Here is a 72,089-nt window from a genome sequence, read left to right on the forward strand (position 1 = left end):
ATGAGGACACTTAGACCTTTTTTGTGGCAGGCTATGTCTTGTATGGTAAATATGTTAAACGGTTATTGCTTGGCATCTGCGTATGTGATTCAATGTGTGTGTGTGTGTGTGTGTGTGTGTGTGTGTGTGTGTGTGTGTGTGTGTGTACGTGATGAATTTGAAAGTAGAAAATACTGTTCCTTCTTTTCAATATTATCTTTCTTGCAAATGATTATGTACAGACACATTTTATGTGCATGTGCATGCGCATGTGTGTTTATTAAAATGTAAATGTGTAATGTACCATTCATTCAGTTTATGAAAATCAGGGATGTCAGAATAAATCCACATATAAGGTCAAAAGCCTAAACCTACTGTAAAATGTACCTGACATTAACAGTTGTAAGACTCTTTTTCATGTTAGTTCTTAAACATTTGGTACATAATTTGTTTGACTTTTCAATTAATGATATATAGAGCCATTGGTTCTTTAAAAATATTACTTATGAATGCCCCATGAGCTTAGTTCAACTGTCTTAACCCATCAGAACCCAAAATATAAGCTTGTCTTACTCCATTGTTTGTAAACAATGTCATTGTAAACAAATACTGTATATGTTCAAAACATGATTAAAACTATCATTTTTATCTCACGGCTGGTCAGTCCTGGCATCCAAAGCTCATACTATGAATTTTGAGAATGGTTATATTTCTCCAACCCCATCAGCTGTTTACCAAAAAAGTGGTAGGGAGCTTTGTTGTTGTTTGAATCCCAGATTGCCCCTTTAACCAGGTAGGTCAAATAAGAACACTTTCTAATCTCAAGGGTCATCTTAGATTACATTTTTTTTATAAGAGGACTAGCACATTGTAATCTTAATCTTTATGTCAGAGGTGTCTTATTTCATCAGCTGTGGTTTAGCCGATGATTTATTGATGATTTGATGAAAATTCATCTTACCCTTAATAACTGTTACTGTGCATTGCAACAGGCCCAGCAACATACTGTACCGTACTGCACCCACGGCAAACAACACTTCTAGGTCACAAGTTTAATGGAGGACTGGATGTTTGACTGAAATGAATGCACGCATTGTACAATATTACACTAAATAGCCTTTAAGTGATTTATTCACATTTGGTGATTTATCCTCATCTAGATCTTATTTTGCTCTTATTTATTCTTTAGCATTTATTCACATTTTTAGCTGAATTTGCAAAGAGAGAAATCAACGTATATGAACTCACACTACTGAGTCGTGACGAGGAGCACCAGGCCCAGGAGAAAGGCAAGGTGACTCATTTCCTAGAGAGAAATCAGTAAAGCCACTCAAGCATTGTTTTAAAGTGTTGTCTTCAAACAGGAATTCTCATGTTAATACACTCACTAGCGCTGCGTAAAATTAAACGGCAAAGTAAATGGAAGCTCATGAAGCACTTGAAATGAACAATACCTCTTACCACATTTGTGTGGCAGCTCTGCTGGCATCCTGAGCACAAACTATGACCTGTGCAGATCTAGTCATCTACACTTCTCAGTTCCTAAAGCAGCCCCTGTGCCACTGTCATTGTTACCTAACAGTCTATGTTTGCTTCGTGTGTGTGTGTGTGTGTGCGTGTGCGTGCGCGTGTGTGTGTTCCAGTTCAATTTGGTTCACTTTTTCTTCAGCACTTTTTCTTCAGCATTTGGAGTCAAAAGCAATGGACTGGTCAAGAAGTTTATTGAAGCTTGTTGAACATCTATAGACTGTAAACATCCCAACTATACTGAGCCAATGTCCAGTGGGTTCTGGTCACAGCGTCGGGGCGGGTCACAGTTCAGAATGCAGGATCACTTTGGCTTTCCTCATGTTCTGGATCACTGAGGAGAAAGGTGTAAAATCAACAAATAAATAAATAAATAGATCCATCTGGATCCAACAGCACTGCTCCTGTTTTAAGCGTTATCAACATAGCCAACTACTATACACACATTCCTACTTTTCCTCCACTCTATTTGAGTTTCAGACACTTACAGAAAAACTTTTCTCAACTGTTCACTCACCCCCTCATCCATCCACCCACCCTCTCCCCCCTCATCCATCCACCCACCCTCTCTCCAGCTGAGAACTATCCTTCAAAGCTCCCTCATTACTTTGGGTTTTCCCTGCTCTCTCTCTCTCTCCCTCTGTCTGTCTCTCTCTCTCTCTCTCACACACACACACGGCCAACTAGTGAAAAGATGAAGTTAAGGCCAAGTGTATACACAAACAGCATTGTCTTATTGGAGTGCAGTGGGCATTTGTGAGGACAATCTGTCTATGTCTGTGTTTATGCCTAGGTGTGTTTCTGTGTGTGAGAGAGAGAGACGGGGTGTAAGTAATTGAGAGAGTGGGCTAGTGTGCGTGTGTGTGTGTGTGTGTGTGAGTAAAGTTGTTTGTTTGTGTGTTTCACTACCATTTACCACCACGCAGAGAAATAGAATGATAATCCGTATTCTGCTAAACTCCTGTTAAAGGTGTCTACCTTCAAGAGCCAAATCAGCTTTATTTACAACATTAATAATGTGTGTCCCATTGCTCGAAAATAGACCTCCTTTCCACTACTACTACAAAGTTCTCCTCTTGACCCAGAAACACATTTCTATGTCGCCATATTGAAGGATCTCCCAATAGTGTAGGAATAGTGTCGGAGAAGTTGACGTCCACTTCCGATACCAAAGTCAATCATGTGTGATTGCGGCTGAAAAACCAGTCATGCATGCAAAAAAAGGTATGAAACAGTGCCCTCTAATGGCCGGTTGGGCTCTCCTTCTATTTTCATTGGGACAATGTGCAACACAGCATTTAGGTGCATAGATTTATAATTTGATATGTCTTATGACATGTTAAACACAAATATTATTGCTTAATGTGTAATACTGTAGCCTACCCTGAAACTGTTCACAGGTTGACTCTGTGATGCGTGTAATGGCAACAGTGCCCAAACCTATCCAGTTCTGATCAAATCATTACAGCAACCAAATACTTAATTTATTGTTTCATCTTTTTTGAATGCTGATAATCATTGAGAATATAAACACATTTTGTTGATATGAAAAACTATTTATTTCTTAAATGCTGCCATTTTCCCACATGCTAGATTGAAAGCTTTGTGATTGCTTTGTGGTCGTCCTAACTGCTGTCGGTTGAGGGACCATGTTCATTCTGCTCATTCTATTTCCATCCCAGTGGTAACGGTTAGTGGTAGTGAAAAGCGTAGTGTAGTAGTATTGGGACGCACCTTGTGTGTGTGCGCATGCTAAAAATAGGTGCGTGTGTGTGTGTGTGTGTGTGTGTGTGTGTGTGTGTGTGTGTGTGTGTGTGTGTGCGTGTGCGTGTGCGTGTGCGCGTGTTAAGCAGGCAACAGAGGGTGGCCTGACTCTCCTAGCACCCCATTAAGGAAGAAGAGGAACACTCACGGGTCTGCATATCGCTGGGCTCGTAGGTATACAGACGGTTGCTATACTTGCCAGTAAGGTCTGCTCTCACAGTCATGGTTGGATCTGTGGGAAATGATGGAAAGGTGTGTGTGTGTGTGTGTGTGTGTGTGCATGTGAAAAGATACAGTAGGTGTCAGTTTTGGAGGAGGACTGTGCTATCTCCAAGTCATCCCTTCCCAGATAGGGCTGAGTGATATAGAATGGATACAGTTACATTTTCCTTCCTTTCAGAACACATCATTACGGATTAATAAGTAATAAGTACTCACACTGTGTGTAATGCCGTATTCATTCTATTCTGTTTCTGTCTAAATCAAAATCACCAACATTGCGGCCAATAATATATTGGTCCTTTGATCATTTATTTGTATACAAAATGTATGTATAATAGTTTAATATAAGTATGTTAAGTTAAACTTTATTTAGCTAGTTAAATTATTTAGCCAGGTAAATTATTTAGCGTTAGACCCACCAACAAAGAGGATCCTGGGAACGTAGGAGCCATCAGGTCCTAGATTCCGGTCGGTGGTCTCATGCTGGAAACGACATTATTGTGCTGTATGAAATTCTCATGCTCTATCAATGGAAATTATATGAAATTCATGACTAAATGGATATCAATTGTGTGATCACATATGATTTAATTGATTACCATACCATAAGTGTAAGTTTTAAGAAAATATAAAATGATATCTACCGTCAGATTGAGCATAATGAAATCTTCTTGGGCCATTTTCTGAATGGCTTTATCAGCAACAAATGCCTTCTTTAGCTCTGAGGAAGAGGGAATTAACAATCAACTGATACACAACTAGACCTTAATTGGAACATTTTATGGTCATTATAACATCAAAGGTGCAGAATGTAAGTGTTGCGCTTTGCTGCCCTCTTGTGGCCACATCAACTGTTACAATGTAAATTACAGCAAATATGTGCATATCCTTCTAAACGACCGAAACGTACACTGTATTTTGAAATGCAACTTCAGGTACCAAAACGCCATTATTTAATGTCCTATTTCTCCGACCGAATCTCTTCTTCGGATTGTTACCTGTCTGCAAAGATGTACTGTATGTAACTTCTTTCCTCAACTTTCACTTGGAATGGCCTTGCCTAGGTATCTCACCTAGACTACAATGACATATCAATCTAACCACAGACCTCCAACTAAAGTAAGGTAAGGTTGATGAAAGACACCTTGTTTTCACTTAGAGAAAATATGTTTGGGTGTGAAAGCACAAGAGTAATACCTTGACTGTATGGGCATTCTTCCAGATGATGGATGACCATCAGTGGCTTGTTACTGTGGGAACCAAAAGATAGACAAGAGCTCAGTGCATTCCACAGTGGCGTAGGGACAGTAGTGGGTGTGAATGTGGCATAGCACTTGGAATGTTTTTTTCTGGAACAGTACCAAACTAAGGCCCTGGAGTCCATCAGTGTTGTTAGAAAGCATTGGACCTTAAACCAACATTTCAGTCAATAGACCTTCAACAGACTTTCACCCATGACCAGGGCCTGTTAACCAAAATGTTGGTTTAAAATCCATCAAACTGTTGTAAACATCAAGCACAGATCACATATGTGGCATGCCTAAGTCTAGTTGTACAGCAGCATTTGCCCTTATAGCCAAATCGTGTACTTTACCTTGCCTTCATTTCTGCCAGGCCTTCTTCATAGGTCTGGACCCATGTAATGTCGTCCCCCCATCCTGAAACAAAATGGTACATGCGGATGAATGAAACTTGGTGTAAGGGGAGTAATGGAATGTTTCAAAAAGGTTATAATTATGGCAAGTTATGTGTTTGAACCCTCTTTCTTTCCTCATAGTGGGCTGCTCTCTGTGAGAATGCGACTAGCCTCCAATGTTCTGACAAGCTGACCTGTAGAAACATCCACGAAGGGCGAGCAAAAATATAGACTTATAGAGAACATACACAACATGTACCTATAGAGAACACTTATATGTAGCTTATAAGGGTTTCATAAATAGCTCATTTGGATTTATTAGCTATTTATTAGGTATTTTTCTTTTTGTTATTCATCATGTAGTAGCCTGCCAGTTGGATGTGATTTCAGCAACCCTCCAATCATCGGCTCACATCCAGGGATTGAAACAGCAACCTCCGGGTTACTGGCTAGCTTCCCTAACCTCAAGGCCAACATTCCCCACAACAACATAACATTGTGTGAGTGTGTGATGTGTGGGTGTATTAATTGGCATGGTAGAAAGCAAGGGTGGAGGGTGGAGGGTGGTGGGTGGAGGGTGGAGGGTGGCCCACCCAAGCATCTGGCCCTACTGTACACTGTACCTCTTGAGAGTGTTTGCACCGTCTTTGTTTTCTTCTGTAAGGAGACATCCACACAGGCCACAAAGAGCAAGGCGTAGAGAGACCAGCAATACATCGTCTATAGTCCTGAAAGAGAGAATATAGTCAGGTCACAGTGTTACATATTATATTACACATCTCAACGAAATCTACCCTGAAGAGAAAATGAAAGCGTTCACATGTTGAATAGGTAGACTGCAGAGACAGAATATACAAGGTGCTCTTTGTTTAGGATGTGAATGTAACAACCTAACCCTAACCCAAAAAGTGATAGGATGCTCAATGCGTACTGTACGGTTTAAGTTGACCTTTATTATGTGGGTGGGGCATGTCAGAGACATTAAACTGTCAAACCGCTGCACTTTCTCTACCTGTCAATCATCCTTTGTGAATGGAATTCAGACAGACAAGCTCTGGAAGTCCAAAGATTTGGATTGAATTGATTTAGAGTCTTGACAAAAGAGTAAAGTATGTGGGCGGTTGCCTGTGTTGTCGCTTGTCATGCTCTTTTTTCTCAGGACTTTCTCGGGAACAGGATTGGCCTGTTTGGTTCCTGTAATATCTTGGGTTTTGGCTGTTCATAATTGGCCCTGCATATCGCCACTGAATGAATTGTTTTTTCACTGTATATAAAAGTAAAAGTAAATTATTCAATATTATAAAAGGAGCCTTTTTTTCTAGAAACATGGGGTTTATCCCTCACATAGGTGCCTTGTACAGTTGATGGTAATTGTATTGCCTTTACCTAAGAAAATAGCACAGATTAGAGTACTATTTCCTCATAATGCAGTATGCTGATTCTAAAATATACCATATACCATAGTATATGTTACAATTCTAACATAATGTATTCATTATTTAAGTAGTAACTTCAATCAATTGAAATGGATATCAGAAACTTCAGCTTTTAGTTAACTCAAGGTAACGTTCTAGTGAATGCAGGAACTAAGGCTATGAAATGTTGCTTAAACATACTTCAAATAGCATACTTCAAAACATACTTCAAATGCTTCACAGAAATAAATTGCACTCAGACATGCTAATAGTCAAATAGTATAAAATGTCTTACCAATGTGACACAGGCTTTTACAAGGAGAGTCTGTACCAAAGATGAAACGCTGACAAGCTTTGCTTTTGCATGTCTTTTTATACACAACAGAACTCACCAAACAGGCTGGTATGGTACAGCTGAGGCATGACAATGAATGTTTTACACACACACACCCACACCCACACACACACACACACACACACCCACACACACACACACACACACACACACACACACACACACACACACACCACACACACACACACACCACACACACACCACACACACACACACACACACACCACACACACACACACCTACACACCTTTTGCACTACTTTCTTTCACACTGAGATTTGTTGAGCGCATTTGTCATTTGCATGCATCTTCATCTTTAGGCAGAGAGCCTAGGACAGCCCAAGCGAAACAAAAGTATACTTCTGTGTATTGAAAATAGATTAAAGGAATAATTCATATGCTTAAGATATATTCATGTTCATGTGCACTAAAGTTGTACTGACTTTGTATGTTTGTGTACTTGCAAAAAGTACACTAGAATTGAATGGGCTTCAAATTATACTTTAGAATAATACAAAAAGTATACTTGTCATGGAATTTAACCTGTACTTTAGTATACTTACACAAAGTATACTTTATTGTACTACTACTACTACTCCTACTACTACTACTACTAATAATAATAATAATAATAATAATAATACTTTTTATAATAAAAAATATAAAAAATAGTGTACTTGTATTTTAAACATTTGTAATTCCATACTTGTATACAATTATTTTTAATTTCTACAAATGAGAGTCCCTGAGTGTTAGGTAACTAGATCCCTGAACTTTAATGCAGTTGCACCTCTAATGGGATCAATTAGAAACTTTGTTTTGGCAAGTGAATATCTTGGTCATCTTGGGCCATGAGTAAACCATCTCAGCGACAGCTTTGAACAAAAACATTTGCAGAATATCTTGAAAATCAAGTGAAATTAAGTATGTTTAGAATTTAATGTTAATATACAGTATGTTTAATATATTTAATGTAATTTACATATTATTAAATTATAATATACGTCATACTATTTGACAGTCACTTTGAATATGACTAAGATTACATTCTAATAGCTGATAAACCGAAATACAGTCCTCAATTATATTTGGAGATAAAGATCAAGCCCCAATTCGGAAGATATTCAGATTTGACAGGACTCTCAACATGTTCAACGTCAGGAATGATACATTTCAAGTTCCATGCAGAAACAGACTGGGATATTCTGCGTTAACGCGTGCTATTGTTCACGTTTCTGGTGTAGCAGGTTAAACTAGAAAAATAAGTTCCAGAAGAAACTTTGTGGGCTTACAAAGTCTTATTTGGTAGTGGAAAAGGTTTAAAAATGTCTCGATAGATGGATAGATTTGCTGGGGAGTTAAAAGAAAGTGAGGTGGTCTTATTAAAGTAGATAAAGTTAAGAGATGGTTTGGTTGGTTGGTTGGTTGGTTGGATGGATGGATGGATAGAATATTAGATACATAGATGGATAGATAGGATGAGCTAGGGGGACTTCACGGATTGCGCACGCTTCATCCCAGTGTAGCAGCTACGTAACCCTTTACTATTATTGTGAAGATTGGCTTCTAAAGTGTGCTTTGACTTATTATTGTGCTCATTATTATTGTGCAGTGACTTTTATTATTGTGGGCAGTGATTCTCTCCTCACGTTTGTCTTAATTGTCAGTAATTGCCAATCAAACTGATGACCCCGGCCTGAAGCACCACAAAAATATCCTATTCTTTGTTGTGTGAGATAACATACTTCGAGCCGTGGAGGGTGTCCTCATATGATCAGTTAGGAATAGAATTCTAGAATTCTAGAAGCAAGAAAACCTAACCCTAACCCTAACCACAGTGGATGGATCTAGCTGGCTCAAGCATATGAAATAGACAGAGGAAGACAGGATACTAGGGAATAATCAAGGACATTAACTTTAGGTCCTCTTGAGAGACTGCAGTACATGACAAGTATCAAGCTACGACACTGAACAAAGGAAAAACACACGACTTATAGGGAGAAGTCCATTAGAAATGAGATGCACCTGCATGCTAATAAGTCCTTGGGGTGGTCTCTGCCGCCCTCTAGTGGTCCGATTGGAACCATGACAATCGTGCTTGGGCCTAAAAATATTAACCGTGTTATTACCCACTTATTCCAAGCTGTAATGTGCTAATGTAATGTAATTCTGAGCTGTAATGTGCTACCCACTATTTTTGTAGTCAGGATCACAGCAGCAGTCAGGGAGTCAGGGAGTAAAAGTGTCAGCTGAAGAGAGTGAGAAGGCAGGATTCAGTTGAGGGCAGAGCGCTGCTCAGCTGCTTATTTCTTTATATGAAACCTACAAAGCCAACGTCCACTCTTCCAAAATGAAAGAAGCAGCTTGGGAGCTGCCTGCTAGGGAATTAAAGTTTTCAATTAATCAATCACATGTATTTGTAAAGCACTTTTAACAAAGACAAATATCTGAAAGTACTGCATAAGCTAGTTTCAAATCCTTTATTGAAAATATTGTAAATACTGTAAGTATTTATTCAAGCACATTATTGCACGCACGCACGCACACACGCACACACACACACACACACACAAAACAGCATTATTCTTGGTTTGACCCACAACATCAACTTCAACACTACACAAATCTTAAACGCTTAATTATTTTCTTTTATTTTCTATCATGCTACAACATGTTTGCTCTCAGTCCACTCGTACAGAGTGTGGCCGTTGGGTGTTGAACTCAGGTCTGTTTGCCCTCGGAAAAGATGGGAAAACTGTAGAGAGAGGGGAAAGAAATTGAAAAAGATGAACAAAAAGAAACACTAGAATTGTAACAAAACATTCCATCTCCAGTATTGTGTGATGGGTCTCCTCTCCTGTTCACTAATTACCTTTGCGTTGTGATTGGCTCTTTTGCTGTGCTCCCTCGTTTTCTCCACTTCTTCCTTCCTGCTCCTGCTCTCCACAGTATATTATTCTTCTTATTTGGCCTCTGTCCATTATTCTTCATCAGGACCTCTTTCGTTCCATCACACTATAGTTCGGTTGTCTTCTGGTTCTTTTCAAGCCACAGTCCATTCATTTCATCATTTGTTTACCTTTTTGTTTTGGGAGTAGACTATGGGTCAGGAGCACCTGTAACCTTTGATGTGCCTTCATCACTTTGCTATAGGACTTGGATAGGACTTGGTTTGAGGTTACTTTTGCTTGATTTTGGCATGCAATGTAATGTGGGCAACATTGACTTCCATTGTTGTGACAGTGAATGCCAATGTCAGCCTGCGATGGCTGAAGCAAAGTAAAGATGGTTGTTTGCAGGTTGCAGTCACTCCTGGCCCATAGGCTATTTCCAATATTGTAAAATCACATTGATGCAAATGTATGTAACACTTATGGATTGTAGCATTAAAGATTATTCTGCCTAAACTATTTGTGGAAGACTGTCTGTAAAAATCAGTGGCGACGTGACATCAGAAGGCTATATGCTAAATGTCAAAAACATGCCCTCCTCCAGACTGCATCTAACTTTATATTGGACTTTGATTCATTACAGGGAGTGTTCAGTCTTTTTTACATGTCTCTACTACAACAGAAAATACAACATTCACAGCTGTTGTACAGTATAACCATATTAGTATGCTATACCTTGCTAAGTTGTGTGGCCTATACTTCTAATTGCATGCATTGATTTATTTGATTTATTTATCCTTTATTTATCCAGGTACTGTATGTCCCATTGAGATTTTAAAAATCTATTTTACAAGAGAGACCTGTTCCAAAGGCAGCAATCAATCACATGTACGTTATACATCAAACATAGACAAAAAAGGTTTAAAACAGGAGTCAAGGGAGACTTTTAAGAAGGTTGAATGAGTGGGCAGTGGCACAAAACTACGCCTACTGCAACTTCAAGTAAGGTGTAAATATTTTATTTGGCTGTAATGAACTGACATCTGACATCATCATCACATGACATTCACGAGTGTCCATATCTGTGTTCAGACACACCTGTCTCATTCAGGTTTATCTACAACACTCACAATGATCATAGGTACGTACTTGTGCTACCACTGTAAATATATCAAACTGTGAAATGTAGCAATGTTGGGAGTGTAATGTGCCATTGAATCAGTCATTATTATGGTTCTGAGTTTATCCTGATAACACGAACAGGCAGGGAAAAACTGGGTCCTAGTTTTCGCTGTCAGGTAAAACTCCTGGCTTTGGTCATAAAGCATAGCCATAATGCTCACGATAAGTCTTTGTAATAAATACTACTTTACAAGTTGTACAATCATCTAACCGAAAACAGTATAACATATAAAAACAGTAATTGTTGATAGAATCTTTGTCCTCTGGTGCCCCAGAATGCATGATCCTTCTCGGTTGTGCCATCCTGTGCTTGACCTACATTATAATAGGTAAGAAGAGATCGCTTTCAAAGCAATACACTTGGCAAAAACAAGTACATTATCTCCTTCATGCCACGGCTGCCCATGTAAAGCTCATCTCCACCTGCAGGTGGCGTATACATTGATGACTGCTCCACCCAGCCCTTTATACCCATCTACCTGTTAGGGTTTGGATGTTTGGGTCTGGTCCTGATGGCAGCACTCTGCATTCACTGTGACTCCCAAAACCTCTGCTCAAAAATCTGGATGATCTGCAAAGTGGTATTGCTGATCATTCTGGTGTTCTGGTTCTTCACTGGTGAGAGAGTTTCCCAATCCAGAACCATGTGGCCGTGTTTGAATACTTTCATGCATTTTTTCAATGCCTCAATGTAATCTCGGAGGGAGTATGCTTTTCAATGTTCTCTATTGACAGAGTCATATTGTCTCCTACGCTTAAAGGGATACATGTAGTTCACCCAAATTACAACATTGTATCAATCAATCGGCTGTACATCTCAATATTTATTTTCTTTCCTACCTCTCTCTTCTTCAGGCAATGTGTTGACCTTCATTGTCTTTCCGCACTACAACAATCAGACCTATACTGATGGGAACTACGACGGGAGTCTCACAAATTCAACATACTGCGACAAGACTCTGTACCTGTTTGCGTTCTCTACCTCTGTGATATGGGATATTGTGATTTTTGTGGTACTGGCTGTGTGTTGCTTCAAGCTTGGACTCTGCCCGTTGTGTCTACAGATTGCGCAGTGTGCTATGGTTTTCTTGGATTGTATTAAAATATTTCACCATTGAGTTTTAATATCAAATATCAAAGTACAAATGAAACAAACAAGTTACAATGTGTAACAATTATTCCATACCTCTGACTGTCCCTTTGGTGCTGTCAATAGGCTATTGCCAGAATCAAGTTTATTTTATAGGCCTACATCGATTTGTATGGTCAGTTGTTGTTTTTTTTTATTGCTGCAATAGTTTAATAAATTGTGAATATGCATGATGTTATTAAATGTGGTTTGTTATTTCCAAATACATAAGATAATTCAAAAACCTTTATTGAAAATACTGTAAATACAAGTATTTATTCAAGTAGCAGATGTACACAGGCGCACACACACACACACACACACACACACACACACACACAAAACAGCATTTGTCTTGGTTTGACCCACAACATCAACTTGATCACTACACAAATCTTAGATGCTTCATGTTTTTATTTTATTTTCTATCGTGCATAAAGAAATAAAAAAAGATGTATCGGATAGAGTGAGAGAAAGTATTAAATGAAATAAATGTAACCACCATTCCACCGCCAGGACAACAGAAGTTTCTGAAAAACACAAAAGTATTGCTGTTAGTGGAATACATGAAATTCTGTCTTGTCAAAAATCTCTCCAAGTCTCAGCTGGCCGGTGTAGTTTTTGCTGTAGGCTTATCGTTTGACGTGCCCCCCTCAAGTCACTCACACACTCACTGACATCATAACACATATGCACACACATAATCATCCATCTGCTGTTTATATTGCTTATACTGTTCATATTGCTTATACTGTTTATACTGTTCATACTGTATATTTTTTAGTACTTCGATTTTATTTTATTTTAATCTATTTTAAAACTTATTGTATTGTTGCACTACTCTGTGGCACTGTCACTTTTGCATTTCACTGTATACTTGTATGCACGTGACAAATAAAGAATCTTGAATCTTGAATCTTCTTCAACTGAAGCTACAACATATTTTTGCTCTCAGACCACTCTTACCTGTGAATTCTCCTTCCTGTTAATTCACAATTAATTTCAGCAAAGACCATCGTCCAGCTGTGAAGAGACTTCTGAGGGAGAAACATAAAGAGAGAGGGGGTTCTGCTCAGTGTAGATCAATCAATCAATCTATCAATGAATCCACAATCTGAACTCTTGAATCTATCAAAACCATTAGCCCACCTTTGCACTGTGCTCACACCTTTGTATTGTGTGATGGGTCTCCTCTCCTGTTCACTAATTACCTTTGCGTTGTGATTGGCTCTTTTGCTGTGCTCCCTCGTTTTCTCCTCTTCTTCCTTCCTGCTCCTGCTCTCCACAGTATATTATTCTTCTTATTTGGCCTCTGTCCATTAGTCTTCATCAGTCTGGGGGACCTCTTTCTTTCATCACACTATATTTTGGTTGTCTTCTGGTTCTTTTAAAGCCACAGTCCACTAATTTCATCATTTGTTTCGCTTTTTTTTTTGGTAGTTATGGGCCAGGAGCGTCTGTGACCTTTGATACGCCTCCTCAGTCTTCTCATTCGGCTGTCTCCCCTCCACCAGCTCTACCTTCCTCCTCCCCACCTCTTTCTTTCTTTCCTCTCTCTCTATCAGTCTGTTTTCCTTAGATATCATTTTCCTCTTCATCTCTTCTTCCACAATCTCCTCTATCACCTTCTCCACTCCTGTTCTCACCTCCTCCTCCTCCTCTTCCTCTTCCTCCTCATCCTCCTCCTCCTCTCTTTGTCTCTGTTCTTCCTCTCTCTGTCTTTGCTGTTGCATCACTCTCTTCAGTTCAGTCTTTCTCTGCCTCTCTCTTTGTTCTCCTTCCTGCAGATCTCTCTTTTTCTTTTCATATGCTTCCTTTGTTTGTTGCATGACATTTTTAAAGTACATTTTAATTGTCCTATCCTGCCTCTCTCTTCTGTTTTCCTTACTCTGTCCATCATGCAGACAGAGTTTCTTCATTGGCATATTTGCTGCCTTCTCTCTTATTTTTTCCTCCATTCTTTCCTCTACCTTCTTGGACAATGTTTCCTTCAGACTCTCTTTCTGCTTCCTGGTCCAGTCTTGCCACCATCCTACATCCCTCCGTCCTGATCTCTCCATCTTGTACATATTTTTCCGCCTCTGGATCACCATCAGTTTCGGAATACTCTCTCTCTCCTCCTCCAGCTCTCTCTCTTGATCCCTCACTTTCATCTCCTCCACCATCAATTCACCTCTCTCCATCTCCCAACTCTCCTCCTTCTTCCCTTTGTCCTTCTCCCCCACAGTATCTCTTCTCTTGATCTTCCTCTCCTCTCTCTCCTTCATTTCCCATTCCTTCTCTGTCCTCCACTGATTCAGTGACACTGTCTTCACCTCCATCCTCATCTTTTCTCCCTCAGTCTTCCTCTCCTCCTCTTCCAGCCTCATATACCCCTTCTCTCTGCCTCTCTCTCCATTTCTCCTCATGCCTTTCACTAAGAGCCGGATCTTGAATGGTACTGTCTTCGTCAGCAGTTTGCATACTTTTTCTAGATTCGTTTTCTTCTGCTGTATCAGGGCCACTTCATCACCACAACACCAGTCTTCCTGACCAACACTACTCCATCCCTCCATAGCGACGGCTCCAGACAGAGTTTGTGGATGTAAACTCGCCTATATGAAGCTGAAAAAAAGCGTGGAAATGCTTCAAGGAAAGAGAAAGACAGACATAAAGTGGAACTGTTAAACAAGAAAAAAACAACTATATGTTAGCAAACACTTATCCAGCTTTCTCTTTATTCTACCAATTTATTAAAAAGTGAACAAAGTGTTCATGGAACACTAGCACGGTTTTTCAAAGTATTTTTGGAATTCATGCATGATACCCTGAGCAAAAAACATATCAATGCAAATTTTCAGAAACAATTATTACAAATTCCAGATTACATGAAATCTAACAAGAGAAATACATGCTGCTTACCAATTAATTGGTCCTTGAAATGTCAATTCACACCAAGTGAAAACTTTAATATTTTCTGTGCACAATACTGTACAAATTAGCAGAATATCATATCATTTTGAAAACACTGATTGCCTTTTCACTGAAACATTTGGACAATTTGGTACAGAGGACTTACCAGTTGCTCAGTCTTTCTACAACTACCTGACCCCCAGAATGTTCACATACTGTACCCAAGACTCTATCCCTATGGCAACCCCTGTATGATGTAATTGTTTGTGACATCACATAAAACTGTACTTGTGCCTGTGAAGATGCAGTTTGGGGATTTTCTCTCTAGTTACTTTAACTCTGTTAATCCAAGGTCTGAGTTTGGTGGAGCTCACATGGGAGTATTTACACACAAGCTAATGTTAATTTCCAAATTAAATCAAATAATTGTTTGGTGTACTGTAGAAACCTTTGACCACTGTCATTAGACTCCCCTCATAGGTTGATGATTCCAGTTCTCAGTACTCAAAGACACTACATTCCATGGAGAGAACAAGAATAGATAGATAAATTAAAAAAAAGTCAAACAAAAGCACAGTCTGTAAAAACAACAACAAACATGTTAATGATTAATTTGGTTGCTGTCCTGTATGGTTTATATGTCATTGCTGGTACAAAGCCTCTATGGAGCATCTCCTGTATAAATTCTTACTTTTGGTACCAGCGTGTCATACCAGGGGGGAAATAGACGCGACCCGAGGAGATATTGGTACCGAGTCGGATTTCCGCTCACACCGGCGTCGGTACCTCTGACACTGCCGCTGGCTTCACATAAACAGGAAGTTGATGGGTTTTTATGAAGCTCGCTCGAATCTGTCTTCTGAACGATAATCAGCGGCAGGTCCAACATTAACACTTCCGCTTTCGTTTTCACGACTTCAAAGTAAAAGCCCGAGGTAAGAGATCACTGGAAACTTATGGGGTCACAATATTTTTGCATATTTTTCATGAAATAAGTAAAATATGACGTGGGCGCTTTGACGACATTTCCAGAGATAAGTTAAATATAATTTGTGGTTCCTATATCAATATTTTCTATTTGTAAATGCTTAAACATGTTTAACATAGGGGCCTTTATTTAGACACCCGACGTACTAGGTGGGCGGAGTTCCACTATTATCGTTCTCGGAACACTCAGATCTAGCGAGAGATATATAGTAGGTAGCCGGTGGTCTCCGTCGGTGTAATGTTAGATTTTCAAGAATTTGCCTATGTATAAAGAGGTTGTAAAGATGTGTTCATTCTGTCCACTGTTCGCATAGCAATGAATGAAACGAGCGTCGAATCACGACTGGTGTCACCGGCGTCGCTTGCTCACCAGCTGCCGCTGGACGTATGATGGCGACGGGGCTAAGATGCTTTTGGAAGCTGTTCGGGTCACTCAGCCGCATCTGTACGCTTTCCCTTCTGTTTCTGTTCGTACACTGTCACACATGTAAGCATCAAGTTCCGTCTCCGTCGGAGGTAAGTTCAGCGTTTCGCATGATGCTTCATGTGCAGGGTGGGAGTGGACCAAAGTTCCAGCCTCCTCTAGCCATCATGACAAATGGGCTAGCTAGTTAATCCTATTCATTCAGATGTCATTCATTGCAACGCATTATTGTCTTCTCACCTTGACGAATGGATGTCTCATGATTTGAAGTCATATACCCTATAATGAGCTACGCTCATATGACAGTTAGTATAGCTGCATACATTTCACTTATGTATAGAGCTTAGCTGATGAATTATAATACCGTATAATAGCTTTTTCTCTACTTTTAGGTTATCCATAGAGTATATTTGAAGTCTGAAAGGCTAGCAAAGAGAAGTTCTGATCAACAATTGAAGATAAAGATCATTTATGATTCAAGCGTTGACAGGTAAGTTTATTTTACTCAAACTTGGACACTGTTATTAATGTTTAATACTAGGCCTGCCCTATTGCTGTCTATTTTCAAATAAACGATGAATTAAGCCAGTGTGTGTGAGTTTCAAAACTGCCACTGTAAAAACACCTGTTCCTCCTCAGGTTAGTTCCAGAGAAAAGAAGACTTGTGAAGGTATGTTTGCTCAGAAATGAAGGCAGAGATGGGCTATGCTCGGCATTCATTCTGTAGTTGCATGACAAATGGATAAGGTGATGTCACTTTTGGTACAGTAACAAGCATCATGGGCTATTATTCAGTTCTGTTCTTTGTCTTCTGTAGGATAAACTATTTCCACAAGCAATTGATTATCTTCAGAAGGCGTTTCAGGTGCGCCGAAGAGTGGGCCCAGTTGTACTGAGCAGGTAAGTCCTATTCTGTTGTCCCTTAGGCACTGGACACACTGGTCTGCCAGGAAACGGACAAAAGTGTATATGTATGAAGTCACTGTCTGATTTGATCCATGGAATTCGGGTTTAAACAAGAGGTTGCAAGACAGCTTCCCCCTTAGAAAAGATTGGCTCAATCCTAACAGACACAACAGACTAGTGTGGCCAGTTAAACAAGACTTGTTAGGTTGCAGAGTATTCTGTTTCAAACCTCACGCCCGGATTCCACGGATCAAATCAAACAGTGACTTCATACTTATACATTTTGTATAAGACCCCGGCCATACTAGACCGTCATAATTATTACATGCCTGTAAGTTAGACCTACATGTTTCTCATATTGGATAACAAAACGTTCATACTAATCTCAGTGATGCCACAAACAAAAGGTGTCTTATTGTGAGTAGTCATGAACCAGGAAGCTGTTGACATGCTGTGTTCCTCCTCAGACAATGTGCGACCAATCAGTACCTCCGGAAGAAAGATGACCCTCACCGCTACTGCCAGGGAGCATGTGCTAATGTCACTAAATGTGGACCAATCATTGTCCCCGAGCATCACCTACAGGTCAGCCATCTAACAGTGGCAGCAAGTCATATTGCAAGCCATTTTAAATGCATTCAAGAAGTGTGGTAATACACCCTACGGTAATATTACTCATCCCATGTACAGTATGTTCAGCAACATATGGATTATGATGTCAGTAATAAAGGCTAAGCAGTGCTGATTAGCAGAGACGGGGTGGCTTGGAAAACTTAAACTAAACCAGCTCTTCAGGAGGTTGCTTGTAGCATGTGGCCAAGCCATTGTCCAGGCTCGACCCTAGTCCTGGAGCCTGCTGCTGTCCTGGACCTAGGTCCTCTACACACTGAAGCAAAACGCAATGCCGTTGCTAACAGTTAAATAAACATCCATCTATCTTACTTCATATAGACAATTCACAATGCACTATTACCAATAGGCCTCCATGCATCTCACCAAATTCTCTTTTTTTGCGATCAGTAGTCTGCTACACTGGGTGTCCCCTCATTTTACCATTGTCATTTAAGGTTCTAATCCAACAAGCCTCTCATAACATTGTATTACGTTCTCTCACGACTTGACCCCAAGCAAATAGGATCAAATTTAGAAAATATAAAAATAATATGGGATATATTGCTGCCTTTATTGGGTTGTGTTGGGATGCCGACGTCATATGTTTTGCAGAGGATTCGAATTTGAATTAATATTCGGATGGATTATTTCTTTGGCCTCTGTCCACGGGGGTCACTATCTACTCTAGCGAACGGCGGGCAGAGTAACTTGCCCTAAGCGGGGATCGAACTCACAACCTTCCGCTTGTGAACCACCTGACACACACAGAGTGGGCTACCTGCCCCGGCGGAGACGCTAGCAGGCCAACAGGGTCATTACGATACCTATCTGGTATAGAACATTTGGATAACAGGGTTGCTGATGTTGTTAAAGCCTACTACAGGACGTTCGTTCTGTGCAGGGAGTAATTTTCAATACGTCAGAAGTCACGCTAATGTGTTTTTTTTGTGATCTTTGCCGTAATATACATATATATATATTTTTAAATATGCCTGGTAAAAAAAAAATTCTGAGTGGCTGGTGAATTTTCTCCTCCACCAGACACCTCTGCTGGTAAAACAACAAGGTAACTTTTCTACCCTGATAACAGGGTTGTTGACGGTGTTGTGTGCTCGTCATTTCCAGCAATGCAAGGTGTGCAGCGAGACAGGGAAGTCGTGCGGTCCTGCCGGACCTCCAGACGGGGCAGGAGTGCAGGGCTCCGACTTCGTCCTCTACGTGAGCGGGGTCACCACCGAGCGCTGCGGCCAGGAGAACATCGTAGCCTACGCGGCCTACTGTCAGCTAGAGGCAGAGCTGGACAGGTAAGGCCCCTCTCTATACACGTCTGCTGCGTGTTAACATGTAAGAACATTACAGAACATCTAGATAGAAATAGGTTCGTTAGAACAAATGGTTTGATGGAACAGATTCTTCTTTTTCAGAGGATATGTATGTATTCGTCTCAGCTCTATACGTTTTATTTCTAAAGTAGAAATAAGGTCCTCAACAATGGCTGGTTAGTCGTTCCAAAAAGTATTACGTTATGACCCACACCCGATCTGCGCAATAACAAAAAATGTATGCGCACAATCAATTCATGTTTCTCAGAAAGGCATTTATTTTTTAATGCTACAAAAGACTCATCAACGTGACATTGGACTTAACATTGGAACCAGCTGACTGTTGGGTCAGCGGCAGCATGGCGATGGTCATGAGTGAAAAGATTTGTATCTATTGTCGGTTAGCTGGCTAATTGGTTAGCCCTTGGCATCCCCAGTTGTCTGTATACTGTGAACTTAAACTTACAGCTAGGCCTATATGTGAACTATTTTTTTATTTTATTTTTTTATATAATTTTCCCCAATGGTGATTAGTGTATAATCCTCTAATAATAATCATGTCCCCTTTCTGTGCCTGCTTAGGCCCATCGCTGGATATGCCAACCTGTGTCCTAATATGATCTCTCCCCAGCCCCAGGAGTTTGAGGGCATGCTCTCCACAGTCAAACATGAGATCATACATGCTCTGGTGGGTGCATTTCAATCCAAGTGAAACACTGCAAAGATAATCTTAGTCTATTTACTTTATGTTGGGGCTAAGGATGAGTTCAAAGAACTATCATGAATGTGAATATGCTCCACTTGTTGGATTAAATATGCTCCACTTGTTATTTATTGAATGAGGAACATGGCTTCATAGTTTTGCATGTCTGCCCTACAGGGTTTTTCAGCAGGACTGTTTGCGTTCTATCACGATGACCACGGTAAACCACTGACACCTAGATTTGCAAGTGGATTACCGGCATTCAATGAGAGGTATGTGTACAACTAAAATACACTCTCTCTACTTTCTGGTTGTGCTTTTTGGAGTGAAGTGTTAAGTGTTGCATGTAAGATTTGTAAGGCATTCCAACGTTCCATCTTTTTGTAAATGCCAAACTTTCCCTCCAAGCGTCACATGTCCGTTTTGTTGAAACAAACCCACTAGTCTCAATGAGACATGTTCCACTGGCCGCAGCAGCTGGAGTGATCTCAGCATTGGGTTTTTAGGCTTTTGGTGTATTTGAACTGTTTCATGCATGACTCTGAAGCGTCTCCCAACTGAAATAAGTGTCTCATGCTGTAGTTTGCACATAAATAGTGCTATTTGTAAGCAGTAGATGATGATGATGATGCAATTTTGTGTGTCGGGATCTGTCACATACTTTTTTTTATTTTTTTATGTTAAGAGAATGTTTGTGTTTCTATCCCAGTCTGGGGTTATACCAGTGGAGTGATGCAGTTATACGGCGGGTAACACGACTATGGGACATCCGTGGCGGAGTCATGGTCCGTCATGAAGTCCATGTCCTAGTGACGCCACGTGTGGTGGTAAGGCAACACTTCCACTCAGCCCCATGGTCAGACATGGAGGATTAAAGACCCACTCCGGTGAAAATGGTCTGACCTGACATGTCACTGTGTGGAGACTGGCCTGTGCTGCCGTCGGCATATATGGAATGGCTGGTGATTATGGTGCGGTTGGTGTGTGAAGTGTTTCTGGCCTGATGCCCTGAGTGTTTTTTGCAGGAGGAGGCAAGGAGGCATTTTGGGTGCCCCATCTTGGAAGGCATGGAGCTGGAGAACCAGGGGGGCGTTGGCACTGAGCTGAACCACTGGGAGAAGAGGCTGCTGGAGGTGAGACCAGGGGCTCTGTTCAGTTGCATTTTTGCTAGTCTTTCATTTTCTACTAGTCCTTAGAAGTATGACTGTCGATACATGGCCATCAGTGTGGATTGTGACGGCACTATATGACCAACGTCACTGTTAACGAGGGAATTTTAAATTGAAGATATGTAAAGCTGCGGTCAGTCCCACGCCTTCCTGTTTTTTTTTCTCTTCACATTTTAATTGAGACGGTGGGAAGGCAAAGAGGGACAGGTGAGGGATGACCGCACAGAACCGGAGAGGCCTTGAACCCATGACCTTGGAGAAAGTATGCGTGCACTAATGCCGGGAGCCGCGACTTCTCCGTTCTACTCCTGTTTTTATCGTTTACAGAATGAAGCGATGACGGGATCCCACACTCAGAACCGGGTGTTTTCTAGGATTACCTTGGCCATAATGGAGGACACAGGGTAGGCTTGACATGATACAAGACACACGACACAACAACCTTTCATGTTGTAAACGCGGCTTTGACTATGAGACCACTTGGCTCTCCTGCTGAGTGTGAGGGTTGTGTGATTGTGAGGTTTGTCCTTAGTAAACAAAGCGCGTCTCAGCTAAGATGGACGTTAGCAGACACAAGTGATGGATGTATGCGGTAGCACAGTGCTTATGGATGTAAACAAACCAGACAGTAGCTCATTCGGAAACTGGAAGCTCACTCCTCCCTAATGCTCCTTCTCGTTTTCGAAACCCTGTGATTACCCCCAAATATGTCACTCAGGATAAAGTCCTCAAACTGGCTTGATAGCTAGCTTTTGATCTACAGAACACATTTGGAAGCTGCTTTCACATGCCCACACGTTCATAAGGTGATCTGAATAATAATTTTGAGGTAAAAAATCGGTGTCCCTTTAACAAATTATTTTTTGTGTCATACAGCATGTCAATTCAATTATTGTCTTTCATGTTCGGGCATTATGAAACAGTTTTAGACTGTAACAGTGATTAAGGGCTATACCAATCAATGTGAATTGAATAGAACAGAACAGAATTTTATTATCTACGGCTTTCTATTTCATTATTAGTCCGTATTGCTTGGGTTTTACTTGAATAGTGCTTTAATTATCTATTACCATTGCTTGTATCATGTTAACATGTAGGCTACTGCTGTTTTATTTATTGATTTCCTATTTCACTTTTCTTCTATTGTACTATTGTTTCTCTGACTTTTTATGTACAGCACTTTGAGCTGCAGTCTCTGTACGAAAATGTGCTCTATAAATAAATGTATTATTGTTATTAATTAGTTCAGGTCGACAGACTTATAGCTCAACACAATTTGCCCTGTTCCTAACCTACCCCTACCTCTGTTGTTTGTTTGTGTATTCCTGTGTGGGTCTAGTTGGTACAGAGCTAACTACAGCATGGCAGAGAGGCTGGACTGGGGCCGGGGCTTCGGCTGTGACTTTGTCATGAAGAGCTGCAAGTTCTGGATGGACAGCCAACGCCAGAGGCAAGTGGCGACAGGGACACGTCTGCTGTAACTGCCCTCAATGGAAACCATCTCAAACATGTTACGGAGCTTTTAAAGTTACAACGTAATGGTGTGCAGAGGAACTCAAATGTTAGTGTTTTACTTTTGATGAAGTGTTGTGTAACCAGTTAAAAACTGTTCCATCTACTCAGTATCCATGAACTAAAGCACCTGATGGTGCCACGAAAAAACACGTTGGCTTGAGTCGAATCAGTCAGATTTCAGATTTCGTATTCATGGATTATAGTTGCCCGACAAACCAGCTGTGTCTGATGTGAAGGCATGTGAATGAGCCTGATCTCCGACCACATCTCTGTCTGACCCTTTGTGTCTGCGTTTCAGCCGGCGTCCGGTGACCCCCTATTGTGACACGGTGCGGGCCACCCCCCTCCAGCTCACCTGCCGGCAGGACCAGCTGGCCGTGGCGGTGTGCAACCTGCAGAGGTACCCCGAGGACCTCCCGCTGGACTACCAGGTAGGCAAAGACAACACAGCCAATCGTAACAGGATTTACCCCATCGGTCGGTGTCAGGTTGTATTGCTGTCAACATCAAACTTGATTATTGTATAGTGGTTGTGAGATGATTGAAAATGAACAGGGTTTTATTTATAGTGACAATGCTGTTGCTCTGTCACTGTTCCAATGTTGGAATGAGGTTGTGACGTTGATGTTTTGATGGTTGTTGCTCATATGCTAAAATGTATAGACTGACTCCACTTAAATAACTTTCATACAGAGTTTTGATACTATTTAGACTTTTTAAACGATAAGCCTTTTTAAGATGCATGAGTTGCATGGGTTTCTATGAGGACCATTGAGTTCCTATGATGCATTTTAATCTTTTAAGCTTGACATCTCAATCCAACTTTAAATGTGTACTGACTGACCCTACTGAAATAATATTTATACAGATTTTTTATACTATTTAGACATTAAGCACATTTTTATATACTCTATCTATCTATCTACTTACCTATCTACCTTTTAAGTTGATCAACTACCAAAAAAAGACTTTGCAAGCCTACAAAGTTTCTTCATTCTATATCTAGTTGATATATTGTGACCAAATGGACACACAGGCTAATGACTTCTTTTCCTTATCTTTTCTATACCTCTTCCTGTCGCCCAGTACTTTGACCAAATCCCTGACGTGGCTGCGAAGGACTTGTCCTCCTACGGGGGCGCTGTGGAGATCGCTGACTTCTGCCCCTTCAGCCAGGAGTTCAGCTGGCACCTGAGTGGAGAGTACCAACGCAACTCCTACTGCAGGGTCCAAGAGAACCAGCCTGGTGAGACACTCACTACTACTGTTGGCACGGTCTGTATGTAGAAGTAACATACTTTTAAATCTGCGTCAACAAACCGTCCGAGGGGCTGGTCCATGACCTCCTGGTGACCTAAGGCTGAAGCCACGACTCTGCAGCTGTTGACTCACCAGACTCTCTTTCTCCAGAGTCTTTGAGGAACTACGGGGCAGAGCAGTATGGCCCAGACTCTGTGTGTCTTTACCAGAAGTCTGCTTTTGTCATGGAGCAGTGCACCAGAAGGATGACGTACCCTGACTGGGGCAGCGGTTGTTACAAGGTCAGACACAAGAGGGCACCACAACCCTTTTCAGCGTCACTTTCATCCTTTCTCCATATGGAAGCGTGTCCTGTTACTGCTTTAAACATTTTTTGGGATGCTTTACACATAAATGAATCCAAGAACACCCCCTACCACCCACCTGTCACCTTCTGCAAAATAGATGTGAAATATCTGCCCAGAATACCAGCTATGAAATTATGAGATTCTCATAACAATGTCATGTTTTTAGACATTACTGGCCAATATTGATATATCAAGGCTGATGTATTATGTATACCTAAAGAAGAAGAATTGACCAACCAAACGAAAGTACTCTGATGGTGTCTGTGTCTGTGTCTCTCTGTCTGTGTCTGTGTCTCTGTCTCTGTCTGTCTGTGTCTCTGTCAGATGTCATGCTCTGGCCAGGGTCTGACTGTGTGGGTGCAGGGCCAGCCGTTCGGGTGTTGGCGTGCGGGCCAGCTCCTCAGCGTCAGCGTGCGTGTAAAAGACTGGGTCTACAACGGTGTCCTCATCTGCCCCGCCTGCTCCGACTTCTGTAGCACCTGCCCCCTTCCACACCAGCTCCCGCCCCTCAACACCACCAGGACATTTCCTATTGGTCAGTTCTTCAGCTCATCTTCCAATCTGTAGATATGCACGTCTAAGCTCACTAATATGTGGACACTGTCTTATAAGACCGTATGGGCTGGGTTCCATGAAAGGTGACTTTTAAATTAATGATGCATACTGTAGCCATTGATTTCTGAAGAATATAACTTATAAATGTCTCATGAGTTTAGTTCAACTGTCTTACCCCATCAGAACCCCAAATATAAACTTGTTTATTCCATTGTTTGTAAATAAATATTAATAATAATAATAATAATAAGCATTTAAAAAAGCAATTGTAAACAAACACTGTATACCTTCAAAACATGATTAAAACTATAATTTTGATCTCATGGATGGTCAGCCTGCATACTCGCACACAGACACACATACAGTGCAATGCAAATGATGGTTGTTCTTGTCTTCCAGACCCTTGCTCCAGTTCCTCCAGCTTGGTGGTGACCCTGTGGCTTCTCCTGGCCAACCTGGTCCCGCTACTGGCTGGCTTCATCCTGTGTGTGTGGAACTGATGGGCACGGTGGAGCAGGCTGGGTCTTCTGTGTCTGGAAATGACTGGGACAGTGGAGCTTACTGGGAAAAAGTGGGGCCCGTTTGGACCACACCGGCCGTCCCACAATCTCAGACAGCCGATGCCAGGGTTACATCATCCTGGAAATTCCTCGTAAGGGATTTCATCTTTTTAAAGTTTGGGAAAAGTCTGCAAAGTCCGCGAAAGAATTACTTTAGGAAGAGAGAGGACGACACTTCAACCAGCGCGAGTCGGAAATCACAGGAACGTCAGAAAATCGCTTGATTTTTAAGTTTTAACTATTCATTTTATTATTCCATTTTTTGTTAAAACAATGACTTTTCGTCTCAAAAGGCCTCACTGAATAATCTCATTATCTATCAAAGTCAGGTAAATTTGTGATACTTGTTGAAACACAGTAGTTATAATCATTGAACAACATCCTCTCTTCCTTGGTAAGGACTTGGAGACGGGCCGTGCACGGGGCTTACACACCACCGAGCCGACCCAAACCATGCTCTCTTCAGTGAATACATTATGGTCTAGGGTTATGCCACATGCACATAGACTGCAAGCAATGTGTTTGAGATTCAGCATAAATACCGGACTGTTGTCCCCCTGCTAGCTGGCTATGCTTGAGTTGAAGTGGTTGGTTTGGGGGTGCACTGCACTTCCTCATTCAGATGCTTAACTGGCTGCATCTAAAAGCCCAAAACGCGGTCTGAACTAATGCTAACGTTGTTAACAAGTAAGTCTAGTTTTTAAATGGACTTCCACCAGGGCACCGTACGGCATTTCAACACAAGAGTGGGATATCCTACTTGTGTGCCGCCTTGCACCCAATGCAGCCTTGTGCGGCTGCCTTGTCGCAATTGTGCTCAACGCTTTCCCATTGAAAACAACGGGCTTCCACCGCCCCTCAGCCTCACAGCTCAGCTCGTGTGCCCATGGTGTTAAATGGCTTTCTCTTCACAGAGCTCATCGCTCATCGCGGCTGGCGCCATATGTTCCTGGGCCAGTTCTGTTTTTAAGAGAGCCAAGCCGTTCTGGAAAGTGCAATGTGAAATGGCGATGTTAAAAACTGAAACTGTTAAATGTTTAGTGGGGGTGTTTTCTGTGAAGTATTGCAGTTTACACCCCGAAACATCAAAACGTTTTACACCCCTAAACGTCCCAGGTTGTTTTTTTTGAGAATGCAGTTTGAAACCCTGGTCTTTCAAGTGTTCTAGGCAGTCAGTCATTCTCACTGTACTACACAATAGTATGGTAGTATACAATTTCAAACACAGCCACGATGTCTACCAAGTAAGTCCACTCTCAGAGAAGAGGAAGAATAAGCCATTGATGTCACTTCACTCGATCAAACTTAATTAAGTGCCACTAAGCTGTAATCAGAACCAGAAGCCATACCTCCAGATCAGAAGATGATGATGATGATGATTTTGGGGTGGCGGTGCTACTCTGACACACACACACACACACACACTTCCGCTTCCGCCCCTCCCCTAGAGGGAATGTAGCATGGGGTTTTTCAGGTTCTCTGTGTGTTAACCACAACCCCAGACTATTGCGCATATAAGCCTGGAATAACAACGACTCAAATCTTGCCTTAGTGGGAGTGAATTTACTGAGTAAAGTATTTGTCATTGTTTGATTTCAGGCGGGGGTTTGACACATTGGGGAGTTTGACACATTGGTCCACCAGAGTGTCTGGGAACAGGTTGTCTTTGTTCTATCAAGACACAATATGAAACATCTCAGTTTAATGACAAGTTGTCCAATTCAGTGTCATCTCTCAATGTTAGAATGCAGTAGATAATCCAGGTGTGTGGCATTTTAGTTAAAGTGTGTCGTTGAAACACTAGAAAGGTGGCTTTTTCAGTCAGGTTTTGTTTGAAATGGAATTGTGTTTTTTTGATGCATGTCAAAAAGTGTGAAAGTCAGAAGGTGTGATTGAAATGAAAATGGCACTATACACAATTTGACATGCACTTTCAGGCTTGCAACGGTGCTTGGGGTTGATTGTAGAACCTGTAGTTGAAGCTTTTCTTTAAGATTTGTATTTTAGTAGGAACTTATATATATTATTAAACTTAAGTATAACTTAAGTATATTATTTAAGAAGTGACTGGTGAGACATAAGTTATGCATATTTAAATTAAAGACATGTTTTTATGATATTTACCGATTAATGTGTCTATAAAATTAGATGCCTTTAAATCACTTGCAGTAAGACAGAGCATATGTTAAAGATTACAGTAAACCAGATATCTACTATAAGGGTAGTGTGTCATTCTGAATCTACACCTGGTGACAGTGACTTTTCACTTCCAGATACTCTCCCGGCTTGGTAGATGGTTACTTTTTAAAAATTATTTGGGCATTGTTCCACTCGATCTGTGGTGAGCTTTCTGGTGCAAAATGGCTGCTCTAGCATCACCCAAGTGTGTGCTACTCATTGGTAGTAACAGTTCTCCCACATACAATGTAAAGCATCATTGGTGTCTAGAAAAGTGCTATATAAATCCAATCAATTGTACAGTCAGTGTAACTGTAATGAAGTTTTTTTTTTATGTACTTTTGTAAAGGTTTGTAGGAAACATGCTATGACAGTATGATCACAGCTGTGTGTTCTGTTTTCTCAGGAAAAGAGAGGCTAAAACATAGCAGATGATTAACTGGAGGACACCTCTTCCATGGCTCATTCTGTTTGACTACTCTGGCATAAGCCTGCAGCTTATAAGGTGTACAGTAGTCATGTTCATCTGACTCCAGTCACTGTGTTGTTTTGTAAATATATTTTTTATTTTTATTTTAGTTGTAATTTATACTCGTAGTTGAATGTCTCTCTTGCAATTTCTGAAATGCACTGGAAAAATTACATAGCTGTTCGCTGTACTGGTAACATCAATGAATAGTTCTGTTACATGAGTGACTAACCTCATGTAACAGTTTCAAGGTGCAGGACATGGCGCTTATGAGTAAGGCACAATGACCAACGCTACACACCCCCGCTTAGTTCTTTAAAACTGGCCTGATGTATTGACAGGGTTTATTTTGCAGAGACTTGTCAGATTCACTATAGAATGACTTTTATGTCTATTGGTGAGAGGTCCCATTAGTGACTTAACATAATTTAAAAGGCTAAACAGTTCCAATGGTTCTTCCCAGCCTGCACTTTCTTTTTTTATCCAAATATTAGCACACCCGATTCAACAACTCAGCCAGTCATCAAACCCTTAATGAGTTGAATCAGGTGTTGCTCATGTTAGACTACAATACAAAACACTGATGCACATGTGCATCCTGGGGAGGACCCAGGACCAGACTTGGGAACTTGTTCTGATTTGTACAGAAGCCTCTTGCAAAATCTGATATGCCAGTGGCAAATACTGTTTGAATAATTTTAGTAAACAATGCAATTTTCACAGGTGAATTTCCAGGATTGGCTTTGGTTCTTTTAGGGTGGAATCCTAACTCAAGATCCGTGTGTGTAAGTCGAATCATTGCGCAAATTCCCCATTGACATGAATGCAAGATTTACTCAAATTAGTTACGCTCGCAAATCTTGAGTTAAGATTCAGCCCAAAATGAGTTTAAGTTAAGCTTGTCATGTTGTGTGTAGATGCAGCGAGGGGGACCTTCAATTTATTTGATTTCCAGTTCATTGCGCTATGAAAATACATAGCATTGGCCTTAATAATGTGTGACTGATCTATTGCTGAAACTTGCCAGGGGGACTAAAGCAGCATTCCACCATGATTCTGACTAAGGGGATAGATTAAGATTGTTCAATGCTGGTTCTTTTTAGATCATCTGGTTGTGTTGCCATGTTTTTGTTTTTGGCAACATACCAGGGCGAAAAATGAAGAATTGCTTTTTCAATAATTGTATTATTATTGTAATTTTTCAGTTTGTTATTGTGTGTCAATTTTCTTCTCTGTTGATTATTCCCTTCTGAAAAAGACATTGCGCATTTTACTGAATTTCAAGGAGGCAGGCTCCACATATTGCACTATACAGTTGTTATTCAAACAGCTTGTAGGTGGCATTACTGTTAGTGTGTGAAAATCAAACAAATTAGAACCATTTTGCTTTAATTACTCCCTTTGCATGATCAGATTAGGGGAGGGTGTCGTTGCTAACATGGCACTGTGGTTTGTTTCTCTCAACAAACCAGAGCCACCCTCATTGAATAGCAACACACAGAGAAGATTGACAGCCAGACATAATGTTATAATTGTTACTCTCTAGCTGCTGTGGGGCTGGGCTGGTGGGAGAGAAGTAAGTAGGCCATGTTAGCTATGAAGCTTTCTGAAAAGGCACCCGAGAACAGTCTCTAAACTAGTGAAAATCTGAAAAATGCCTATACCATGTAACCATGTTCTCTCAACAGGGAGAAACATATGATAGGCGTCTGTTTTCGTTCAAACAAACTGAAGAACCAATACCTGGTATCTTTGCTTAATGTACAGGGTTAGCCAAAGATATTTCTATGCAGAAATATGGGGTTTCCTATTGTACATAAAAATGTTATGAAATATTGTTAAACTTACAACTTTTCATCATGTACACTTTGATTTGCTTTACATATGTTGTACTTTAGATGTTTCAGTAAAAGGGCTGCTTTGTAAAATGAGTCAAGAACACTAACTCATACATATAATAAACTATGACAGAAACTTGAATGCGTTCATCTGTTTCTCCTTCTTAAAGCTGCAATCCAGAATTGTTGCTGCTGCCACTTGGGGTACAACTCTGGACATGATGAACAGACAAAAAGATTGTGACGGTTAAGGTTTCAGCAGCGCACTGATCTGTCTGACGGAGTTAAGCAGAATTAAAAAAAAAAGTCACATAGCTGAACTGTCTCTGGTTGCTTTTGCTTTTAGTTCACTCAAATTACAAAATCTATTATTATAATCTATATTTGTTCCTTACTCTTACCCTGAAAGGACAGACATGGACATACTTAGTAACAGTGGCTTGAGAAACATAACTGTTAACTGAAAGTTTTTTTGTTTTTTTTTACCAAAGACCAAACCCATCTTTAGAAATCATGTCCAAATCATCTGAAAGTAACTCAAAGTAAGTCAGAGCTCCACTATCTTTTTCTAAGTTACTTTACAATGATTTGGGTATGAACTAGAAGGCAGGACTTCATGCGTTTAGCAGGACCCCTGACCAACCACTTCAGGGATCAGAGCAACAGGCCCTCTGCCACTCACAAGCTGTCCCACGATGGATCAGAGTTGGATACCTTTGACTGCAGTCTCCCCTTACCTGCAGGCTCCAGAGACTACTTCCACTACCTCCAGAGCCGGGCGGGAACTCACTTCAAAGTGCTCCTGTCCTGGACTTATCTCCTTACCATAGGTGACCCCAAACAGCCCCACCAGCCTACGGTGACCTGCTACCGGACCCTGCTGAAACAGCTGGTGGAAGCAGGCCTCCAGCCCCTGGTGGTCTTGCATCGCTCAACAGTACCAGAAGCTCTTAGATCCAGGTATGGGGGCTGGGAGAGCCCTTGGCTGCTTGAGGTCTTTGACCAGTATGCCGAATTGATCTTTCTGGCATTTGGAGAGCTGGCCCATGCCTGGGTGACCCTGAGCCACCTTGGTGAGCTGAAGGGCACAGGGTTGAAAACAGTCATCCGTGCCCAACGGCTATCATCTTTACCACCGGATATTTCCAAGCAAAGATAAGAGCTGAATATTGCTAAGAATACGGAGGATACATGGTAAAGAAATAGCAAATGTTTTTATTTTGTTCTTATACTGCAGCAAATTGTATAGACAGAAAAATTATTATTGTTGTTTTTACTGACTCTGCTTTTATTTCACTTATTTATCTATCTATTATTGTTCTCTCCATGGATTGTAGTGTTTTTGAGTACTGAGAAAAGCGCTATACAATTATTATTAATATTATTATTATGAAAAGTCATGAATAAATCACTGTTAGAGAGGAAAATAAGAGGTTAGACTCAAATATGCTATTCTCCCCTGTTCATGGTGCTGATGAGAGGTTAGCATCTTTTGGGTTAGCCATTATTTGTTCATCATTATTTGTGACTCATTCATGATTTTTCGTAACCATGGCAGCATCAGAATGAATTCAGAGGTGTTCAGAAACATCTGCTCTGCTCACTTGCTAAGATAATGTCTCCAGACATCATTCACCATTAACTCACTGTTGAACAAGACATCACCCAAAACACCTCGACCATGCATTCATCCATTTGCTACAATTCATCAAGAGAAGTTTCCTGAGATGTTAGGCATATATAATGATTTTTGTAACATTTGATAAAAAACTAACCATTAGAATGGTGTTCACAGAGAAAATAACTTGTGTTGTGCATTTGTGGCACAATCAGGTTTTATGATTTCTTTGTGAAACACTGAAAGCACAACACTATTGCTGTTTGCAAAATGCTTCTCGCACCCAGCAATTGTCATGAAATAAACTCCAAACTAGTGTTATTGCCCATAAGACAATCACGTGTATCGACACCTGTGTTAGTTATGATCAAATCTTAAGTGGGATTACATTATGAGACCCTGTATGTCATAATGTAATGAATGTAATAATGTCATGTAATTAAAGGTTATATTATGAACAGCACTTTTATAATTTCTTGGATCTCTCAACCTTGACTCTGCACATGTTTTGACAGTTAGGGCAGTGGTTGACCATGTAGTGATCTCCATGTCTGACTTCGGTATTTTTGTGCGTGTGCTTAGATCTTTTTCTTACACTCAATGTTCTGTGTGACAGCTGCACTCAGATTTTGCCAACGATAATCTGTATTGTTTGCCCGCGCCCCATTTCTCATGGAAGCCTCAGAATGTACTTGGCCCTTGAGGCCACATCTCTGCGGTCTACTGATGCAGCCCACACTGAAGCCAAGTCAAACATTTGTCCTCGGGTTTGATCCTGCCATGTCAACCAATCCACACTCCCTTGGAATCACCGCACAGGCAGAATGACATGGTTATCTCTGTCTTAAATGTTTTATTTCAATGTCTGTAGAACTACCTAAAACAAATGATTCTCTTAATCTACAAATATACACAATGCCCGTTCTATAGAGTATATAGGCATTCTGAGTTGCAGAAGTGGTCATTGTCCCTCCTAAAGACCGCTTCACCCTCACTACCCCCCCTATACTAACCCTAACCCCGAGACCTCTTCTCCCCTGCTACCCCCCTGTAAAAGTTCTCTCCTGCTAATAAAATATATTTTAAAAAAATCATTAAAAAAAATAGCCTACTGGCATTACAACTGCCAATGGCCCCTGGTGTGAGCATTGATTACTTTGTCTCATGATGACTGTTGGATAGATGATTCACTTACTTAAACAAGTGTATTGTTGTCGCTTTGGATAAAGGCTAAATGCCATAAATGTAAATGTAAATGTCATTGTCATCAGTTCAGTTGTTGTCCAGTAAGTGGCGCTGCTACATCACATTTTGATACTTTGGGTTGGGAGGGCTCAGATGCTTTTGTCACAGACTGCACAGAGGGAGATGCAAGTCGACTCTAATCAGATTTGCTTTTAGTGTTTTGACCATGGTAAGAAAGAAGCGTAGCTGGAGACTCCAGATGAATCAGTGCCCTGTCAAAAAACAACCTGCAGTCCGTGGATACTTCTGTTGATTTGAAAGTATTGCTTATATGCTTAAGCATGATAGTTCTAGCTTACCCTCTAGATGGGCTAAGTGGCGTTTTAGCCATCTTGCTTAAACCAATTCAGTCCTTTTAGATCTACACAGGTGTCAAGGGGGGTAGAGGTTAGGTGTTGCTTCTGGACAGCGTCAGTGAATTAGACTGTTTTTGAAGATGAATGTCCACAACATCTCCCTTTCTCTGCAGCACAAGTCGTCGAACAGGCTGATCAATTTAAGGTGTTTTCCTCTCCTTGTCCCTTCTTAATCTGTATTGATATGAGGGAATTAGACAGGTAGCAGACAAATATCCTCTTGTACCCTTCCACCATATTTCTTTCACAGATCCTGAGGGGGAGGACGCCACAGTAGCCTATCGGGATGCACATCTTAAGTTTTGCCATCAATCCACTGTTATACTAACTCCCAAACAACCCCTAGGCTCTACCCCCTAGCCTCTACCCCTCTTAAATGAGAAGGTTGAATAGAAGATTGAATAGTTGTTAATGATATGGCAAAATGTCCACTCAGCACATCCAAATGCAAGATAGATCTACTACAATATTGCTTAAACTTACCAGATCCTTTCAGATCTACAGGGGTGCCTATGGGTCAACTTGGAATTTACCATCAATCCACTCTGAGAACTACTTCTGAACTCATCTGAAAACATTAGAAAAGGAAAATTCACAAACTAAAAGCAACAAGTACATAAAAAAAAATAAAAAAAACTTAAAAAGTGTGGAGACCTGACAGAGGCCTTCTAAGGACCCCTACCTGGCTCTCTCACCCTCATCTCCACGACAACCACCATCTCCACAGGAAGTGCGTGTTAGTGCTCCACAGGTGGGTCTTCTGCATGGTCTCACTTCCCCTCTCCTCATCAGGTCCAACCAGCAGGGATCTAATCAATATCCAGTATTGGCTGATACGTCACACCTGGGTCAAATACAAATGTCAGTAACACTTTATTTGGATAATCCATTTTAGACAGTTTATAGATTTTTAACAAAATGTGCAACTCAGTAGCCTTTAACCTTTATTCCTTACCCTAACACCAGACCCTAATCTAACCCTAACCTTCACAAACTGTTACATGTCAACAGAGTTGCAGTTGGATGTCCCAATATACCAAATACTTTCAAGTTTCAAGTTCTCATACACGAGTGCAGGGAGTCAAATTCTTTGGCTCGGTTCCATGACAATGCAGCATACAAAATACAAATAATACAATAATACAATACGCAGTAGTGCACTAAGTGACATAGTACAAGATAAGTGAGACAGTTGGACAGTGACGATTGTTGGAGACACATAAGACAATAGACATGACACAATTGCAGTATAAATAGTAAAAGGTAAAAAGTAAAGTTGGTCAGTGGAATGTCATTATTATTGCACTGTGCCGTTGGTGTAAGAGGTGGTTGTTTAAAGTGACTGTGTGCTAGTAAAGTCCATTCTGTGGGTGTGATGGGGGTAAAGTCATGAGTCTGGAGTAAGCTTGTTCATGAGCCTGATGGCCTGGGGGAAGTAGCTGTTGGTGAGCCTCTGAGTTTTGGCCCTGAGGCTCCGGAGGAGGCTCCGTCTTTTGGACGGCAACAGATACTGCGCTTGATTTAGTTTGCCTGGGTAAATGGAACCCATAGAATAGTCAAGAAAGTGCAAATTCAAAGTTGAATAAAGCTCACTCCAAATTCGTTCAAGTATTTCACTATGTATTTGACCCAGGTCTGGGTGATATGAAGTAATGAATAACATACTATTTATCATTTCTCTGTAGAAAGAGGAGTGCTTATAGTCACCATTACAACTATTATATCTTTTGACAATGATCATTGAAGGTTGTTGTTATAAGAAATGGTGTTAAGTGACTTTTGAGATTTGACCAACCGTTTTTGATAAGTGTAGGGCAGTTTTGTAGGTTCATTTAACAGACGATGTCAGTGTGTGTGGGTGTGTGTGTGAGCGTGTCCGTCCACTGTGAGTCTAATCTCCGCCAATATAAATCAAAATCATCATGGTCAGGGTCTCAGGGGATGACTTATTTTTACAGTGGGGTCTTGACCTCGCTCTGTGGCCTTGCATGGAGTCAGTTGATTCGTCAGCGGTGATCATCCCCCAGCCACGTCCTCCGTCTGGATTGCATTGTCACGGTAGCCGTGATGTCACGCTAGCAGCCCCAAGGGACCTGTCAGTCTGCCGCATCCATGACAACAGCGTCACATCACAACAACTACATCAAATCAACTGGGGCAGCCATACAAGGGCAACTCTGCACACACATTCCCGGCCGCCCCTCGTGTGACTCACACCCGTACTGGAAAGATGAGAATAGCTCTTCTTTTGTTGTTTTAATCAAGCGCTTGCTGGGTGTAAGTGCCCCCTATGTACCACGGAGACGGAGTGATGGTGATTGCAAACTGCCACATGCTAGCATCACTCCCCAGCCAGCTCGTATAGGTTCCTTATGAAACTGCCAACTGCACTCCAACCAGCACAACGTTTCTCTTGTAACAAATGGAATCGTCGCTCTTATTGCATTAAAAGGTGGAGAGAGACGGTTAAATTACGATTTAGTATTTTAGGTCAGAGATGGTTTTTCTGGCGCGTGTCCTCTGTGATTTTGAAAATATCAATTTGTAGCTCGAATCGTCGGTCAAGAGTGACGGTGCTGAGCCGAAGCAGAGAAGACACAGTAGGTATTGTGAGCGAGTGGAGAGTGTTTTTCTCTCCCTCTGTGCAGAGTTGGGTGTCTCTCACACTCCCTTTCCAGGAAAGAGGCTGAGGTCTTCCCACTTGAAACGCTAGAGCAGGAAAACATTATTGTAGAGGAATGGTGCGGGGTGGGACACAGAACGGTCGCCCCCAAACCGAGCAGGAATATTTTCACTTCAATAACGCCAATGTGATACTGGAAGAATGTTTCCAGCTGGGGCTAGGCGATCAGATCCACGACTTCCTTCAGAAAAAAAAACACAGAGCCTTTCGGCTATAGGGAAACCAAATGAACTGTTGAGTTCTGGAATTCATGTTCTTCAGAATGGAACATCAGTCTTGCAGGGCTCTGTGTTATACTAGGTGCTGACAGAAGGGTGACTCTCAAACTTTGTTGTTATCAAGACTTCTGGAGAAGAAATCGTTCCCTGTGCTTTCAAGACCAAGACCTGTGTAGACATCTATTGCCATACCTAAGGCTTCAGTCTCTGGGGCCACTGCACTGTTGAGTTTTATCAGCAAGATGGGCTCTTTTTAATACTGGCTGAATGTGTCTTTACAAATATACAATGCATACAATTGAACAAAAACATTTTTTTTTAATCCCTTCTAATAAGCAACTAATTTGAAGCTCAAACCTTCTGTCCAACACCAGAAGGCCTGTGATCCTCAAGTACTTGAATATCTACTTGAATAAGAACTGAATATCTCTACTTCAGGGTATTATAGATGCACATCCAAGGGACAACTATTGTTTTCAGCTCCCAATCAACTCTGTGGTTCTGTCTGGAATGCCTCTGGGCGACCGGAAACAAAGAGTTGCACCCCCAGCGTGACAGGATGTGTCCCAGCACATCCAAGTGTTCGGGACATAGCATAAACAGAGATGAATGTGGTTAGCTTGCTTTAGCCAAATATGTGCTTCATCTTTGACTGTAGTCAAGGCAGTAGCTTTCACGCCGGTTGTGAACACATTGCTACTAATCCCCATATTGCTCCGATCGCATCCACGCCATACATCTCCATAATGTGATTCAAACATGATTTTTCATCAGCACGGTTCACAGAAAGCATCACTGCAACAGATCCAGACACACTGATTGAAATGCATTTAAGAAAATTCCTCAGATGCAGTCTCACGGATGCGCTCGGGCACCAGACATGGTTCTTTGATGAGAGGATGGTACCCAGCGTCCCCGAGTGCCGTCTATCCATTATGGAGATGAAGTGAGAACCATTTCACCCAGTTTCTCGTGATAGGCTTTCAAAATCTCGCCTCTGGGAACCTATGGTTTATTCAAGCCACATAGAAATATGGCTTCAGTTTCATAAGGAGGGAAGGGATAGTTACCATAGTTTCAGTTAGGGAGCAAAGCAGGCCAGTGTCTCGGGTTACCCAAGTTTATCTTATTGATGTGCTATCCTAGGTGTAATGTAATCTACTTAAGGCTCCATATCTTTCTCAGTAGGCTACAGATAAATCAGAGTTTGACTGTTGACAGCAGATCAAAAGTGTGAAACAAAAAGGGTGGCATTAACAGTGAGATTCCTTTTCTCACAGCATCTGGGAAGAATTAGGCTAGTAAATGTTAGTTGGGGTGTTGTTGTGTCTGGTTTCCGTGACAACCTTGGATGTGGGAATCCAGGTTGGTTAGCATGTTGCTGTGTGTAAAGTTTTACAAGGCTCATTAGTGGGGCGTTCGGCCTGGTTTGGGAACAAGGGGCAGTAGAGCACCCTCAAATACACACACACACACACACACACACACACACACACACACACACACGTCTCCATCTCCAGGACTGAGAGGGAAATGGTAGAATTGGCCAAAGTGAAAATATGCTCACTGATAGACAAAAGAAAAATCTGCAAATAAGGGAGACACCGGGGGAACTCAGGTCGAAGGTCATCAGACAGGCTAATACTGTCATTGACTAGTGGGAAAACCCACAATGACAACAGACAGCCGAAGCTCTCAGTCCATCGATCTCAACAAACTCCATTCCTGAATAGCTAGTGAATATGCATGTAGTTGTTTCGGCCCAGGACTGACACACCCGATTCAACTCATCATCTAATCATCTCAATCAAGAGGTTGATCAAGGGCTGGGCTCGAACGAAAGGCGAAAGTGTGCATACGCACACACAGACCGGCTCCTCCAGAGTTGAGTTTGAAACCTGCCTGTTGTATGAGGAGGTGTTTGTAGATGAATACCCATCACCGGCACAATTTACTTCCCCCTGTGCCTTTATTGTTATTGTCATCTCACCAGCCGCTCTTAAACAGAATTGATTTCTCCGCTACTCGACTGCGCCACTTTACCTGGCAAATGTTGCATTCTCTCTCTCTCTCTCTGTATGTGGTTCCCAGTTTACAGGTCCCCGCAGAACATAAATGTGGAGTGGAAACTCCGGCAGGAAATTGAAAAGAAGGATCCCTGTTGGGTTGTGGGGACTGCTGTCTCTTTCCGCTCGCTCCCTTCAACATGCCAGTCACATCCAGTCACCAGATGCCCACACTGTCTAATACCCATCTGAGACGGTGATAAAAGCCCGCGCAAATTGATGTTATATGGCGCTGCTCTCCATTACTGTTATTTTACTGGTATTTTTGAAAGGCTAATTTTTTAGGTTATAACATGGTAACGACGACATTTGTTGCTGCAATCGAGTCTTGGCACATTCCCCTGTCTGGTTGGCATGGTGACAGTGGCACTACCAGGTTGGCAACTCGGACGGCAGCAGCTGGCTTGACCACAAGCACCTGCCAATGTACAGTACCATACGCCAAGGGTCAACGATGTGGACTTAAGATCCCTGCACATATCAATGACATGAATGTAAACCACGCGTTGATGAGAGATGAGAGATTTGCACCGAAATTCGAGTTGTTAAGCACTGATCTCGGATTTAGGATTTGTCCTCAAGCACAGCAAAAAAAATAAAAAAATCCATCCATCTGAACCAGAGACACATCCACCTCATCCATATTTGTTTTTCATCTCACTTCAAGAGGAGAGTTATTTTCGGAGACGGCGTGTCATTATTAAATGTGTTGGGTTGACTGCGGCCCCCGTCGGCGTCCTCTCAACTAGCTAGACTAACGAGCGGCATCACGCCTGTGCTCCTCTTCCCTCATCTCTGCCTTCTCTTTCATCACACTTGTCAGGAAGACGGAGAAAAATACACTGCTAGTGATTAGCATTGGTGTTGTATAGCCGGGTCGTACGCACAAACACTCGAGGCCTCTGTTGTTCGCGCTACGTTGAGAGACTTAAAAGGGGAGGCGAGGGAGGCCATTTCTGAGAAGGTTAATTTGCCCATTTGACTGATTGCTCCTGGAGAGCGGGGCTTTGATTGATCTTTTGTTTTTGAGGGGAAAAATAGCTCTAACCTTTCTGAGCCCAGCGGAAGTCGCTCAACATGAATCACTCAGAGGCTATTTGCAAAGTAAGATAATTACACCGCCGACGTTCGGTGAGAGCTGCCTGCTGCACAAATGTAGACAAACGCACATTAACATGACACATGTTTCTCCTGATGAGCTTTTTCAGTTTAGATTAGTTTCCCCACATAACCTTTGGTGATGAAATAGGTGTTATTTAATTGTAATATTATGTTCTGGATAATCTACCAGGGTTGGAGTTAATTCCACAAATTCAATTCCCTTTCGCTGTAAATTCCGATAATTCAATTTGACTTCCATTGCCGAAGATTCTTTTAATTCCAATTTATGATAAATAAATTAGGAACCTGTTTTGCTCTTAGGCCTGTGTAGTGAAATATGAGCAAAAGGCTACTGAGTTCCACAATTTGAGGTACTGCCATGCGTCACATAATTTATTGTATTTAACTATAATTTACTCACTGAACTGAGCTCTGTTCAAATCTTCAAACATGATTACACTTTGCATTCAGCATTCACCACGGTTCCCTAAGGCTCTACTCAACATGAGCTATGCTTCCTTCACAAACAAATGCTCAAATTCCTCATCGTTTTATTCAGAAAACACTTGCTGCATTTGTATGTCACACAAAAAAACATTTGTTTATACATCATATTCCTACTCTCTTCTGTATGTGCAACAGGGATACTGTATTGCACTGTTTATAAAAGTTTAGGAGGCTTGTCTCATTACAGACAAGAGCATTGCTGACTCATTATACCAACCCCTATGGTGGCATCTGTCAGACTGCTTGTAGGTTCTGTGTTTGAAGGTTCCAGTGGCCTCATATGACAGATGTATTGTTTTCAGCTCCCAATCAACTCTGTGGTTCTGTCTGGAATGCCTCTGGGCGACCGGAAACAAAGAGTTGCACCCCCAGCGTGACAGGATGTGTCCCAGCATTCCCCCTGCTAGGAACTTCCTCCCTTGCTGGATTGAGACCGTCTGATGCCAGGCTGTCTCCGTCTGGTAGGGAGAGGGTGCCAGGGCCTGTCCAGCGCAGGGCGCCTCCGTGAGAGGAGGGATTGAGAGTGGTGCTGTAGGACAATTAGGGGTTACTTCAGCTCAATGAGGATGGAGGTAAAGGTACTTCACTGCCAATAATGGGATTTGGACCACTATTTGCCTTTTTTTCCTTTTACTTCAACCAGTTATACCAATTGCATGTGTAATCAATCAGTTGATATCAAGTCTGTCAGTCAATCAGTCAGTCAAATTGTACATGGGTTGCCAAGGAGAGAGTGTGGTTAAGATTTTAGTTAGATATAGAAATTACCAGTGAACATGCTAGTTTTGTGTAAAGGGTACACGTTTCAGACTATTATGGAACAATTACTGACTGTGCTGACAAAGCACTGTTCTTTGGGTAACCATGAAAGCGATAAGTACAGTTTATAGACATCACTGAGTCTGTAACATGACTTGGGCGAGGTGAAAATGAGATGTTTATCTATTTATCTCTCCGTTCTGCTGATACTGCACTGGTTTACCCAAAGCCTTCTCTTATGGAGGTAGAAGTGATTCAATTTGAGGGCGATTGATCCTCACCAAGATGGAGAACTGGTAGCGTATCAAATTATTACAGCTAAGCTGCAGCTCAATTTTTGTGCCTCTGATTTCACTTAGCAACGGACGCAAGCAAGCGATAAAGGGCTATTTATACACACTCGTATTCAGTTACAGCGTGAGCACATCTAATATCATGGTGAAAAGTCAACTGATTGCACTCAAATGATTGCCTCAATTAGGGGGAAGACAGTACTGCAGGGAACAGTGAATATGCCATGCACTTAGTGGCTCTGGGAGGAAGACAACAGCAAGCTTTTAGAGTCTGAGTTTCAGAGTAAAAGGCATCACTTTCCATCTTTTTAAAGGTTGGCCTCTACAGGTCCCAGTGAAATTGAAAGTGTCCTTCAATATGAGTTTAACCCACAGGGGTCTGGCCAGGTGTAATAAAAATGATATCTATTCTAATTGTTCTTGACTGTGAAGAAACATGTCCCCAACCACTCCAAACCATTTTATTTGCTGTCTAGTATTAATTTGGAAAATTGTTATGGGTTCAGGCAAAAAAAGACAATTTGCCCAATTAAGCCTACGGTCGGTAACATTACATTTTTGCATCATACAATGTATCATGGCAATGCCTCTGTCATAAACATAGTTTTCAAGTGACTTTAGTTTTGCTCCCTTTGGTTTTATCTTATAAAAACGATTAAAGTGTGTAAATTGAAAATTGCCAAATAATATTCTGTTGTTATGAATGCTAATGAAAGAATACTATTACTTTTTGAAAGATTGTGGCTTTTTTTATGTATTCAGTATTGGGGTCAGACCCCTGTTGGTAGGTAATTGAGTTTGTGCACTGCGATGAAATATAAACAGCATTGTTTCCATGAACAAATCAAATTAATCATATATCAAATTAAGACACAGCATAACTGTAAAAAAATAAATAATAATATGCTATGCCAGTCAAATGCGATATGAGAAGAGCCGGACAAAGTTTGACATGTTATAGGTACGGTGTTCACCAAACCAAGAGGTTTCAACATTACCATACAATACCACAATACTAGATTATCTCACGTGTCATAGCTGTACAACCATGAAACAAACAAACAAACCAAAACAAACAAGGTTAACCCAGGTGTGCAGTAAAATGATGGTGACAACGCCTGAACACCTCTGACTCTCTCCATGGTGGATGTCACTGTCAACAGGAGTGTACGCTGTGAGAAATCTCTCGCCCCACGCAGCCCAGCTTTCTGCCTATTCAAGTCAAACCCACTCCACCAGTCTATATTTGGCTCCTGTTTGTTGGCTGGCGGTGCGGTGCGGAGCGGAGCGCCATCTGACTGATGCTGCCTGTCAGGCCTGCTGGTGGTGGCGTGCTCGGCATGTTCTAACCTGGAGGGACAGTGTTTCTAAGTGTAAGATGAGAGAGCTGACAGAGAGACAACTCCATCACCGTACTATCACAGAATATCACCACACACATCCAGTACTACAGAAGAGGTGCTGGTGTGAATGAAAAGAAAAGGAAAAAAAAGATAGTGTCATAATGCCAATGAAAATTGTGCTTTTATTCATAGCTCTTGCAAACCTTTCCAGTTCTTAAAATATAATATTTTCCTCTAAACCAAGTGACAAATGCTGAATATGTTGTACTTTCACAGGATAATTCCCTTCAAGTGTTTTTATCCCCAGGTTTAAAAGCTCATCTCTAGTGGGTTTCAGATTGAGGTTGATCAGATTCATAAAGGTTGGTTGGGTCCACTTCAATTATAACTTTTGAATGTGTAATGCAGCCATAAAGCCTTAAAAACGTTGACATTCAGTACTCCGTAAATCAGTTAAAAGGAAATGTAATGCTACATACTGGGTGGTAAAATGGTGATGCCACATTTGGCAAACTAAATAGAAGTATGGTAGTACACAGAGTAATACATTTAGGCACCCCCAGTACTAATGTGATGACCACACACTTTTAATATTTAGGTTATAAATAACAGATTTCTAGACCATCAATAAACTAGTTAACTGCCTAATGAACTAATTAGAAATGCTTTACAATCCCCAAAATGTCTTACCCCCTGCAAATTGTTTCCCTGTACTGCACTAATTCACCAGTAAACACCAGCTGACTGTGAGACCACCAGTCTGCACAATAATCCCTCATCCTTTTCACCAGGTTTGATTAGTTTTCATGCACAGATATGTTCCTATAAAATGATAGACTCTACTAAGCAGGACATAGAGTACATCTTAGAGTACATCTTTATTTGAGTATTCACAGCCAACTTCTCCCAAAGGTCCAGGAATTTGACCCTCTCTCGCAAAAAGAAAACGTGATTACTGTGGAAACTCTGTGATTAAATCGCATGCCAGATTTATGCAGGGGCAGTTTTTTGCACTCCAAAGCTGAATATGTAAATGAGATCATTCTGTGTTAATTAGCAAATTTGAAATAGAGAGGAGGAAGGAGATTAACTCTTACTCCCTGATCAGTCTCACTGCGGTCTTCTTTAACTTATCATGGGATGTTAAATATCTCAGTACTTCTTATTTTCGTAAAACTGGAAATATGTAGATTATATCCAAAAAGGATAAAGTGCTCTGTTTCAAAAACGCAACTGTCATTTTAAGTTTGGGAGCCATTTGGGGCTAAAAGTGGCCCCTCTTAGCACTGTTGAGGATGGTTGCAAACTACTCATTATAATCTTAATTTTCTCCAGTGTATTCAGATGTCGAAGCAGAGTGAAATTCAAATGAAAGGGACATGAGGGATCGCAAATGAAAACCTAATGGAATGAGAACTGCTTTAGCAGATCTGACAGTCACCAAGTGAGTGGGTTTTCAGGGGTTAAATTAAATGTATTCCATTCACCCAAAGAGCTCTGTAGACGCAAGACAGGTCTGAATACCAACATCTCCAAAGTGCGTAAATCAATCTGTGAAAGGAAGATTTTGTCAAAGGAACATTTTACTGATTGTCGCAACAGCTAATTATTAATGGTCTTTGTTGTCTAAAGAGCCAGGAAATCTATTAAAAGAAATGGCCTTTTATCGGACCAGGAAGCAATAGTCTTAACGGTGAACGTCCACAACGTCCGTAGTGATTTACGCCTCCCAGCCATGGAGGCACGTCTAAGTTAAGATGTTAGTAAACACAAGTGATAGATGTATACGCTAGCTCGGTACTTACGGATGTAAACAAACCAGGCAGTAGCTGATTTGGAAAGTGGAAGCTCACTCCTCCCTAGAGCCCCATTTAGTTTTCAAAACCCTGTGTTTACCCCCCAAATACTTCACTCAGGATAAAATTCTCAAACTAGCGATAGCTTGATCTATAGAACGCATTTGGATCTTCGTAAGGTGATCCGGACAATGATTTTGGGTGGTGAATGGGTGTGGCCGGGGGTGACAGGGAGGGCCTGTCTTTGGGTCAGAAGAGGCCCAGCTCTGGTAGCAGACACTCAGCCTCTCTCTCTGGGGGTCCCCTGGGGGGTTGCTAGGCCTTGTACTCCCTGCTACTCCTCTAGCTCCCTGGTTACACTGCCCCAGGGCACTTCCTGGAACCTGACACCACTGGCTAGGGTACAGTAGGGATGCTGCACCCCCCCCCCCCCACACACACACACACACACACACCCTACCCCTGTCCCCCTTTTCGCTATTTTGGCCCTTTCTGAATTATTTACGAGAGAGAGAGTGGGAGAGAGAGAGAGAGAGAGACAGAGAGTCTATTTTTGTCTTTTTTCTTAAACACCAACACTTTCTCTCTCTCTCTGTCTGCATCTCTCTCTCTCACACACACACACACACACACACACACACACACACACACACACACACACACACACAGTAGCTAGAGAGCAAGCAAAAAGGCAGAGACATTTACCTCCCTGCTTGCCAGCCAGCCTCGTTCGTGCCAATTATTCGACATATGTCAAAAGCATCTTCCTGTTCTGTACTTGTTTTCTCCCATCACCCGTTTCTCCAATCCACTCACGCTGTCAGCCCCCTCCTCCTTCTCTCCTCTGACCTAGCGTCTTCCTCCCTCAGCCCCCCCCCCCCCCCGTTACAAGGTGGCATGTCCCTTTCTAGTTATTCGGGCTGTGTGCAATTTAGCCATCAGAAAAGACGTCAGCATCCTCTTCAGCGGCTGTCACAATGGAGATGAATCACGTCTGTGTCGTGTCAGAGCCCTGGTGACACAACACCGTCGCCTCTCCAGGAAGGCCAGGGATGACGGGCTGTCGGAGCGCGGCGTCAACGCGCCGAACCGCCGTGGGGTTCCGTGATGAAGTGGCACAAGTGTCTTAGTTCCGCCTCCAGCTCTGCGCTCCACATTTAGGGATACTCTCACTAGCAGGGTTGGACGGTAGCACTTTACATCACGCCATTAGGTGTAACGCGTTATGATACAGTCATATGATATGGTCGTTATACGAATATCATAACGCGTTATATTTCTTGTTGTGAGCGCGCGAGGCCTTATATATGCTTTACTGCCATCATGTAATGATCTTAACCTAATATATGACTGTGATAACACAGTATCAAGGTTAGAAAGGTTCCTACAGTACACGTTTCTAACAATACATAACAGCTTTTGGAGTTAGGTAAAGTGTTTTAAGTGTTACCACTTTGGTAAAGTGTTACCAAACACTATAGTGTTCTGTTGGCTCTGAGCACAAGATACACAGAGGAGTTCATTGTTGTGTATTTGCATGCAACATGGTACGGCATATGTTTCAGAATACATATGGCCACATTCTAAATGCAGGAAGATACAGGAAATTAACACCTGTTCAGTCCTTAGAGACTGGTAACCCCATGTAATCACCAGAGAGTCTCTCTCTCACACACACACACACACACACACACACACACACACACACACACACACACACACACACACACACATACACACATACACACATACACACATACACACACAAGCATACAATTACTTTATTCCAAACTCTTGTTTGTTGCCACTATTGCTCCGTAATGACGCCTAATTTTCACAGCTGTCTTGTAATGGCCGGAGGCAGAGAGAAGGAAATGACTTCAATTGGAGGTGATTACATCCCAGGTGTGAGCCTGGAACCTGCTATGGATTCAACGTAACGCAAATAATCTCGCCGTAAACAAGCAGTGATTAGATGTTGACTGAGCTCAGCGAGAGTCTCCGCGTAGGAGACGTCTTCTCTTTCTAAAGCTCAACATCCCCTGTTGATTTTCTAACCAGGCACATGATTAATGGTCGAAATCCTCTCAGATGTGGTCATGGTTGGTCTCGACGGGAGTCACAATGTCCATCAAGCAAGCCAGTTGAGCGTACACCTGCATGCACGCTGGCACACACAAACAGAGCCACATTGCCCTTTTGACTGTGATTCCTTCCTCTGCAGAATGACTCATCATCTCTGTAGCAGGCAGCTAAGACAGCCCCCCCCCCTCCCTGCCTGCTCCTCCTCTACCTGCCATGACCACCAGGGCACTGAACCACCACAAAGAACCCTCACAAACGGAACCTTGTCTCGCTGAATTCCAAATCGGATCCCGCTTATCCCACAGCGACACCCACCTGCATACCTCATAGAGTTGAAGTGTTCTTACTTACTTGCCTACCACTGCTGATGTGCCCACTGAGCAAGGCACTTAACCCCCAACAGCTCCAGTGGCGCTGTATTGCAGCTGACCCTGTGCACTTGCGTACCGCAGCTTCTCCGGGTCGCCCTGCAAGGTCGCCTCCCTCCAAAAATTAAATAGACATTAATGGGCATTAATAGAGAGAGCGGCAGCTGCGAGGACAGCTCATTATGCAGGCTTTAGTACACAAGACAGTTATTCTAAAATGATCCATTGGTTGCTTATTAGTAAGGGGGTGGGGGGGGGAGGGGTGGGGGGGTGGGGGGGTTCCCTTAAGTTACATTAATGGACAATAAAGACGTATTGTATTGTATAGTTAGCCAAGCAGAAGACACAGTGAAAGGAACAACTTTCCATGAGCCAAACTATTGAAACAAACTTCTCAGACTGCCTTAAACACAGTAGAAATGAAGCTAGGTGAATTGAAAGTGCACATCACAATACACAGGCGAGGAGAGCTCACAGGGCAGAGGATCCATGTATCATCGCTAATGAAGAAAATACAGGGAATTAATGTGCGGTCGCTCGGGGTGAAATTATTTCCATATCTCACTGTGTTCATTATCGTCTGTCGCCCGGTGTAATCGTCAGATGTAATAACTGCGTGAAGAGAGCAATAACCTGTGTGCCAGCGCACCTCGCTGATCCATCATCCTCCAGCTAGCGCTCTCTCCTCCGGTTCAGGGGAGCATGGTGATGTTCATCTCAGGGCTTGTGGTTTTAACATTGCTCACAGCGGTGGAAATGAACGGTTCACCCTGTGTGTGTTTTCACACTGACAAGAGAGCACAATGCGAGACCCTGGGAGACAACGTGTCACCACTGTGTGTCAATAACAGCGTCATTTGAAGTAGCGACACAATTTGTTTTTACAGCACACTCAAGTAGAATGTATATACGTGAGAAACCAAGGTAACCATCGCCTTGCGGAATGATTGCATCAATTTAATCTTTAATGGGCATGATTTGATCACATGGCCCCAGATGGTGATGCAGTTGTAAAAAATACCTGATCTGTATTCCTTTTTTCCACAACATTACTGCTTGTACCAGCAATCCATAGCTTATGAAGGCACTGAATTCTAATTTAAAATCCAATTTTCATGTATTTTCAAAATGTTCTGTTCATGTTCTGTTCAACATTTTCATGTCTCATGCAAGGCTACCCATCAGGAGAGCATGTTTCCAGATCACTACAGGTTTTTGTGTATAAAATCCTTGATGTACAGTAATAAAAACTGCAGTGTCTCATCATTAACCGACATCAACAGATGGTGAGTCTGGCAATCGTTCAGCTAGATGCTACCGAAAGGGTAGACAGCATTGTAAGCAATCTGTGGTGTCACTAATGACTGCTCTGTAACTATCACTTTAGTGGTTATAGAGAAACTGTAATCTATGGTTCAGAGTTGAACTTTGGTTTTGTCCCATTGTTTTTTTGTGGCAGTGGCTTAAGTTAGCTGAAGTTAGTAATGGCTATTTAAAACAACTCTGAACCATGGATTGCAGTTTCTCTCGGCCCATATACTTCTTTCAAAGAAAGGAACCATCTGACTATATGGTGTAAAATAGTGAACTATCCTTTTAATTAGAAGTGTTTTGTAGATAATTGTCATCACAAGTGGGAACAGGCCTGTGACACTGAATCCGTAAGAAATGGAAAGTTGTGTCAAAAAATACATGTATTAAAAGGTTAGGCATTCTGAATTGACCTGATTGTATTTCTGAAGACACCTGCGTAACACTTTGCACCGCAAACGCCTGCAAACACGAGTGCTCGATACAGAACCAGCGCACTGCTGTAATTCGTCTGGCGGGTTTAAACGCACAGCCGCCGTTATGTAACAGACGACGGCCCTCTGTTACCATGGCGACGGCGCTCCCAACTGGCTCGGGGAGTTCGGCGCTGCGAGGAAGGTACAGATCTAAAGCCTCACTCTCTCTCCCAACAAAAGACCCCTTTTTTTCTAAGTCCTGCCAGGGTGCGTTGGTGTTGTCACTGGATTAGAGCGCCATTGTCTGTATGTGTCGTCTTGGCTCTATCGCGGCATCGCGGGACTTGGGCTCTCTGTTGGCTGTGCCTTCGCCGGTCTTCATTTGCTCCGTCTCTTTTAAATGTTCCTGACGAACGGCTCTGCTCGCCTCCAGAATCCATACAGTGACACGAAAGAGGTTTCACAAAGTAACAGGCGTAGAATGTACTATCACTCCACTGAGGTTTCTTGTAGGTGTGTGGAACCAGAGAGTAAGATTTACCACAAAAAGGGGTTTATGTTCAGTGGGTTGAAAGCAAAAGCAATCTTACACCCTTTGAGAAACATAGTCTTGTAACCGGATCTGAACCGCTTAAGCCCAACTTAAGCCAAAGCTTCTTTAAAGGAAGCTGGTTCAATGCCTCTTTGGGCGCTTGTTTCAATAAAGAGACCAAACGTATTTTTTTTAAGACAGGTCGCCTATGGGAGGTCAGGACATAAACTCTACAAAACCTCCACGCATACCAAAATGATATGCCTTAGCAAGTTTTCACATCGCTGAGGTGTGTAGAAACATTTTGTGCGGTCATTTGATTGTTAAAAGTTGTTATAATGGCTTAAAAATACACGTAATTTGGCTCAGTCCTAGCCTTCCTAGCCGCCCGCTCTAGTCTTACACAAACACTGCCAGGGAAACGGCGCGAGAAAGACGCGTGATCCTAGCAATGCGAACCTAGCAACAACTATCAGTACTGCTAATCTATAACTGCATGGTAATTGATCAGATGTGTATCCCCATGTGGGACTAGAGCCATCTTCCCCGTCTCCCACAAAACCAATAGTAAATCAAGGGAACGGTCTATCTCTGCTCTATACAATCTATACAGAGAGAAGGTCAAACTTAATGAAAAACTGTGTATTTGACAAACACACACAGAGGAACGATTTGGTCTGGCATTTAGCTGTAACTATAGTACACTGGATCTGGAGCTCTGTGTACCAGGAATGAAGTGTCTGGTCAGTGAAGCAGAAGGATCATATGGGGGATCTGTGGTGTTTCATTATTACACAATCCAACAACACTAGTGCACCCTGGGATAGGGCCAGGCACATTGATTTTCATGGGTGCATGTGTGTTTAGGAGACTAGAGGCAAGTAACTGTGTGTGTGTGTGTGTGTGTGTGTGTGTGTGTGTGTGTGTGTCAGGAGCTCTGACAGAACATTAGTGACAGGTCATAACACCACAATCAGATCTGTGAACTAAAACCTAGAGGAATGAGATGTCAAGGCAGATTGGAAAATGGCTGTAGAGCCCAGTCAAAAACATCAACACTACGTTTTTTATGATGTTCTCTGCCTTTATTCCACCACTACTCAAATGAAAACCAAAGTAAGCTGCATTCTCACATAGCCAAACTATTGATTATGGGTGTCCAATTTGTGATAACTGTAACGGTAACTGTCTTCTTTATATGGCTGCAGTGTTTCATTATTCACTGCTAAGCCACTTTTTGGTCATTTGTTCACCTTTGTTCATTTGTTCTCCGTTCGTACCTCTCCACGCTGAACCTGTCTGCTAATGACGAGCGTGACTGATGCTGACTGACACTTGTAAAGAACGGAGGGCAGGAAATCCGTTTGATTAAAAGAAGAGGGATGAGCAGGTGAAGCTGGCAGAGAGAGAGAGAGAGGGAGAGAGGGGGAGGAGATCAGAGCTCTACGGTGAATACACAGGAAGGCAGCAGTCTGGAGAATTATGAATGCCAGTTGGTCGGCCAATCCGCGGGGCTTTAGATCGGGTCACCCCTTTGTGGTATAGTGGGCGCTCGTACACGGCTGAACCGCTGCCACCGATGCCTGGCTATGCTTAACAGGATTGGCTGCCGTGCTGTGGTATGGGTGCCATTAATCCTCCTTATCCACTTACAGCACCTTATATTGTGGAGGAGGGATAGCGACTCACTGTTGCCGCCACTGTCGTTTATCCACCCCCATGCTCCCCGAATCGAGAAGGACTTGCCCCCTCACATCACTTTTACCTATAAGGCCAAGACATTTGTGTTACTGAGAATGGTTCTGTCCTCACTTAAATGGGTTACCCTCATGTTGTATACTTCAAAGCGGGTATCAATAGTGCTCTGGGTGATTGTCTTTTAGTGTGAATGTGAGAAAGGCAATCAACGTTTCCTCAGAAGAACAAACATGTCGTACAAACTTCACAAACACTTCACCGGTGCCTTGACGTGTGACTCGTGATGTCAGGAATCACAATTCTATAAAACATAAACAAAGGTGGCAGCGCACTTTGAAGTTAAACCTTTGAGTGACAATATCTCAGTCAATTTAGATATGAAATACACCCGTGGACAGACAATAATTACAATGTGTCACAGTGCATTTCAATGTTGAGGCATTAGTACTGTGCGATGGTCCCATTAGTTATTTTGATTTCAGTCTGACTTTAATATACCTGTCGTCTTCACAATGCTCTGATTCTGGCCTTTGAGATTAACTGTCTCACTAATAGCTTTGAAAGTGTCCCTCTCCCGAACAAGCTTTGTCTTCAGTTGTTCATGTCTCCCTAACAATGCTCCCGTCTCCGAACAAGCCTGTCTTCCTGAAGACAGAACACTGTCTCCTTGACACCTATCTCCTTTAGAGTCTCTCCTGGAATCCTGTCTCCATGATAACACCACTGTTACAAGCTGTAGGGTAGTCATCTAGTCTGCTGGCAGGTACAGAACCGACAGGAAAAGTTCTGTTCTAGTTGCACTCTGATCAGTCCTATGTGGGCTGTGGGAGATTCTCGTTAACACAAGCTTTCAATGAGCCTTTGGGGGGGGGGGGGGGGGGGGTGACAGGTTTGGGGGTAATCGAGAGAGGAGAGTGGTAAGGTCGAGTGACAGACAGAGGGAGAGAGGGAGGAAGGAGGAGGGGGGTGGGGGCGGGGTGTCGTAGACAGAGACAGGGAGAGAACTGAAGTGACAGAGACAGAGAAGGAAAGGGATTAGCAGAGAAAGAGATGTTGTCCCATCCATATTGGATCTGTGTCTCATTTTAAAGGGGCAATCTGGGATTGGTACATAAATCTTTTTACTTTTATATTAATGATATACTGTATAGCCATTGATTCTTGGTTAAAGCTTAAATCCATAGCTGTCTATGAATCTGAGATGGGTCACATTTTTCCAGCTCCATCTCTCAGCTGTTTACCAAAAAAAACAGGGAAAACGCTTTGTTATTGTTTGAATCCTAGATTGCCCCTTTAAAGATGCCGGGAGGGGAGCGAATCAGGGCCTCAAGCTTTCATGACAGAATGGACCAAAAAGCCAAAGCCCTAATCAAGTTAGCCGCACAAATACAGGCACATCCCTTGTTATCCCTGTTTCTTTTGTGGGTGGCTAAAATCTTGAAATTAGATAAGATAATGGAGAAAGTGGGTATCATTAGATTATGATGCAGCCACAAGAAAAGCTCTGTTCTCTCAGGGTCGTGATCCAGAGGGATTCTGAACGACGATGCATTTACTCGTTAATCACGTACACCACGTAGAGTACTGTATGCACAGGCATCCGCCCCCCCCCACCGCCCACCACTCACAACCCCCGCCCCCGTTTGGATTGCATTAGCTTCAGTGTACAAATGTGCCAACGTTAACTTATCTGCTGAAAGATAGCGCTCCAGGTCTCCAGGGACGCCGCTGTGCTATCAGAGGTTCCGTGGAATTGATCTCTCTGTCAAAACAGGCAGGAAATCCAGCTACTGATGTCAAAGCAATACCACAATGACGGGGAACAGTGCTTTATTCCTGCATGTCTTGGGTGACTTTAGGCTCAAAAAGAATTACTGTTTACTGTGTGAACAAAAGCACAGGGATTTTGTGAAGCAGATGTTATTACAGGCTTTTGTTTGCATTTGTCTATTGCTTTTGACAGAGGAGGCACAAGGTTAAATTGTTCCCTATAAACAGAGGCACATTGTAAGGTTGTGTGGAAATGAACAGTATTACATACATCAGAGGCAGAAATTCACCCCATACATCTGTATCCATGACACTTATTGAACCTTGTCATAATGACTAGTTAATGCTGTGAATGACATTACAGGTCATAAACAGTCATGTCAGCTTATAACAACTTTACACTGTTGTGACGACTAACCCTAACAATTAGGTATGCTCGTGGACATGCTAGTTCCATGTTAAAGTTTGGCAAGGAAATGTGGCTATATTTTGTTAATAGCAAACCATAACTAAAATTAATAATCTGACTCCAAGTAATGTAATTATCACTATGTGCAAATAATTGTTGAGTTTGTGCTGATTTAGTGCAAGAATGGTCAAATAGAATAATTCAAATAAGGCTTTAATAATACTGTATACTTATACAATTACATTTACATTTATGGCATTTACCAGACGCTTTTATCGAAAGCAACTTACAACAAATACATTTGACTAAGTAAGTGAATCATCTATCCATCAGTCATCATAAGAAAAATTAATCTATGCTAGGTCCAGGGTCTATTGGCAGTCACAATGCAAAAGAAAGGAAGATTATTATTATTATTTTTTTTTTAATGTATTTACAGGAGAGAGCACACAGGGGGTCAAGTGCACAGGGGGGTAGTGGGGATGGGACTCTTACACAATACTACTCACAGCTCAGATGAGAACGCACACCAGGACAAAGAGAATGTGCTCCTACTTCTGTTTTATAGACTAAAGTATGTAAATTATGAGCTGTTTGCAAGGAGACCAATCAGAATTCATCCTATCAATTATATTCTGATGACACCGCACCTTCCAGAGAACATCCCAGAAAGCTCATAGCCATTTGTCCCATCGGGGGAAGGGATCTCAAGGAATGGGGGCAGAATTGCTCCCCCCCTTCAGACATTATCCCCAGCCCCTTAGCTGACCCAAACAACCAAGTCAGTTGGTGACTTGCATAAGCTTTTATCAATGACTAAAGCCTCTAAGTATGTCACATTATGACAGCAGTATGAGGACCTATGATGATGGGGTTTGGGTTCACATAAAGTGCAACCCATTTCTGTATACCTTTTCCATGTAATTGAGTTATTCACACCCTTTGGGCAGACTGAGCTTTTTCAAAGCATCTCTATTCTGTCATCCTTTCAGCACAGAGCTCCAACCTAGGCCATCAATTCTGACGGACTTGACATATAATGATTGAGAACATGTTCCTGTTAATGTAGTTTGACCAAAGCTTTCACAGAACAAGCTGCTGTCGTAAAACAGAAAAAAGTAAAACTTTCCTGTACCACCGACTGAAAAAGGTAGGTCTCTGACATGTTTACATTTACCGCATTTATCAGACGCCTTTATCCAAAGCGACTTACAATAAATACATTTGTTTAAGTAAGTGAATCATCTATCCAACAGTCATCATAAGACAAAGTAATCACTGCTCACACCAGGGGCCATTGGCAGTCGTAATGCCAGAAGGCATTTTTCTTTCTTTTTTTTTCTCCAAAAATTATTTATTAACAGGGGGTGAAGGGTTGGGGTTAGGGTTAGTACAGGGAGGGTAGTGGGGGTGAAGAGGTCTTAGTCATACTGCTAATTGCAAATGGAACTTTCCATATGACAGCATATGACAAAAAAAAGCCAGACAAAAACAGAATAGAACAGACGTTCTTTATTTGCGTGTTATAAAGGAACAAACATTCTAAAATCTGCTCTGATCCCAACCCTCCCCAGACATCACACAACATTATCCCCAACCTTCCAGACACATTCTGACAACCAACAATGTACATCTTGGAACTGAATTCCGAGAGTATTGATCCAACCTCCTGTATGAATATAACATGAGTCATCACAAGGCTCCCCTCCATGTCCAACAAGTGACCAGTCTTTCTCTGCCCACTGTCATCTGTGGGCCTGCCTGGCCAATTAACATCCCGGCTGGAGCGTGGCCTCTCGTCCCTGCCTGCTAATTGGCTCTGTTACATAACCAGAACTGGTGGGAGTGGAGGCTTTGATTGGCAGATATGTAGAGGCGCGGACAACAAACAGCCAGGGTGGTGAGGGCAGTGCCAGACCACGGGCAGACAGAACTGGCACCGCTGACTCCCAGAGGAGACATCACAGGGTCTGCAGCAACATGGCAGAATGACAAAGGACAGACAGAGTAGACCTCAGCTCAACTGGGGGAGAGACTCAGATAGTATAGTCGAGAAGGAGTGCGGAGTGGAGATGAGATGATAGGAGCGGGAAGGAGAGGTGATACAATGAAGGTTCATTGTAATGAATTTTAACTCATAAGGGGGACAGTTTACTCCAAAAAGGAGGAAACTTGGGTCCAGCCTTCTCAAAAATGATGATAGGAGGAAAGAGGGACGGGGTCCAAGCCTACAGCGACTGGGGACGGGGAAGATGAGGGATGTGGTGGTGGTGGTGGTGGGGGGGGGGCGTCATGCTGAGATAAACCTCCTGGGCTCGCCTGGTGTTTATCAGCCCTTCACTCCTCCTCCGCCGCCCCCCTGACCCTCCGTTCTCCCCGGCTGAAAGGCGCTGCCGTCTTTGATGCAGCCACCTCGCATACAGAGCTGACATTTAATGGAAAACAGATTTATCTGTCTGCTCCGCCGAGTTTCATTAAATGAAGTCTCAGTCCTTCACTTCCGGAGACAGACGTGAGGGGTGGCTGGGGCACCGGGCACACGGTGTGTAATACTGCAACAGTATCTGAGGGAACACGCTTATTTCAAGTGGGACTCATCATAAAGGCACACCTTTAACTGAGGGACGATATATACCAGAGAATGAGGATGCTATAGCTGTGTGTGTATGTACAGGGCTGATCGATATATATACCAGAGAATGAGGATGCTATAGCCGTGTGTGTATGTACAGGGCTGATCGATATATACCAGAGAATGAGGATGCTATATCCATGTGTGTATGTACAGGGCTGGTATATATCAAGTATTATCGTTATCAGTGAATGTTCATTATGCGTTATTATTTGTTGCCTTAGTGTGATGTTTGTATCAGATGTGTTCAGTGGTTTATATTGTGACGTCTGTATTATGACGTGTGTGTGTGTGTGTGTGTGTGTGTGTGTGTGTGTGTGTGTGTATGCATTGTTGTGTCTGTTGGTTCTGTTTTACTTTTAATTAAAACAATTACATGAAACAAGTCCTTGTTATAATTAAACAACCACTGTGAAGATATAAAGCGTAAGGAAGAGAGAGACTGACTGTTGATTCTATTTTTTAAATAGAAACACTTTTCAGTGTAAAATTATACCACAAACACCTAGCCACCTACCCGTCAGTGTAGCATTTAGCAAGACAAGCCAAACATCTCAGATACATGAATAATTAATTAAATACAACACAATTCAAATGAGAAAGAATAAATGAATAAATAAATTAAATATGATTTTATTTTTTAATTATTCACGAAGAAATGCAATGGAGTGTTATGAAATCTTTTTCAGAATTTCATGTTCTCACAATAATGGCCCAGTGACACTGACATCTGGTGTGACCTTCTGCACTATCCTATATATTTATGCTTTCTGCACATTTTGCTGAGATGAAAATAATGTTATGTCAGGAGAATGTAGCTGTTTGTAATTGGCTGTCACCTGGCAGTGACTCGTGGATTAGAGACACTGACATTCTGACTGAAATGGCTTGAATATGTTCTGTAGAGGATGATCGCATTACTTTCATCTCTGCAAAATGTGCAAAAAGCATGTATTGGATACATAGGATAGTGGATAGAAGATGCACATTTCGGTCTACACTTCTGTGAACTGCAGTCGTTCTCTTGAACAAGACAATAATGCTATGATTACACGCTGGTAACCGGTATCACAATTTACTTTGGGGCACCTGAGTGATTTGAAGTGTGTGTCCAAAACATATGGTGGCATTCTGTCTGGTACAGACACACACATTTCAAAGGAGAGAATCGATGCCTGTGACACCTTGACAGGAGAATTTGAATTAGAGTTTGAGTGCCAGCTCCGACAGAACAATATTATTCTTTCTAACGCCAGTGCTACACCGGGATGCTGTGTGCGCAGACATGAACGGAACCGTCAGCGTAGTCATGTAACCTACTACACAGGAAACAAGAACAGTTGCATGGATGCAAAATAAATGCCCTCCCAGTCTTTCTGCACGGAACTTCATATGAATCGACCCTGTGTAAGGCCCTTGAGCCGCTCCGCCAAGGGAGGTAAACCTCTTTGTGTTGGGTAGCTAGTGCGGCCGGAAATACATCATGTGACAAAACGCCATTATGAAATAATAAATGTTCTAATGAAAAAAGAAATGTATTATTATTAAATGGAATATGGTAACCATATTGTGAAATAGCGACACTTTGAAAAATATTTCATAATAATGCAGCACTTATTCTTTCTATTAAAAATTAAATCATGTATTTAATTAATTATTCAGAGTATCTGGAATTTAATTATATAGTCATGTATGTATTTATTTAATTTCGATTACTTTGGTCCTCCATAACATAACAACGTATTTGCGTAAAAGTTACTGAGGTGAGGGTGTGTCATTATCAAGCCCCCCCTCCCCCAAAAGGATAGACAACAGAACAAATCATCTGCACACATAATTTGTATCCAATACTACCTTACTGTGTACATGAGTGTGTGAAATGGGGACAGGGTAGGAGAATCGTTGTGGGGATTTGTATTAAAGACAACTGCTGAGAGGTGGCAGAGACTGTGTTATGTGGTGAGTTTCCCACTGTCTGTTCAAATGAGCCGGCACTATGTAGTCTGCACACTTACATCATCCCCAGCAGCTCTCTGTTTTTCATGTGGCAACATCAGAAGTAGAGCCTTTTTTTAGCTTGACTGCAGGTGGTATTCCATTAGTCCTATTTGTTTCATTTAGCAATTTTGGATCGGGCGAGCAAATCGGTTATGAATGTTTAGCACAGGCATTTGTTTGAAGTTTCAGTTTTAATCAGGTATATCATTCGATTGGACCAAAGTATCGCCTCACCCCACAGTCTACAGTGGATTGTGTGAAAGGATTCGACAGGGGCGAAATATATATGATGGTCCGAGACAGCCCAGGCCAGGCCCAAACAAGGAGACCATGATGGGATAGTGGTAGCAGGCGGGGAGTGGAAGAGTTACTGTGAATAGCTGCAATCCATCAACTCTCATGTCAGCCTGTATAAGTCTTCATCTCCTCCACTCATTCCTCCAGTTTTCAAGAGGACCTGCGTCGGTCTGCTTTGATCATGAAAGACAGTCCGACTTTATCAACGCCGGGGCCCAATCCCTTTCATCAGCTCTCCGCAGAATGTTTTCCTTTGTGGATAAGTGTGATTGGAATTCTCCTGACGAAAAACAACTCACCAACAAAGCATTTCGTGAAAAAAGATTCAGAAAGCTGTGTCTGTGTTTCCAAGTGGCTAATGAAGCTCATTTTCTCCTATATAGTTTTTTTGTTTTTGCTGATAATGTTTTTTTTTTTTTGTAACGTTGGCGCCCGGTGGTAATATCGCCAGCGTTTGTCTTCGTGATTAGGTCTGTGTCGTTATTCCTACTGTGATGAGAGTTCATTAAATTAGCAGGGGGATGATGTGTCACAGCCGTGATAACAAGGCTCAGAATAGCCAGAGAAGAAGACTGTCCTGTCCTGCAGGGGCACACGCTTCTCCTGTCCTGTGTCTAGCAGGGCTCTCAAACTCAACTTACCTGGGGGCCGCTGGAGGTAGAGTCTGGGTGAGGCTGGGCCGCATCAAGTATTCCACAAAAAAAGGGCTTCAAATATTCAAAAAAAACCTGCCGTGAAGAGAAAGGTTGGCGCAGCGGCAAAAAGGTGCGTGTGAGAAAAACGCGCGGGCCGCACTAACACTAAAGTTTGATGCCAAGTAGGGGGCCGCAAAATATTTTCCCGCGGGCCGCGAGTTTGAGACCCCTGGTCTACGGACTTCAGCTTACTGTCAAAACCGCCAAGGAATCCTGTGAATTGGCGCTGGAGCTCTGGCATCAGACAGTTTTGTCCTCCAACTTGTTAAATATTGTCACAGCCACCGTAAAAGTTGTCAGAATTTGTCTTTCTTTTGAATCTTTGAACTTCTGTTTTAGTTGTTTGTTGCCCTTTTGTTCAATTTCCAGGTGGGTTCAGTAGGTTTAAGCCTCTCTTTGAGTGTGTGTATCTGAAAGCTGGTAACTTTCTCTAAAACAGATGCCCCTACTTTTTCCTCACACAATGATACCAGGTGTCCCCTGCCTGGAGCAGAATATGCTTTTAAGTGAGTCCATGAGTGGATGGTGTTGGTGTGTTTGTTTGTGTGAGTGTGTGTGGATGGTGGTGGTGTGTTTGTTTGTGTGAGTGTGTGTGGATGGTGGTGGTGTGTTTGTGTGAGTGTGTGTGAGGTGATGGTGAGTTTGTGTGAGTGTGTGTGGATGGTGGTGGTGTGTTTGTGTGAGTGTGTGTGGATGGTGGTGGTGTGTTTGTGTGAGTGTGTGTGTGGATGGTGGTGGTGTGTTTGTGTGAGTGTATGTGGAGGGGGGCATTTCTGTACCGCATTATGTGTTGGTAAAGAAAGCAGCAGAAGCCTCTATCACAATGGAGTAATCCTCATATCTTGCGTTGACTGCCACCATGATCACATACTGTAGGCCCTGCTTCCAGAACTCAACAGGCCTCCTTCCATCCATCTCCCCATCTATCCAACCATCCCTCCACCGCCAACACCAGAGAAGCTTAAATGCCATTCCTTCACTTGGTTTCACTGAGAATTCAATATCCTCACAGCATTCACTGAGCAATCCAGTGGGGGATTAATTTGCTTCTCCTTACATAGAGCCAAACAGAGATCTCCTCATCATCTTTGAAAAGGGATTGAGTGTATGGTCTCTCGATGCAGGGTACCGTAAATAATCTTGCCAAACTGTTTAGTGGATATTATTGTGGACAATACAGTAGGCACTGTGTGAGTGGAAGGGCCTGGTGGTAAAGTGAGCTTCATCTACATAACCTTGCTTAGAGTTTAGGCATTTGCTCATCACGGTTAACCTCTGAAATATGGTAAATTAATACTTTGCTTCTCAGACTGCTTGGTGGATATGCATTGTGATGCAAAACACTATTTTCTGTGCTCTGTGTTGAGTGCAGCACTCTTCAGATGCTGCGGTGCCTCTGGTCCTCAGTAATGCGACCACTTATTCAAATACTTCTGCTGCATTAGGCAGAAAGGCCTGTTTGTGTAATCACGCAGATGTGGGTAATTTGCAAACATATGAGGCAGAAATCGGTAATCGTTCTCTATTAGTAAATATGGTATAATGGGATGTCGACCGAACCTGTCATTACTCCTAAACACCGCGGTCCAGTTCTCCATCTTTGGTAGCTGAGTGGAGGTAGAGGGAACAAGAGGGGACCTGGAGAATGGGAGGATGAGTGAAGCCGGATACATTTCAAAATTCAAAACCTTTCCAAAAATAACATCTGATTGCTCATGGCTTTCGGACGCCACATAAAATATTAATTTTCAAAGCTCCAACAACAATGTTGATCATCTAACATGCTTAAAATGTCTGTTTTATTGTGATGTACTTTGCGTTTTGTTTATAATACAACTGGGATGAAAAGGGATAAATGCAGGATAAAAGAGCAGGCAGAATGAGAGAGAGGAGAAAGAGGGAATAATTGTTATTCTAAACTTTGACCTGCTGTTTTCCCAACCACACGAGAAGGCAATGGCCTTTTAAGGGGATTATGACATGTGCTGAGCAAATTCCAAATCTGCTTTCAACATTTTGTTAATCCATGCTATTCCATTATTTTGTGAGTGAAGATGCAACCTGTAAAATAATGACTGACGTCATTGGTCTGAATGAGGGAGAGCAATGGGATTATCTGTTTAAATCTGTGTTAGCCGCCCTGACGTCATCATCATCTTCATCATCATCCTCATGGATGACCCAGAGAGAGGTGAGGGGAACGCAGGTGGTATGTCTGCAGGACAGATTATCCACACTTGAATATGAATCCTGAATATGAGTGAATCAGAATCCACAGAATGATTATAATATTACGTTTTTTTTAAATTCCATCTATATAATAAAATATAATAATTTGCCATTTAGCTGACGCTTTTATCCAAAGCGACTTACATTGCAGTGAGTGAATACATTTCAGTATATATGGTCCCAGCAGGAATCAAACCCACAACCTACGCGTTGTTAGCGCCATGCTCTACCAACTGAGCCACAGAGGACCACCTCCATTATTATCAGCATGGCTATCCTCATAACACCTCTTCAGAGAGATGAAGGCAGTCTAGCTCATGTGTTCGCTCAGGGAAAGACCTATCCATGCAACCTTCACAGAATCAAGTGTATCATTCATATGTAGAATCCTTTTGGTGCCATGTAGAACTATCTGTGTGGAACCAAAGGGTGGAACCAAAGGTTAGAACACTTTTGGTTCTAAGTACCATTGTCTTACGACAGATAGCGTGACTACGTCCACACTGATCTGTCTGATAACTCGCAAGCAATTGTGGGAAGGATGAAAATGTGGCCCAGCTAAAATATGTGCTGTCAAAACATTACCATGGTTACAATGGGACAGATGAACCTTTCAGCCTCAAACCAGTCATGACTATTCAAACAAAACAATAAATCCATGAATGATTTTCATGTTTCTTTCCATCGAATGTCTTAGTTGTATGATTGTATGTCTTGCAAATGATTTAGAATTTGAGTGTGCACTATTTATTAAGTCTGCCAATGACGACGAAAGCAAGCATAGATGATTGGTCAGCTAGCCAGCTGGTTTAGCCAGTCACATTTCATACGAAATTAAAGGGGTGCTTATTATACTTTTTTGGATACAAAACAGTGCCTCTACAAATAGCCAATTACTATAAAAACCAACGGTTTTAACTGAGTTTTGATACTTTGTAAAGTAGGTTGTATTGCCACTGAAACCAATGGGCAACGGGTTGATTTTCTGGTGTGACAGCACTGTAAAAGTCTTTAAAAATCAAAAATTATTCCACGATTTGTAGTTTAGGCGAAGTAGCATCGCGTTAGAATTACGATGCCTGACGTAAGACAATGCAGTAAGTACCTATTCTTCTATGAGTGAAGGTTCTCCTTAAACTGCGGCACTTTCCTGCCAACTCACCACACCTGTCCACACCAGGGGACCAATCAGCGGTTCAGCTGGCACCGCAACCTGGTGGCCACTCATGTTACAATTGTAGTTCTGCTCAAAAAGACAATTGCCCACTGTAATTCAAATGGCAGAGTTGGTATTGTTCCTGGCCAAATGAGGTTGATTCCAGCGTGACTTTTATGTTCTACAATTACTTTAAAATATACAAATTCATGCCTTGTTCATTTTTTTTTAGATCGGATGATAGAAGCATTTCTTTTATTTCTATAAACTGTCATATGGAAGAGTCTGGGCTCCGGAAAAACACTGAAATGAATCAGATGACGTCAGACTTCAATGTGTCCATTTCTTTTACAGTCATTGGTCCACACTCACCTATTACCATTCCACTGCCCTCTTCCTCTCCGACATTTAAGCAGAACATGGATAACTATTTTTATGAATAAGTGACTTTTTCTGTATTCAGAATTTGAGGATTTGTATTACGCAGAATACAGCATGTGCTGTCATGATGACATTGACCTGTAATAACCTGTAATCTGGAATGTTGTCGATGGACAGGTTGCCATAACGTAGACACACACTCACAGACTGACATGTGATGTCCAGGCCAAGCTTGCTTTGGGCCTACAGAATATTGCATATAGTCTTCACAAGTATGCTTTGTAAATAGGATATGGGCACATTAGCAGACATGTTGATAGACACTATCAACTCTTCTTACACACTGGAGTAGGCCTAATTCAAGCATGAATCATCCTTTTTTACTTTGAGAAGTAGTTGCTTCATATTGTGTGTGAAGTGTGTGTGTGTGTGTGTGGGGGGGGGGGGGTTAGGGCTCACATCAATTACATTTACATTTATGGCATTTAGCAGACGCCTTTATCCAAAACGACTTACAACAAATACATTTGTTTAAGTAAGTGAATCATCTATCCATCAGTCATCATAAGATAAAGTAATCCATGCTCAGACCAGGGGCCATTGGCAGTCACAATATATCAAAGAATATCATAACATAACAGTCTTGTGCTCACTAAACTGACCCTGACATGTGTGCTATCCTCTGGTTCCTCTCATGTCCAACCAGCCCAACACCATGGATGTAACCCCGCCTCCTAAGGAAATGGGAGCGCGACACGTGATTTATTTGCCAAAATTCACTATGGCGGATTTGAATTCGTCAGTGAATGATTCTCTCCCCTGGCGCTTTCCTCCAACGGGTCCTAAACCCTCCACTTTGGACATACAGTAACAGCAGTGGTGGAGCTACCGCGCACGGAGAGAGTGGTGGGAAGAAATCAACACATTTCTTTTGGAATACGTCTGTTCAGGTATCTCTCCGATCCAACGAAAACATGCACCCTTAGTTCAGCGCTCGGGTTGCTAGAAGAGAGAGAAACAAAAATCATGTTTGTCTGACTTGGTGTGATGTATTCAAAACTCGTCATACGGAGGTGAACTTCGTATCGTTGTTGTATTTCTTGAGATTTTACTTTTCTCCCAAGTGTAACCACCGCTTATAGTTTTTGCGAGGGATATGTTACAGAGATACTACCTATCATTATCCCATGATGTATTAGATATTGATACATTATTGGACATCACTAACGGTGTAGAAACCTGTGGGAGAAACATGCGTGCAACTGTTACATTGTTCCAATGGAGCACTAGTTGAAAATGATGGGGACTGTCTTTGATTAAATGCATGTTTTCAAATGGACGGGTCTTTTTATTTTATATATATATATATATATTTTTTTTTTAATTAATCTCTCCTCCCTTATGATACTACCTGGTGTGTCATTTACCGCATTTGAACTTTCATTAAGCAGGCTTTAACGTCATGTTTCTCAATGCTCTGTATCTCGGTGTTCTTTGGCATAAATCGGAGCCTATTACTTTTTTCGGTCATGGGGAGATAGTCTGGCCGAGCTCTTGCTCAAATCTAACCACACATTACAGAATAGTAGCCTAGGTTGAAAAGGATGTAGGGATAGTGGCTCCTGGCAGAGTGTTAAATGAGTAATGCATAGCTGGGAGGAGTGTCACCATCATATGTTGGGCCAAGTTGATGGTGATGGGCTGGCTTTGAAATGTATCAGTCACTTAAGAGTCGTACAACTGTCAATAATAGACATCAGTTGTCATCGGACATCCAAAAAAATGTTTTCTGATATTGAGGTAACAATGTCGGCCTACGTCTAACAAAATGATGTATGTTGTTCTGCTCTTCTCCAGTAATAAGTGTACACATGTTTGTGTTTGAATGTGCATGTTCATGGGTTTTTGTTCAAGCGTGTTTGTGTTGATGTTAGCGTTGTGTATTTGTTCAAGCTTGTCAGTGCATGTCTGTGGGTGCATTTGTGTTTGCCTTATGTGTAGTAGTCTCTTTCCACAGCTGCTGTGATGTTTTAGTGAAAGTCTGTATGAGTTTGTCTAACCGATGTGCATTTGTATGTTTGACTTTGGGTTTTCTGGTGTTTGTCTGGTTGTATGAATGTGCATGTCACTACTTCATTCAGGTTAGGTGACATCAGTGGATGAGTTTTTGAGTTGTCGGGCCCTCACACTGAAGTGCAAACACACCAGCGCTAATCTCTGCTCTTGCGCCTAGCCTCTAGCGGAAGCTATTCTTTCCACATTCCAGCTCCCAAGGACTGGTGTTCCGGACTCGTAAATTCCAGGCCTCACAGGAAGAAGGTCATAGCAGCCTTCCAAGAACTTGGCATAGAGGACCGATATTTAATGACAGCTCAACCTTGGAAATGAACGGTGTACAGTAGTTTGAGCCCATGACTACAGTTAAGAAGAGCAGTTTCCTCAATGGTCCATGCTAATCAATGCTGTTCTTTGGTGATTGATGATGAACATTAATGTGTGATATATTGCTGTTGCCAGATAGTGCTGCGGTGTAGCCGAAGCTCTGAATGCAGTTGCCAGGTGGTGCTCTGGAGTGTATTTATGATCAAAACTATATATAAATATTATGAGACACATAGGTGGAGTGATTGGTGGTTTTTAGATTATTTTCATTTGGATATCTTTAAGTCATGAGTTTTACAATGCTTTATTTCACAGGCAATACTTTAGCCTGTGTCTCGGGCCTCGTCAGCACCTGACATTTAAAAATAACTTCACAATCCGATCATTTTAGATACCGGATAGAAGAGGTCTGATTTTATTACCAGGTATGAAAGGGGTCTCATTTTAATCTAATACCAGATAAAGAAGGGGTCTCAGAGTGTTGAGGCTCTGATAACTGCCCCGGGATTCAACCTGCACCCGGCCCGCAGAGCATCCATCCCATTGTTCTTTGTCTGGACTTGGCCTGTCTTGCGCAAAATTGGCGTTTCCACATAAACCTAGAACTTCCCTTGAACCAGCAATTATGAAGAGCTGGCAATTGGAGAACGCTTGGTTGTTGTTGTTGACGTCTGTTGATGTTGTCACTCTAATGGACGCTAATGGTCTATTAGCTCTTGTCTTGCTCGGAGACGAGGTGACATGAGCCCTCGGTGAGCACACACAACCAGCAGGGCTGAGTAAACAGTTAAGCCTAGCCTCTAATCCACTCCCCTGCTCACTGCACCAACTCTGCAGAGAGAGGATTGACAAGGGGTGGATGTGAGGGTGTTAGAGAAGTATAGACAACCAGTTGAGGGAACTATGAGGTGGAAAGGGAGGGAGAAGGATGGGATGAGTGTGGGAGGAGAAGGATGGCATGAGTGTGGGAGGAGGAGGAGGACAGAGACCAGTTGAGGGAACTATGAGGTGGAAAGGGAGGGAGAAGGGTGGGATGAGTGTGGGAGGAGGAGGAGGACAGAGACCAGTTGGGGAGGGTAGGGACAGAAGGGAGCGTGACTAAAATGGAGCTGAAGAGATGTTCAGAAACAACTCGTATTCCCTAGCCACCTGTTTAGACCTCAAAGGGTTGGATAGGTATTTAATCAAGGTGAAAAAAACTTCAGATAGCCTATCAGAGAACAGAGCGGAGCTCCCGTCCTTCTTACACCTATCCAACCCTCTCAGATGGACAGATATCTATAGAGTAGGGACTGGGGTCTGCTTCTGGACAGGCCTGAGAGAGGGCTAGTTAAGGGAGCTGTCATTCAGGAGGCTCAGCAGACGGCAGGGAAAGTGGTCACTTCCTGCTTTTTGTTTGCCTCAAAATAGACAGGCTTTTGTCTCTGTGGCCCAACGCGGGGGTGTCAGGGCTGTCACTGCAGAGACATGCTCAGTCTATTATCACTGGAGAGGTTGGTCTACATGTTGTGACAGAAATGTCATTTCCCTTTAGAACATTTCTATTGGAGAATAGAGCATTACACAACATGACAGTGAAAATAATAAGAACAAATAATAATGTGTATGAATGACTAGCCTAACAATATTCACGTCATGTAGGTTTTCAGATTGGCATATCTGGCTGAGAGGAGATGGTGGTAGCGGTGGTAACCCTGGTGTCCTGGCTACATTCCCAATTCACATAATGCAGAAATACATGACCAATATTTCAGTGTGTGGACTGCCCCATTGCTAGAGAGAGTTGAGTCTTTTTAACTGTCCCATCACCGGCTTGAAAATGGACTACGACAGGAAGCTTGGTGGAAAGCCTGACATTATTATATTTGCATTCCTCCATGAAATATTTGGCAGAGTGTGTGGATGTATGGAATGAAGTATTGGAACTGGAGATATTTCCTAACAGTGCATGTTGAGGCAGAGCTGTTTTATATGGCCTAACTTTGGACTAAACTGCTGTTTGAAATCAGTACAGGGATGTCAGTTGGATTTTCCAAGGCTGTTTAGTTCTGCCGAAATGTTGAGTAATCTTGTGCTTTTTATTGCAACAGTTGTTTTGGGGCGTTGCTGTATATTGTACTGTGAACGATGAAGTCAAAATGGCCGCTGTTTAGTGGTCACAGGTAGGAGTGAGTGTTGTCCTGGGGTGAGCTCAGTTGGGTCAACGTAGTGCTACGTTTTTTATCCATACCTATTGTATCTACGTTTCTTGAAAACGATTTTTTTTTCACTCACACAAAATTTCGAATGTAAAGTCTTGTATAACTCTTATGACATCTAAAGAGCTTTTGACAGCCATGGCCACTTTTCCGAATACAATTTATTATGGAAAAATTTACTTTATTTTTTATTTTTATTTTTTTAATATTTTCATGTCTTGCAATGTATCCGTCTTAACAGATTGAATGACTTATAATGGGCATTGTACCAACATAAACTTCCTTCCAGTAACGTCCAGCTTTAAAGTTGGCTGCGTTTCCTTCATCCTGGACTCACCCCAGGTATGAGACACACCTCCACTATTCTCTCTTGTGTCAACACGCCACGGTCCCCATGCCCTGCCAGGTCTCAATATCACCCAGCAATTGAATATCCATGTGATTGTCTGAAAGCTTCTGCCTGTTCCTTTCTTGTAAACAGTTGATTGATGCCATTCCAGCGGGCTGCGGCTGTAGTATTGAGTCAACACAGCAAGCGTCCTGTCATGTCAGATAGGGTGTCACTTTCCCCTCTGTACAGTCGGGCCCCCACCCCCCCACCCCCCCGCGCCTCCATTGCACTGCCTCCCAAGTGGCCAATCGGCAACAATGCGTTCAGACAACCATGTCTTCAAATTGACTAATTGACAGCTGGACTAAAAACTGTCTATCAGTGTTTTTGACGTGCCTCAAGATGCGCGAGCAGGTACTGAAAGTTTGGTAATCGCTTCGCTCGGGTTCCGCCCATTTTGGGCCTGCTACACTGAAGCAGCGGTTTTTGTAGGTAAATGTGATGCGTGTCTGTGTCTGTGCCTCTCCCTCTCTCTCTCTCCGCTCTCTTGGGAAAACAATTCCACAACAACAACAAAAAAAATATATTAACGTGTCAATCCTCCGTGCCGTTCTCGATACACATGTGAGCGTGTACACGGCTGGTTATCGTAGTCCCCCCCCCCCCCCCCCCCCCCCCCCCCCCGAGTGAATTATTCATAGTCAATTAGGCCTTCGAGGCAGCGGCCGCCTTAACACGAGAACTGCATTTCAATGATTAATTCGGTGCACTACGCAGGGCCCTAATTGTTGTTTACCACTCACGATCTCGACCACATGTTATTTTTATGCCGTCATGATGATTCTTGTACGGCTGGCAGCGCTCCGGGAAATTAACTCCGTTATGGGCTTCAAGAGCCATATTTCTGTCAAGTGCCATGAAACATTTCTTAGACCATAATTCCTGTCCAACCTGTTTGTCAGTCTTAAGGATGTGTAAGTGGTATTGAAGTACAATAAGGTAGAATAGATGCTGTTTAGATCTCAAAGGATTGGATGGGTATTAAGCAAGGTGGAGAAAACTCCAGATAGCCTATCAGAGAACAGAGTGGCGCTCCCATCCTTCTGATCCCATCCTTCAGACTGATAGTTACCGCCAGTTGATGTCTCTCTGTTCCTATGCCCCCCCCCCCCCCCCCCCCACTCCCCCAACCTGTCATGGAAGCTTTTCACGACACTCATCATAGTCTAGGATCAACTCAACCGCCACATCTCCTTTAAAGACGTTGTGTGAGTGTGACCTGGTGTTTGAGGACACCGTTCACGGGCTCCGACATGCTGTGAAAGCGTGGTCCAGATGGGTATGTGACAGACACAGATAGGGCTGGGCTGGTTGAAAATAGCAGCACGGCACGTTTGGAAATCTCTCACGCCTCATGGCTTGGCAGATCAGACGACAAAGCCAACCCCCCCCCCCCCACCCCCCCCCACCCACCCAATCCCCACTTCTCGCCAGATTGTCACTTTGAGTATGATGTCACAGGATCCCTCCAGGTTATACTGTATCCATGTTGCCACAGATGCACATGCATGCTCTTATTCAACACACATACACACGTGCACACAATCTTATTACACACACACACACACACACACACACACACACAGCTGAGTTGACTTCTCAAGCTTCCCCTGGTTTTTGCAGCAAGAGGTTGCTGTGTAAGTAATGCCTACCGTACTGAGTCTCTCCGCTGTAGCTTCCGAGGCGGCAGGGAGACGTTGCACACTCCATTTAACATTCGCACCCACACAGGGACACACAACCGGCCCACAGCCTGCCTCCACACGAACACACACTCCAGTTGAAGGTGTTTTTCTTTTGTTGCGGCTGTTTAAGGGGGCTGAGGCCTATCAAATCGCTGGGGAATACAGTCATATGGCACTTGGTTTAAATGCCATTGGCAACAATGCGGTCCTTTGAAATGAGAGGGTGAGGTTGGATGTTCTGCTTTCTGTGTTTCTGTGTTCATTCATAACGAAGTAAGACATCCTAATGGAACACTGATGGCCGTCAATGTTTCCATGAGGTTTTATATGGGTAAATGTAAAGACCATGAAATAAAAGCTATGCTCTCTGTTGCAGACCAACATTTTCCTATGAAATCATAAAGCACTTCCCTCCAAAATTGTTCTAAGCAACAAAGTTCCAGAGTTCTGCTTTGTTTACCCTTGCCAATGGACAGCATTGACACCATTGGAGTTGTGATGGCAACATTACTGCGAAGCACTGTGGGAGTAGCCACTGGCTCCTCCCTGTTAGAATGTAACCCCAACCGCCCTTTAAAGGTGATATGTCCATTATGATAGAAACTGCCTTCTTTATACTACAGTATACTTTAGTCCTCATCTTTATACTACAGTATACTTTAGTCATAGTCTTTATGAGGGAAAGGGAGAGTGTATCTACAGCAGATTTAATAGGTGCAGAGAAGTGAAATATGATGTGAAGAGCAGAACAGTTTGATGTAACTCTGGAGGGTTCGTGTATAGTGAACCCCAGACTATGGGCTCCATTTTGCCTCTGCAAAAACCCCACAAATGAATGAGGTGCAAACCTCATTTTGTTTTATTAAACATACCAGGAGAGCCTGGTTTAGCCTGTGCCTCGGTGTGTTGAGTCTCAGTTATTCTCTCTCATCACTGCCCTCCTTACTGCCAAACCTTTTGTTCTGACTGCTACACTGTGAACTTGAGAGTGGTCCAGTTTCCCCAACCCCAGCTCTGAACTCTATCCCAAAGCAAGCAGCGGGCCGGCCATTTGGCTGAATGAATCAAGGATCACACCTTGAGACTATTGATACTCACCCGGGAGACAAGGTAGACAACAGTAACACTCCAACATAGTGATATTCAATCCTGGTCCTGGAAAGCCACAGTGGGTCCAGGTTTTTGTCCCAGTCCGTCCCTGATTGCAATACTATGTCTGAATAATTGATGCAGTATAGTGAAAAATAATAATATCGCGATACTCCTAGACAAAAAAAATAGCCTGTCGTGCTGCAGCTCTCCATGACCGGTGCTGAGGATCGCTGAACTAACGCCTGAGCCACACGCAGGAAACACTCTGCAACACTCTCATCTGATATGACAGCATCTGCTCTGCTGAGTGAGTGTAGAGCGAGGTTTTTCCCCCCTCCTATCCTAAGTAGGCAGCACCCAGTCAGTGCCTGTGTCACACACCGTACGCTGCCTCCCTCCACAGAGGTGACGGCTTCATCTTCCCCCTGACAGCTGAGGAGCTGAGGACGAGGTGAGGCCAAGGGGGGAGCCTGCGCGCCTTAATCCCTGAGTTCATGCGTTGTTGCCTGATTGATGTTGTCATACAATAACTCACGGGTTTGTTAACCCCCGACACTAACCCGGGATAAGATTTCCCACAAGCCATGCTAACGCATGTTTTTCTGTGTGCCCTTGACAGGTTGGAGTTCTCGGGGGTAGAAAGCAAAGCCCACAGCGACACAGGGAGACACTGGCTTTCCACATCCGAGCTGCTGTTGCCATCATGAGCCCTTGACAGAATCGCCTCACCTTAAACCCCCGCCCCGTCCCCCTCCCCCCCGTCCCCCACCCCATATCATCGCCAACTCCCTGGCAGTACTAAACCAAGCCGGACAGCTAATGGTGGTGTTGACCTCACACACCACAGAGGAGCACTGAGGCCCCCCCCCCTCAGCCCCACCTCTCCCTCAGTCACACCTGTCAACAAACGCCCCCCCAACCATGAGTTCCCACCGCCGTCCAGGTAAGAGCTCTGACTGTCTTATTTGTACTCTCCCATCAACCACGCTTTCTAGAAGGACCCCTACACACACGAGTGGGATTAGGTCTATATTGCTTTTTTAGGCATGGGTGTGTCTTACAGGTGTAACCTTTTTGCTTATTCAGAGTCCTGGGAAGCCTACTTTTAGTGAAGTTGTTTGAAGCACGTTGGAGCCTGGACGTTGGCAATGTAAAAGCTGGAGGTTTCCACCGAAGTCTGACTAAAAGACCGGAATTTTAAAAGTATATTGCCTGAACTTGGGACTCACTCAGGACCAAAGCACTGGACTGTGTGTTGCAGCTCTGATTGCTCTGTCTCCAAAACGAGATGTCGAACAGGGGATCTGCTTTGATGTCTACGTTCTCGAAAGATTTGCAGAGCTACCGCAAACATCACTGCCGCTTTCCTTTAATTCCAACCTCCATCTGGTTCGGAAGATAATGATTCATATGACTACAAAGTAGACCAGCGGAGCATGTCAGAATCTGGAACGTCACTTTTTCATGTAAAGCTCCTCGATCTTCCCTAGCATGGTTAAACAAAAAAAAAAAAACCTGTCTCTGATCTCTCCGCTACTATTTGCTTTAGCGTTTGCCGGGATTCATGTTAACAAAAGCTCTGCTGCAATTTTTGTGTGCACTGATTAAACGGTGTAATGTTTCAGTTGTGTGTGTGTGTGCGCTCGTGCGTGTGTATCTGTAGGTCCCGTGTGTTTATTGCAAATCACACCAAGAGAGTCACACCATGCCATACACTAGTCTTTACCGGCCTCCTGTGAAGATGGGCTGATCAGGAGGTCAGCTAGCCCAGAGGGGTCACTTCCTGGCCGGGCCAGACTGAGAGGGAGCAGCGCTGGGTGGCACACCCTCACTACTCCAAGGGTATGATCTTTCCCCTCACCGTGAGGCGGGCAGGAGAACTGGGGGGGGGGGTCGGGTCGCTGGATGTCACTTTCTGCTGGCCCTGCTAATCCCCTTAAGACAGGGATCTGAGAGAGGGCACTATACCGGCCCCCCCTCCCAGTTTTCTGTCTGACTGACTGTCGTTCCTCTTTTGATGGCACACAAATGGATGGATAGGCATACTCTCCCTTTCACACATGGACGACACACAAGATGCACTCATCAAACACACACACACACACACACACACACCTTCACACACACACACACACCCACCCTCCTATGCACTCGCTCCTCCCCTCCCCTTCTCTCTGTCAAGCTGTCCAGCAGTAGCAGTAGCAGTCGTCACAGAGAGGAGCAACAGCAGCAGAGGAGGAGGAGGAGGAGGAGGATTATACTGCCACAGTGAGGGCCACGCTAGGCACCCTAATTAAGATGTCTTAATGATTTATTAATCACACTGCTGCCGTCTCGCGTAGCGGGGAACGGAGGCAATAATCCCTTCTCTGCGTTGTGAAATGGCTTCCTGTTCTCCTTGTCTACCACTCTCCACTGCTATCACCTGACAGGGGTGTGGAGAGGAGGACCGTGGTTGGACAGGGGGTTCTGTCGAGAAAGATCAAAGCTGTCCTGCACACTTGACTAGGCCGATATCCAGTGGCTTGGGTAGCAAAGAATGT

At 42.6% G+C, this 72,089-nt stretch overlaps 3 protein-coding genes and 1 long non-coding RNA gene across 4 annotated transcripts in view; 3 read left to right on the forward strand and 1 right to left on the reverse strand.

The window, feature by feature from the left end:
• Positions 1-1,683: 1,683 nt before the first annotated feature.
• On the reverse strand, positions 1,684-6,957 carry agr1 (anterior gradient 1). The gene is made up of 8 exons (XM_083681362.1): positions 6,839-6,957; positions 5,752-5,856; positions 5,087-5,150; positions 4,690-4,742; positions 4,137-4,213; positions 3,912-3,975; positions 3,419-3,502; positions 1,684-1,840 (listed from the first exon to the last, which is right to left on the reverse strand). Exons 2-8 carry the CDS (start codon positions 5,843-5,845, stop codon positions 1,791-1,793), a joined length of 486 nt encoding a protein of 161 aa, XP_083537488.1. The 5' UTR covers positions 5,846-5,856; positions 6,839-6,957; the 3' UTR covers positions 1,684-1,790.
• LOC310812702 lies at positions 2,087-3,503 on the forward strand. The gene is made up of 2 exons (XR_014554525.1): positions 2,087-3,302; positions 3,357-3,503. It is a non-coding gene; the product is annotated as an uncharacterized lncRNA (long non-coding RNA).
• A 9,408-nt stretch (positions 6,958-16,365) lies between the features above and the next one.
• Positions 16,366-29,966, forward strand: lmln (leishmanolysin-like (metallopeptidase M8 family); the record flags this gene model as incomplete). The annotated part of the gene is made up of 17 exons (XM_083682366.1): positions 16,366-16,494; positions 16,795-16,892; positions 17,042-17,072; positions 17,220-17,302; positions 17,776-17,893; positions 19,046-19,224; positions 19,825-19,930; positions 20,123-20,217; positions 20,655-20,772; positions 20,971-21,078; positions 21,442-21,518; positions 22,454-22,591; positions 22,928-23,060; positions 23,716-23,875; positions 24,040-24,170; positions 24,561-24,771; positions 25,191-29,966. The coding sequence occupies 17 exons, from the start codon at positions 16,366-16,368 to the stop codon at positions 25,289-25,291; spliced, it is 2,016 nt and encodes a 671-aa protein (XP_083538492.1). The 3' UTR covers positions 25,292-29,966.
• A 40,420-nt stretch (positions 29,967-70,386) lies between these two features.
• hdac4 (histone deacetylase 4) overlaps positions 70,387-72,089 on the forward strand; it is a 112,490-nt gene continuing 110,787 nt past the window's right edge. Inside the window, 1 exon segment of the mRNA XM_083682066.1 lies at positions 70,387-70,489. Coding sequence (XP_083538192.1) covers positions 70,468-70,489 — 22 coding nt within the window. The 5' untranslated portion in view covers positions 70,387-70,467.

Source organism: Argentina silus (genome assembly GCF_951799395.1).
Source record: "Argentina silus genome assembly, chromosome: 12".
NCBI classification, from domain to species: Eukaryota; Metazoa; Chordata; class Actinopteri; order Argentiniformes; family Argentinidae; genus Argentina; species Argentina silus.

Bases quoted from the DNA above. Each gene is read 5' to 3' on its own strand.
- agr1 (XM_083681362.1), bottom strand. From the start codon at position 5,845: ATGTATTGCTGGTCTCTCTACGCCTTGCTCTTTGTGGCCTGTGTGGAT. The intron at 4,743-5,086 runs GTAAAGTACACG...TGGTTCCCACAG, and splicing joins CTGGCAGAAATGAAGGCAAG to TAACAAGCCACTGATGGTCA. The intron at 1,841-3,418 runs GTGAGTGTTCCT...CTTTCTCCTCAG, and splicing joins GCCCAGCGATATGCAGACCC to TGATCCAGAACATGAGGAAA.